We start from the raw sequence: 60,948 nt of genomic DNA, 5'->3' as shown, positions 1-60,948 counted from the left end.
AGGTGAGACCAGTCCTATCAATTACTTAGGGGTTTTCCTAAGTTGAGTTAGAAGGAAGAGAATGTGCGTGTTTGATCTGTAATTCAACTACAAGCAGTGCAAAGAATACATACATATATATATAAGCACATCTCTCACCGAATGACTGGCTCACCCTAATTCATTGTTCAGTGCACAATCTCTGATAATAAATGCCAGCTCTGTATAATATAAAAATCTTCATTAAATGTTTCTTCAGTCCAACTTTCAGGAAATGGGAATTTAGATAAGGCACAAAGACCTCATAAAGATGTCTTATTGCAAACTGCTTGGTTTCAATGTTCAATTAGCATTCATTGCGCTGCATTTCTCCAACCTCGCTGAGCAGTTTGAGTTCCTCATCTTCCAGCTCCTTCCAAATATATAGACATCTGCGTATTTGGAAAACACCAACGTTTTCAGATGAACACATTACAAGTACATAGCGGAAAAATTGGCCTTTGTTTTTCTTGTTTCTTTGTTTGTCCGGCTGCTGTACTGCAATGGTTTAGACAGCATCCTTCTTCAACGGGTTGAGGAGAATCAAATGCAGCTCCTAAACAACTCATTTGGAGCCAGTAGCTTTTTGCCAGAGAATAGCTGAGCCTCAGGCTCTTTCTGGAGTCTCCTGGTGGAAAAGGGTGGTGGCAGCCACCTCCTTAGATATAATGCAGAATTACAAGGTCTCTCAGATGCTTAGCCAGTTTTCTGAACCCTCAGGAGTCTTAATGCATCATAAGTGCCCCAAAGAAATCAAGCCACATGTGATAGTTCCTCTGTTATGAGAATGGAAATTCTATGCAAACTTAAGCTATTATTGTTATTGTTGTTGCTGTCTGCCATGGTCTGTTTACCTCTGTGAGAATTGTATGGAGTGGTGAGAGGAGTTATTCATTATTGAGCCTCCTCCATGTTGAAGGAGGGCCATAGAGAGAGGGCAATTGTTTCTTCCTTTTGGGTAGAATTTACATTTCTGCTGGTTCATCAAAGAGAGTGACACAACCTGAGCAAACTATCCCATGAGCTAACATCTGTTGCCAATCTTCCTCTTTTTGCCTGAGGAAGATGGTCCCTGAGCTAACATCTGTGCCCATCTTCCTTTATTTTGTATGTGGGGCACCGCCACAGCATGGCTTGATGAGCAGTGTATATGTTGGTGCCCAGGATCCGAACACACAAACCCTGGGCTGCCGAAGAAGAAAACATGAACTTAAGCACTGTGCCACTAGGCTGGCCCCATGAACACTTTTAATTAAAAATCAAATAGTGACCAACTGTCAAAAGTATTCATTTCCCAACATAAACATGACACCTGTAGGAAGACTGTGTTCTTGGGACTATTACGATGGAGTTCTCACAAGTGACTGCTTTATGGAATGTGAATGACTCTGAATGTGTTGAAATGAGAAACTGTTTTGATCTGTGGAAACCAAAGCTATTTTTCTTTTCTCCTTTGGCAATGTCTACCTTTATTTTATAGTTTGAGGCAGCTTTTTTCTTTTCAAAAGTTATCATTTTAGACTTCAGAGCTGCAATGGACATAGCTTATTGTACTCTGAAAAACCTTAAAAGCCTTTTTAACATCTGTCACACTGAAGCAAGTATTTATTTAATCAAAGAATAAGCCCCTAAAAGATCTTTCTCATTAGGCTAAATGTTTACAGTCAACGGTATATTATTTCTCCCTTCAAAATTGTCTTCACTCACAATAGAGGATGGAGAAGCACATGAGATGAAAAATAAATATGTATGTGTTTTAGGATAGTGAAACCTCATGACAAATGTTAGCATAATAGAATTGTTTCATGTTTTCAGCCAGATAAGCATAAGGTAAAGATTATACATGTAAATACAAAGTAAATTCTCACCTATTCTGCAGTTCTGCATGATAATTTTGTTAAAGCTAAATAGAAAGCTGAGATTTATTTCTTTAATCTCACCTCCTTATATTTATTCTCAATTAGTCCAATCAAGAGATTTTTCCAAGTCTTCTAGTGTTAGTGGGATTATATAAAATGCCATGATCCAAAAAGCATGTTATAGGGGAACAGAAGCCCTGACAATTTAGTTGACTATAAATTTGTTCTAAGCTACCAATATGATAAAATCTAAAGTTCAGAGATTGGCATGTTAGAAGAGTAATTTCATTTCATATACAGTGTCAAGTATGCTACCCTGGTTGGAACACATCTGGATGTATATCCAAACCACTGTCTCTACTTACAACGTAGGGTGGCAATTGAACGCTAAACTCTCCCACACCATCCTGACAGACATTAATAATCAATGGCAGCACTCTTCTTGAAAGAGCCTCAACGTGACCTCTTATCTTTTCCCTCAACTGTAGTAGTCCAGGTAGTCATGATAATTAATCAGCACTGGTACCTTTTGTGATTGAGACTGCACATGATGCTCACAGTAGAGAAAATCAATAGTGAAATCAGGTCCTCGAAAACGGAGGTGGGAAGTGGGAATGTTTAGCCAAGAATGACAAGATCCATCAGAGCATAAGCACTCTCTTCAAATATTTAAAGGGCCACTGTATGAAGAGGAAGCTGACTCATGGTTTGTTACAGCTCTTCAAATCGAAACAAAGGATAAAGCAGAGAATTTCAGGAAGGATTCCTGATCATGATAAATAAGAAATGAGATTTAGTGAGATTAGTGAAACAAGCACTCTTAAAATGTAATAGGTACTCTCAACCACTGGAACTATTCAAAAGTTGCTGAGAGGGGCTGGTCCAGGGGCGTAGTGGTTAAGTTTCCATGCTCTGCTTCAGTGGCCCGGGGTTTCTGCATTCAGCTCCCAGGCATGGACCTACACACTGCTCATCAAGCCATGCTGTGGTGGCATCCCACATACAAAAAAAGAGGACGATTGGCAACAGATGTCAGCTAAGGGCCAATGTTCCTCACCAAAAGAAAAAAAAAGGTGCTGAGGTATCGATGTTCAAGAAGAGTTGGGTAACAGTGAACTAGGTGATCACTAAGTTAACACCCAAAGGCTAGACTATGACATTAAAACACTTATAGACTTTTTTTAGGAAAATAATTGTTTTGCCACCATCTGTACCAGATGATGTCTCACTAAATTCAAATATTTTACCATAGCATAATCACTGAGTTTGTTTTGCAGGCATGGTTTGTCTATTTGTAGACGACCATGGACATCTCTCCTGTTGAAAGCTCTTTGGGCAGAAATTTAAAATAGCCTTAGATCCTATCTACTCTATAATTTATCTGTGTGATATGTGGATGCCACAAACACTTGGAAGTATTAATTGGAGATAAAAGTACTTATCATCATGTAAGTCAATGTATTCTCTTCATAGATTAGTAGGTGGAGACCATCATTTTGGACATTCTTATCTTCATTTCGACATTTAAGAAACTGGTAATGTTATGTGAGAAAGTGCTTACGAAGTACTGGGAACACGTCAGAAGTGCACAGGTACTAGTTTGAAAAGACTCATTTCAGGAAAATGCATTTGTGTTGTCCTTGAGTCCATACTGATGGTGAGTAAAATGATAATAGAGAATGGAAAGGCCTTCTTCAGCCAACTAACAGATGTTGAAGGAACAGAGCTGGAAAATCACCATCTGTAACCACCACTTCACTAACAATGGTAGCTAGATGCCAAAATGAGTTGGATGAACAAGATGACACACATGTAGTCTCAAAATATCTCACTGATTTCTTATCAATACCACACATTTCTAATGCATTGCAAAGGGAAAATTAGTAACTTGATAGGAGAAAACTGGGGAGACATCCCAGTGATGAAGTTTGACATCACCAACAATGGGATGAAGGGAGATCATGTGTGCTTCCTGATATGATGCCCTGGAGAGGACACACCATCGCTTATGTGGCATTCTTGCCCAAAATGCAGAAAGTGAATCCAATCATGAGGAATCATTAGACAAACTCAGGTTGAAGGGCATTTCACAAAATAACTGGCCTGTGAGCTTCAGAAATATCAATATCATGAAACACAAGAGACTGAGGAACTGCTCCAGATGGAAGGAAATTAAAAATTCACGACAATGTAATGGAGATTGGATCCTAGAAAAGGAAAAACTTAACTAAAAAGGAAATTATAGAGACAATGGGCAAAGTTTCAATATGGCTGTGAATTAGATAATAGTATTGCACCATTGTTAAATTTCCTGATTTTGATAATTGTACTAGGTTTATGCAGTCTTTATCCTTTGGAAACACACACCAAAATATTTAGGGCTATGTGGATGTGATACTTGCAACTTAGTTTCAGGTAGTTCAGAAAATTATGCACGTATTTTGTATTTATGTGTGTGTGTATGTGTGTTATGTGTGAATGCACATGAAAGACATGAGAGAGGAGATGATGATGATGATGATAGATAGATAGGTAAATAGAAAGATATAGGTAGATATAGATAGATAAGTAGATGGTAGATAGATGATAGAATAGATAGATAAATGATAGATAAAGATAGATGATAGGTATATATAGATACATGATACATAGATATAGATAGATGATAGATCATAGATAGATGATAGAATAGATGATACAGTAGGTAGAGCAAAGCAAATGGGGCCAACTTTGAATACGTCCTGAATCTGGGTAAATGTTTACAGCCAATTTTGTATTATAGTTAGACATTTTCTGTGTGCTTGAACATATATTAAAAAGTGACAAAAATACAAGAGAAATTGGGATAAATGAAAAATAAATCTAAATAATTGTTTACCTCTAGGTAACCAATACGTTGTTTTTGAGTTCATCCTGACTACATTTCTTGATGAACTGACTTTAGCGGTGGAGCTTGCTTCCTGATAGATCTGTGCTGTCCTGTCAGGCTGTATGATACACAAAAGTCCAGTTCTAGGAAAGCAGAAAAGAAGGACAAGAACTTACAGTAAACATTTACCAAGAACACAGCAGAATTCCTTGTAACAGGACGTGCAGTGAAACTTACCTTAACCAGAAACGTGCCTCGTAATGACTCAGTGTCTCAAACTCTTTAAGGTTACACCGTTTGTACTGGCATAATGTCTGGCATGCCTGAATGTCTTCACAGCCACTGCAGCATTTCTGCAAAGCCCCATGCCAAACATAAAAGCTGGAAAGTAGACGCTGTTTCAGATTCGAACTTTAATACACATTTTACAATGTGCTTATTTATATATGGTGAACTGCAATATAATGTGCTGTAAGCTTCTTTCCTTGGTTGTTCCTAGTTTTACGTAAAATGTTCCCAGAAGTAGCTTTGTCAAATGAAATACGAAAAAGAGAATTCAAACTTAGCTTCCAGTGACAGAATCCAGGTTTAATTATATGTATACAATTTGCTCAAAGTATTCATGGAATTCAGTATCATTACTGATTTTCAGAAATGGTATCAACATGACGAATGTATTTGAGGAATTTAGGCCAGAGATCCTTGGTGCCAGATATCCTTCTCCGTAGGGGAAAAATGCATCCTTTAGTCCCCTTGTCTGCAGAAGGACTAGCGGCAGAATGTAGCTTTGAATACAGTAAATGAATGTTGAGTTTCTTATTTGTATTTCTGAATGGGTTTTAAGAATATTTTAAGTAGTTGTGTCCACTCAGTAAAAAGAATAGATGTCCAAATATTTAGTGATAAATGACCACCATATCTGAAACTTAGTCTCGAATGCTTTCTTCTCCTCTGTCCTGGAGAGAAGCACAGGCCCCGTCTGCTCTAAGCCCTGAGTCTTGGATGGTAAGTGAGCAAAGAGCATTTGGCCAAGGGCATTTCTGCGAAAGCATTAGGCCATCCTCTTCTCAGGCTTGTGAAACCCCGGCACTGCGGAGCCTCCTCAAGATTGAAGGTGGCCTCGTGGAAGGGCTCTCCCCAAGGCAGCCTCCAGGGAGGGCTGGAGGGATAACCAGTTCACGAGTTTCAGAACTTCAGTTGGAGTAACTAAGAGGGAGGAAATGGGTTTTCTCCAACTAGCAAGATACTGGTGATCTCTTCAATCCAAATGACATTAGCTTAGAATGAAAACCTTATTTCTAGAAGAGAAAATGTGTTCCTTACTAATATGCGGGGTATGCATATGAAAATGAGGCGAGCCGACGTGCCAATGGGAGATAACCTCCATCACCACCTGTTCCATCGGTTCTTTGAGACGGACAGCTGCCGGTCTTGTCGATCTTATGTAAAATACAGTACAAACCCATTTCAAGACGAGCTCTCTCTCCACCTGGCCCTACCCCAGATCAGTGCCCCAAACCCCTGCTCCATTCCGTGAACCAGGGCCAAATGTTGAAAAGTAACAGGTCATGGAACAGTCTTCTTAGTTGTGAAACTGATTTGCCCACGGAGGCCTTATCTCCTTCATGCTGTCTGCCTTCCAACCAAATGCGTTATCCCAGAAATCTAAGCCATTTAAAATGAACCCCAGCAGTACCTTTAACATAGAATTAACATAGAATTAAATTCCTGCTTGACCTGAATTTAACAGTATTTACATTTCCCATGAAGACCAATAGTGACACCACTAACCTATTTTGTATTATGTTTACTGGAAACTTGAGATATTATCCTTGATATTATTTGCATCTGGGTTATTTCTAAATTACTATGAACTTTCTCATCTAAAATATGACTAATGCTAAGATGGAGAAATGGAGAAGCGCGTATTTAATTCTTCACTTAATTGTATATATTTTGGTGAAATAGAAGAGCTGGGAATATTTTATTCTTGAGATAATAATCCATGAGGAGACACACATCATTGTGTAACACCGAAACTGTGGCTCCTCTGATGAGCAGTGTACACTTCCTGATGCACAAAGAGCTGACCAGTTCCAAGCAGAGAGATTGTATTCCGAAGCCTGCAAGAGTTTTATTTGTGGTCCGGCTTCCTCACGCGCATCAGTTGGAAGCATCCCTGGGAGCCAGTGGAGAACGGGGGCTGTTAAATGATTTTCCATCCTTCCCTGAATGCAAAGCTAAGCACTTTAAACACTCAAAACCCAGCACCCTCCAGGGCCTGGGTGCAAAGCAGAGATGGCTTTTTTCAGTATTGCTTACATGAGTAACTGGAGTAGTAAGATTTGTGTTCCCGTCTTTGGCTTCAGGAGCCATAAATCTCCGGCAAGTTAAGAAGGCTGGTGTGGAGATTTCGTGAGAGGCTGGCGTTACCCTGGTCTGTTTGCTCCATCAGACACCTGTGTGTAATAGCTCACAAAGATATTCTAGGAGTGTTACAAGTCACACGGTACCAGTTTCCCCCATGATAACTCAGGGAAATGGCAGTGTTGCTCCTGTCACCTGCAGCCTTGTGTTAAACTTCCTGCAAACATGTCAGCGTGAATTCAAGTTTACATATAATTTTCTTTTCCATTTTACAAAATATCTCTGTTTTCTATCACTCATAACTTTGGTTAAAAAGAAGACCTTTGTGGAAAGAACCCATTAATTGTCAATGTGTATACTATTAATATAAATTATATCAGTTTACTTAGCTTGGGATTATAAGAACGAGTAGAAAACACTTTAGTTCTTAAAAATTGAAATCTTCCTTCAGCAGCAATTCAAAATGACAGAAAAAAAAGATTCATCCTAGATTTGGGAGATTGCATAGATAAAAAAGTTTTAATAAAAGGGAATGGAAAGTGAAAACAAAACAAACAGAAAATAAAATTTTGATTTGTCATATCAACACTCCCACGGTGTTTCAAGAGACTCATTCAGGACTTCTATGAAACTTTGGTGACATACCTTCTCTTTTTGACTTCAGATAAAGTTATAGAAAACAAGGTATTTCCAATAAGAGCAACCTTTTCTTTATTCGAGATTTGTTCAGATTTGTACTCTTTCTTCCAACCATATGAACGTAGCCCATTTTAATTTTTTTTGAAATAATATCTGGTGCATTTTTTCTTCTTGGTACTTCTTCATTTTCTGCAAATCTCCACCATTAAAATCAGCTTTGGGGCTGACGCCTGTTGCCCCTGCAGAGGATGAGCACAAAAGAACTTAGAAAGATCAGAGTCAAATTTGTGACTTTGAGTAGCAAACCAGAACTCTCTTTCAGTTCGTAGCAGAGATATTGGTCTTGAAAGCAAAGCATTCCTCCCAAGCAACTGGTGCTTGAGAAAGTAGTTTTTTAATTCCAAATTTTGTATTTCGGTATCAAGAGGCAATTCCCAGAGAACTCAAAACATTAGGGTGATGTGTTTAACAGTGGAGTGAGAGAAACGTATGAGACAAACACCATCCCGAGCAAAGGGAGGTGAGAATTCCAACAGCAAGGAGCAGGATGAAGAGGTGTTCCCGTACCCTGTCTGCGGGAACTGAGGCCGTGGGTGTGTGAATACTGTGCCTCTCCTCAGAAAGCAGATCAGACTTCAAGACATGGTTCAGCATCCTTTCCTCACCTGAAGCTCTTGCAAGAGACAATCTGTTTCCCTCAAAGGAAAAATACATATCGTAGGAGACGGCTGTAGGGGAACAGAAGTGGCAGCTAAGAAAGAGGAATGGCGATGGTCTTCTGATTCTCTGAGGGCCCCAGAGAGGTATGCGGGAGCTTTAGAACAGGAGAGGTGGGGGGGGGGGAGCGGCTAGCAGGGCCATGATGGCCCTCCCAACTCAGCTGAGATGAACAACAGGTAACCTCCTGGAAATTGTGGCTTCCCGGAGAGAGAGGAGAAGACAGAAGATGTGTTAGCATGTTTACCTCCAGGAAGTGACAGCCTTTGGACTGACACAGTGGAGGCTTGAGAGCTAAGCTGTAGATTGAGAGAAAAAAGGAGCAATTTATGTGCACTTGAATCTTTAATTCCACTTTTAACTTGCTATAAGTGATATGAAGAATAAACAAAGTGACCTTGCAAAAGCTAATTTCCTCACAGCAAAATAGGGATAAAATAAAGCCTAAACTTTAAGATTGTTGCTAGGATTTGATGTAATTACACAGCAAATAACATAAAGCAGGCATTCAGTAAGTTGTGGTTATAATTATGATTTCTATAATTATAATTGTTAGAAAAAGTAAGCCTGTGGCACGAGTTATTCACTACGATCATTGTGTCCGAATTTAATTCGATGAGAATAATCTGTGCCCTTCATCTTTCCCAATTAGCATACAACCACTATTACAAAACAAAACAAATAACAAGACGTTCCGATCCACTTCCAGGAATCACGTTAACTCAAGATAGATTCTTTTGTAATGGCAGCCAGCCGTAGAGATCACGACAATGCATGGTAGACCACTCCAAGTTGTCCATGATTTCTCAAATTAAGAAATCCCTTTAAGAGGAACTTGTGTAAGGGAATGGGATTTGGGAGGAAAGCCAGTTTAATTCTGTATATCTCATGATGGTGATCTTACCTAACTGTGTGGCCAGTTGAAAGGGTCATGGGGAGGCCGTAAGATTGAATATTGCAGGCAAAGTAATCAGGACCAACTGCAGAGATGGTTTCAACAAAATGGATGAGACACAGTGGTCTAGCTCATCTGCTCTAAGTGTGACCCATGGACCAGCACATCGACATCACCTGGGGATGGTGAAAAATGCAGACTCTCAGGCCCCAATCTAGTCCTGCTGAATCACACCTGCATTTTTTTTTCTTTGAGGAAGATTAGCCCTGAGCTAACATCTGCTGCCAATCCTCCTCTTTTTGCTGAGGAAGATTGGCCTTGAGCTAACATCCATGCCCATTTTCCTCTACTTTATATGTGGGATGCCTGCCACAACATGGCTTGCTAAGCCATGCCGTGTCCACACCCGGGATCCGAACCGGTGAACCCCAGGCCGCTGAAGCGGAATGTGCGCACTTCTCTGCTGCGCCACCGGGCCAGCCTCCACACCTGTATTTTAACAAGACCTCCACGTGCTTTATTTCCACATTGAAGTTTGAGAAGTGCTGGCCTAGGCCCATTTCCATGTTAAAATTCTAGTATTTGCATTACACGAAGCAGGAAAAATAATTCTGAAGTGTCTTTTAACAAGGCTTATTTTTATGTGATATAGCATGAATAGATCAACTATATAATAACATATAGTGGCATAGAGGATTATTTTAGAAACAGAAATGAGTAAATAAAATCTTATAAAAATTTGTGTTAGTATCAGGTAAAAGTGAAATGTATACTCTAGAAATGTTCATTTTTGTTCGAAATTATGACATTGCTTTCAGAAACTGGTGAAATTAAGGTCACTGTTCTGAGAATAAGATATCTGTGCTTTTTTCTGTTGTGTCACTTTTTTACCATATTTATGTACTGTAGATGTCCTTTGTCACCAAGCCTAGACACTACTGAGTTATGACCTTCCCTGAAAAACTACAGGCACGACTTCCAGTTTAGGATGATTAAAAGTAGTTTGCAAATGAACAATTCCAGCATCCAAGATAGGAATTCTTTTTAGCTTATCTGATGAGAATGATTCTGTTATAGTCAACCCGATGTACCTACAGGTGTTATCATTCTAATACATCACCTGGTAAGATGTTTAGAAAATGGTGCTCAGAGAACATTCATGAATGACCCTATTGTTCTAGCACTGTTGTATACGTGCATCCGGTTCCCTCACCAGACAGGGAACATGTCTTCTTTATCTTCATTTACCCACTTCATATCAGATGCTTAAAAAGATAAAGTTTGCCAAGTAAATTCAGTTTGAGCCTTTGCTTTCACTTTTATTATTTTTATGCATCGTTTGTTGAATTCAGTTAAATACAATAATGAGTGTTTCACTACCTTTCAGGAATTCTAAGGCCTGTGATACCTATTGGCAGAGAGGTTGGTGATGATTATAAGCTCTGAGAGAGGAGAGAGCTGCGATGCCACTGCCCACCCTAGACCGTCAGGGTGCCCAAGCCATTTATAACCAATTGGGGTCATGTACCGCGTAAAGACATTTCAGTCAACAATGGGCTGCATGGACAATGGTGGGCCCATGAGATTAGTACCATAGAGCCTAGGTGTGTAGTAGGCTGTGCCATCTAGGTTTGTGTAAGTACTCTCTATGATGTTCGCACAATAACGAAATCACCTAATGACGCATTTCTCAGAACGTGTCCCCATCATTAAAGGACGCATGACGGTGCTAACCAGCACTTTCCTTACAACCTGACCTTCAAGTTCATTGCAAAGTCACTTTGGAACAAACTGTGTTCCATTGCACATTCAGAGTAACATATTTCTGGGCAACTAAGTATTATAAGTTGTATTTTTAGTAGTAATGGGTGTTTTCAAACTCATTTTCTTTTCCTGGAAGAAATATACAATTTCTGGTTTCCAAGGATTTTGTCATTGCTTCATAATCAACCAAACTCTACTTTTTATAGCCCTTTTTTCTCTTCAATCCCGTGTCTTTTAAGGTTTAACTTTTTATAATTTTATCTTTCACCCTTGATAATTTGGGAACTTTTAACCTGGCAATGACAACAGAAATAAAACCAAGACAATGACTGTTTAATCTGGAATTCATTTGTGAGAATTGAAATAAATTTCACATATTATTCACCTGAAATGTCAGTGTTGCTGTAAAATTAAAACTAAATGGTAGCACCATTTTACTTTAAAAAAAATGAATCAAGCAACCAGAACATATGCACATTTTCCTCTTAGGCACAACACAGGTCAACAACCTCCCACCCTCCCTCAATTCTTTGCTTTATGGAGACAAAATGAAGACTTTGACGTATGCCTCTGATTGTCCCTGTTGAGCCCGATTCCCAGAAGTTAAAATTGCCGTTAAAATGTGAAACTCTTCAGGCCTGCCCGGTGGCACAGCGGTTAAGTGCGCACGTTCCGCTTTGGTGGCCTGGGGTTCGCTGGTTCGGATCCCGGGTGCAGACATGGCACTGCTTGGCAAGCCATGCTGTGGTAGCTGTCCCACATATAAAGTAGAGGAAGATGGGCATGGATGTTAGCTCAGGCCAGTCTTCCTCAGCGAAAAGAGGAGGATTGGCAGCAGTTAGCTCAGGGCTAATCATCTTCAAAAAAAAAAAAGTGAAACTCCTCATTGCAAATATTGGCAATACAAATAACACCTATTCTATTTAATGCTATTTTTAAGGGTGTGTGCTTAGGACGGTAAAAATAAAATCAGTTTATTTTTAGTTGTTTGCCCAGTTTAATAAAGGAAAAATCTTAAGCAATCACTCCACTAACAGATAGGCCTTTAAACAGAACTAAATAAATTACTGAGTCAAACTTTTGACTGGTGGGTTGTGAAGAAATGTCCATAGCTGTGGTTTCCAGGGCCATCAAAACAATGTGCCCCACACTGTGCTTACTGGCTCAACAATGCCAAGGGCACGGACAGTTGATTTAAGGAGGCAGTAGTGTCTGTGGGGACACCTACACTTTGAAAACCCTTGGTTACCGTGATGAATTAGATAATTAACTTCTTAACCATTTTCCTTCTTCAAAGCTGGTCAAGTTCACTCTAGGTTCATGGTGTCCATCACCCCCCAGATATACCCAGTGTATGAACTCCTAGACGAACAAGGGAGATTTACCTGGCTGGGGTGAACTTGTGTAGGAGTTAGCCGACTGAAGTTCTGATTTTGAGGAGTATACAGATCAGTTTGGGCCAATCTGCTAACTGCTGTGCAGCCTTTGCTCTCTGTAAATTAGGACCTCTGCCATCCACTCTTACCCCATGGAGACTGTGTTAGCCAGAAGGCAATCTAGAAAGTGCTGAAAAGGAAAAAAAAGAAAACACCTGTCAGTGCATAATTCTACACACAGTGAAAACATCATCAGAAAGTGAGGAGGAATAAAGGCTTTCTAAGACACACAAAAGCTGAGAAGTTTGTCCGCAGCAGAAGCAAACTTCTTCAGACGCAACGGAAATGATCCCAGAAGGAAATTTGAATCTAGACAAAGTGGCGGGATGGTGTGTGTGCGGGCAGATAGAAACGACTTTTACGCTCTCATTTGTAAATTTCCTTGAGGATAATAAGAGTTTAAAGCAAAATTTAATAATAAATTATGCATTTGTCATATATGTTGAAATAAAATGTGTGACAAAAATAACATAAAAGACAGGGTGGGAAGTACACTGTCGTGTGCTTCCTACCTGAACGCGAAGTGGTAAACTATTATTATTATGTGAAGGTGTTAAAGATGCTTTATAAACACCAGCGCAACCACTACACAAATTTTGTGGAAAAATGAAAAAGAAGTATATCTAATAATTCAATGGTGGGACAAACGAGATTCTACAAAATGAGTTTTTACTTTGTAAATAAACACAAAAACTTTTACCTTTGTTTCTCTTAAATATTACTTACAGTTCTAATACAAATAATAAGAAGCCCAAAGCAGTTCAACTATCCAAATCTTCCTAAGATTTCTGTGGAGATTAAAGGTGCATGCTGACTTCACTGAAGAGTTTAACACTGATGAATTGTTACTCTTCAAATGTGTTAACTGGCTTCTTCAAACTGCCAAGTTCCGTATTTACGTGTTAGGTCCTGTGTAACTGTAGAGTTGTGGTCAGCACTGTGCTTGTCTCCCCAGTTCCCTGTAACGCACTCCCAACCCTCATCCTACCCATTATGACATCACAGCCAGCTTGGGGGGGGGGGGTGGGTCCTGATTTCCATAGCAACCACCAATCAGGCAAATCCTGCTCTCTTTCCCTCAGTGACTGACTGAAGTCTCCCAGAAAGAGGAAACCAAGGGCATATTCTTCCTTGGCCACTGGATTGATTCAGAGATGAGACCATCAACACTGTCCTCACACTGGAAATTCCTGGACACAGATTTGAAGTAGTGTGGTGGGTAAGGAGTCATGAAGGATGGCAGAATGAGGGAGGAGAATGAGGTCGTAAAAAACAAGAAAATTGCAGAAAACCAGATCCAGGGTCCTAATTAATCCATCTAGGAGCCTACGAAGACTTTTATGTGATGTGCGCCAAAGATTTAATATTTAAGAGAATGGGAAATGGGTCTTCTGGTGTCCATTCTACAACATGAATGCTTCAAAGTAATAAAAATTTTGGAAGGGATATCTGGTAAAGACTGGGAACCAAATTATCCCAAGATTAAGTTAATGAATCAGAAATCAACAGCAAAATCTTGATCCTAAAATGTGTACAAGTCTCGGTACTCAGTTTGATGGGGATTCCAAGGAAAGAAAAAAGCTTAATTGCTGCTCTTAATTAATTTAACAACAAACTGGTGGAAGATACAGAACTTATTGTGCACGAGAAGCACAATAACAATCTAGGGTATATATGAGCCTCATTTACTATTATTTAGTCCAATTTAAAAGAGAAAAAATGAGATTTCTATTGTGTGGAGTATGAGTTCCGAAATTTTCTTCCAGGAATTGGGTCTTCAGTTGGGCTTAAAATGATGAAATTTAATGGAATATGAAGAGAAGGGAGAAGATAACTCTGGAGATGCTGTGGGCAAGTGTGCAGAGGTAAGCATGCATAGAACATATATGAAAGAGAGGGCAAAGGCCAGCCTTTTGGAATGGATAAACATATTTGAATGACTTTATTACTTTAATCACAGATTAGTTTTTAAATGGATTCTTTCTTTAATCCTTCTTTCTCACATTTGCAATGAGATGCCACACACCTCACTTTGTTTTTCCCTTGGATTACAAATGAAGACAGTCAGAAATGAGATATTTTAGTAGGTCAAGAAATCTCTAGCAAAAAACCATTCATTGCTAATGGTAAATTTCAGCAATGAAAAATAGTTTATAGACCACATATGCTAAGTAAGACACAGTGATAGATGCTAAGACATAAGATATGGTCCCCGCCCTTGAATAGCTTGTTTATCCATAAGAGTAAAAATCCACGAGCATGTGTGATTATCTTCGGAAGCAGGTTATAACAACAGCAGTAAGGCAGTAAATTCAGAGAAAGTGTTACCTCTTCCTGTTGGGGGAATTATCATAAACTGTAATGGAGTATGTATTAATCACCAAAGGCAGCCATAACAAAATACCATAGACTAGATGGTTTACAAAACAGGAATGTATTTTCTCACAGATCTGGAGGTTGGGAAATCCAAGCTCAAGTTGCCTGCAAGGTAAGTTTCATTCTAAGGCCCCTTCTCTTGGCTTCTAGGTGGCCACCATCTTTCTGTGTGCCCACATGGCCTCTTTGTGTGTGCCTGGTAAGAGCGAGCAAGCTTTCTGGTATCTCTTCTTGTAAGGGCACTAATCCCATCCCGAGGCCCCACCCTCATGACCTCATCTAACCCTAATCACCTCCCAAAGGCCCCATCCCCAAAAACCATCACATTGGGGGTTAGAGCTTCAACCTGTGAAATTTGGGAACACAAACATGCTGTTCATAACAGTGTAGATGGATTTTGAAGTCTGGTAGTGTTGCTACAACTGTGGGTGTTGGGTGAGGTACCTGAGCCAGGAGAGAGAGCAAGACCAGGAGGTGAGCACACACCCTTGCTTCCTTTCCTCAGGCCCTTTGATATTAAGGTTTTGTAGAGTTGTTAAGGCCAGGGGTTACAAGTACCATGGCATTTTTTCAAACGACCCAGGTAAAAGGCTTGACTTACCTGATGTGCGTCAGGGAACAAGGGAAGATGAGGTAACTCTCCATGCAAAGCAGGATGGGAGTTTCACAGGCCAGGAGAGGAGGGAGGGACAGGTCCTTGTGGTCTGGTCCAGGTAGCACTTTTCTTCTTCAACTGCTGCAAAACCTGCCATTGGGAAGACTGGAGATCGTGTCCCTCCTTCACATGCCTTGTTTGGTTGTTGGTAGAATCCCATTCTGGCAATCACCAGAAGAGTTCCTTTTAGAACTATTTATAGGAGTCTTCCAGTGTGTCGAGGTTCAGAGGAGGGCAAGTTAGCAAAAAAGGGGGAAAAGGGAAAAAGAGAAGAGAAAAAAGTAGAGGAAAGTTTTCAAGGGTCCACACAAAGGAAATGGGATTCTGTTTTAACCCAGTGACACCACCTTGGGACGTTTCCATGGACTTCCCTCAGGGTTTCACTTATTTTCTACCAATGACTGTGCTCAAATATAGGGAAGACTATTTTCTGACCATTTCCTCTTAAAGTAGAAAGACAATTTCATTTTGAAAAGACACTTGAGGTTTATCGGGTTTTTCTCATTTTGTGGTTCATGCTGACCCTTCTTTTTGAGAATGTCTTGGTCTCTTCTATACTTATCCTAAAGGTCATTAGGGTTACATAGAAGTTAAGGCTATGGGTTTTCTCCCCAACTCTTTGCTCTTTTAAGTGGCCATAAGTGGATAATTGGAATAAGACAGATTTCCTCTAGGTGGGGAAAGGAAGTAGTGGTGTCAGCAGACAAGGAAGTTTCTTTCCCTTCTATCTCCCAAAATGTGGTCCCTGACATGAGTGTGGGTTGTAGACAAGTTGTTAATAGTTATGAATATATTTCAGTTGAATCTTCTTTTTATGACAAATGATAATGGGATTAAAGTTAGCATTCTGATATAAAGTCTATCTTTCAGATAGATATAGCTATTTAATTTTAAAACAAGTTAATTTAAAGGAAAGTGTGAATTAAATAATAGTACCGGAGCTATGAGGATGTGGCACACATCCTGACAGTGGTACTTAGTGACTGAATTTTGTTCTGGCCAAAAGCAGTTTCTTCTCCCACTCATAAGCATGACTTGATATCAATCTCATTGCATTCTGTTACTCACTGTAGGCACGTAGCCCAATGACTACCCTTTACTCCTGTCTCCCCACTTTTTTCCCAAGCATCATGTTCTATGAGACATAAATTCCTCCCCATTCTTAAGGCAGTGTGCTGGACTGCATTTACATGAGCCAGGATATCGTCTCAGCTCTGCTGGTGCCATAGCATGGTGCTTGATGTAAATCATAACATTCGATTTGAGAAGAAAACATGTCCTCTGAAGAGTTCAAGGTTTAACCACAGCCCTTGAGCCAGCAAAGAGCTAGTGTTACAAAATGTACACCAGCTGAGGAAGAAAACAAGACAAATGGAGCTGTGTGGAGGACAGTCATGGTGTAGGGATGGCAGGAGATGTCAAGAAGAAAGAAACCCCAGGAAAATTTGATGGACATCTCTTCATGGGTTTTACATTATTAGATATTGCCTCCACATTGCTGGTGCACTATTTTTGAGCATGTGCTATGGGCCATGGCCTTTACAAGTCTCATCTACTCCTCTGATCTAACTAGCAAGGCAGAAAAAATTCTTTTTTATGCATACACAGGAGGCAGGATAGCATAATGTAATGAGCTGGCACTTTGTAAATCTCAGGACTGCGCGTTATCTGTTGTGTGATGTTGGGCAATTAGTAAAAGGGATTAGCAACAGTGCCTGCCTTATTGCGAACCTATGAGGATTAAGCGTGATGCTATACACACAGCCTTTAGCCTCCTGCCCTTAGGAAAAGCTCAGTGGATGCCAATTGTTATTATTATTTGCACAGAAATTGACATTGAGTCCTGGAGAAGAACACTGCTTTGCCCAATTTCACGTAACTAACAGGCTTCCTGACTCTTGACTAAAAGCGATTAACCATCATGGCAGGGAATCCTTTTCTCATTCACATCTGTACACACAGCACATAGTAGGGACTCAAAGAAAAAAAATTGTTTTATGGATTCCACCAAACCAGTTTTCTCTGTAGTACTTCTTCTTTCTGTTACTATTCTTATTTGAAGATGAACCATGCTTGTGTTACTGCTTCTCGAGAGATGGGGTCAGTCTGTTTCCATGGCCAGAAGAAGGCCAGGCCAATGATGCTTTCCAGGTGAAGCCAAAGGTTGGGCTGGCAGCCCTCTGCTCATGCATAAATTCAAACAAGCGCCTGTACCTTTCCGGCTCCAACGCTGTGGAGAAAAGATGATCTGTCAACAGAATCATGCATCTTTACAGCTGGAGGGGCTTCCTTTCAGCTAGTCCACCCACATCCTTTATGGGAAAGAGCAGGATTGGAAAATTGAATTTGTACCTCCTGCTGCTGTAGACGAGGCTGTTTGCCCATCCTTGGGAGAGGGTCACTCAGTAGGACCAGGAATGAAAGGGAGGAAAACATTACACCATCTCCTACAGGGAGGGGGCACCTACACTGTGTTTCCAGACTCCTTAATCTCAAGAGCAAGAAAACAATTTCTGATGGCTGGAGCCCCTTTGTGACAAATCCTTTCTAATGAGATATTAAAACCTTTTTATTGGAGTAAACAAAAACAAGAACAGAAACAGAACAGAATGTTGATTTCCGATCTAGCTCAGTATATTGAATCCCCTCTGTTCCAAACACACAGCAGTGCAGATAAATAGTAAAAGAGAGGAGTTAAAGATAGGTAGGATAAAGCTAGAGGTCTGCCTCCTGGGCTCAAGGTCCACCAGGAGTTTGTCTCCACCTCAATGGCAAGAACTGTATTTTCTTTACCTCATAGGGGGAGTGGAGGTAAGTTTATATACATGAAACCAGGAACTCAGGAAAGGAAGCTGACAGAAGTGGTGGTGTCTGGTAGCTCTAGCTTATTATAAGGGTGCAGCTTAGGGCCCCAGATGAAGTAGACACGCGTAACTAGGAGATACAGTAACAGCCTCACTGGCTTAGTGATAGGAAGATCAGCCACATTCCTGGTCTCACTCTGGCAGGGACTACCAAGCATGATGCTCTGCATGGAGGACTCCAAGGGCACGATGGAGGTAGTTAATGAACCTGAAGATTGGAAGATGTAAGGCAGATAAGAATATCTCCTTCTCTAAATGAACCTGCAAATACAAATTCACGAGCATACAGAGAAGCATGAGACTAAGAAAGACAGCCAATGAAATCAATGGCTGTAAGATAGTTTAGTCCACATGAAACTAAAAAAATAGAAATGTGACAAAGATTTAAAAGTAACTATATTGGATGCCCAAAAGGATAAATGAAAATTGAATATTAGAAAAAAGAAATCGGAAAAATAACCCCAGATATGGAATAAAGATAGATTTAAAAGACAATTGGAAATATTGAAAATGAAAAGTATGCTCTCTAAAATTAAAAAAAATACTGAATGGATAGGATAAACACTAGACCTGGAAAATCCGAATAGGGAATTTGCCAGCAGGAAGTAGTGTGTACGAATTTACTCAGAGTTCAGCCCAGAGAGAGAAAGAAAGAATATGAACGAGAAGCTAAATTTGAAAAATAGATTAAGAAGCTGCTCCATAAGTTTAATTAAAGCTCCAGAAGAAAATAAACATTTTAAGAAATAATAACTGGCAACTCTAAGGAAATTAAGAAAAGGCAAAAAAAAGAGTACTCCAATCAAAAGTGCAATCAATATGGAGCAGGATCAGTAAAAACCAACCACATCTTGGACAATCATCGTGAAACTGCACAGTTTCAAGGGTAAAGATAAAATGACAGAATGCACCCGGTAAAAAGCACAGTTCACCTGAAATGAGCTGCCATGGCAGTGCCAGCAGATTTTCATTTATAAATTTCTAATTTCTAAAGTAGTACCAGAAGGTAATAGAAAGAGAAAACATATTACTGTCAAATCTCTTCTCTCAGGAATTGTTAGAAACAGTAGACAAAATCAGGAAGGACGTAGAAGATTTGAACAACACTCTGAAGCATCTTAACCTAACTGACATTTATGGAACCCTCCACCCAACAGCAGCAGAATACACATTCTTTTCAAGGGACAAATGGAACATTTACCAAGAGAGGCTATGTGCAGAGTCATAAAATGTCTCAATAAACTTAAGAGGACTGATAATGTACATAGTATGTTCACTGATAAAAAGACAATTACAGAGCCAGCCCTGATGACCTAGTGGTTAAAGTTCAGCATGCTCTGCTTCAGCAGCCTAGGTTTGGTTCCCAGGTGCGGAATCACACCACTTGTCCATCAGTAGCCATGCTGTGGCAGCAGCTCACACAGAAGAACCAGAAGAACTTACAACTATACACAACTATGTACTGGGGCTTTGGAGGGGGGAAAGAAGGAAAAAACCAGGAAGACTGGCAACAGATGTTAGCTTAGGGTGAATTTTCCCCTGCAAAAAAAAAAGTTACCAACATTTAAAAAAGACAATTAGAAATCAAAAACAAAAGTGTGAAATTCCAATATATTTGAAAATTAAGCAACGTACTTCTAAGAACCTGTGGGACAAAAAAGAAATGACAATGGAAATTAGGAAACAATTAAAACTGAAAGATAATGAAAATAATGCATCAAAATTGTGGGATGCAGGTAAAGCATGCTGATAGGAAAATTTGTAGCTTGAAATGCTCATATTAGAAAAGAAGAACGTTTCAAAATCAACAAACTGAGCTTCTACTTAAGAGGCCAGAGAAAAGAGAGCAAATTAAACCCAAATTAAACAAAAGGAAGGAAATATCAAAGATAATATTGAAACCATTGAAATAGAAAATAAAGAAGTAATAGCAAATGTTGACCAAACCTAAATGTGGTGCATTGAAAAAGATAAATAAAATCGATAAACCTGATCCAACACAGGGGAGGGGAGGAAGGAGAAAGAGAGGGAGCGAGAGATGGGAGGACAGAGAGAGGGCATGATTCCTTGTATTAATAAGAAAATAAGGGACATCAGTGGACTTATGACACGATAAAGGGGATGCTATGAAAAAATTCATGCCATAAAATTAAACACTTAGATAAAATTGACATTAAAGAAAAGAACATAAATTACCAGAACAGATACAAGAGGGGAAAAAAATCAGAACAGCCCTGAAATTGAATTTATAACTAGAACCTTCCTCCAAAGAAAATTTGAGACCAAATACCTCCATTGATGAATTTTAAGAAACAGTAAAGGAAGAAATATAAACCTTACACAAACTCCTTCAGAAAACAGAGGAAGAGAAAATGCTATGATTTAATAAAGCTAGAATAATGCTGATATCAAAAATAAATAAGAATAGTTTAAGAAATAAAGCAAACACAACAATCCTAACAAAATTAAATAATCAGGAATAAAAGCAATAATCAGGAATAAAAATATATTATGGCCAAGTGAGATCTATTCCACAAATGCAAGGCTAGATTAACATTAAAACAATGTAATTGTTGTATTAATATAAAAAAGCAAAATGTGGTAATTTTAGTAGGTGTAGAAAGGGCTTTTGATAAAATTCAAGACTCAGTTATGATTTTGGGAGTCTGATGGTGAAAGACCAAACACTGCCCACTAAAAAAAGCAAAAAAAGAGAAGATTCAGTCTCATTTTTATTCTATATTGTATTGGGGGGTCATAGTTGGTGCAATAATGCAAGAAACTGTATTATTTAAAGTAAAGTGACAATATTAAGAAGGTAGAGGTAAGAGTCTACCCTTGCAGAAACATGATTTTGCATGTAGAAAATACTAAGCTATATAAACAACCATTAATCCTAATTAGTGAATTTAGCGTTGGTATGGAATAAAAGGTCAATATACAAACGTTAGTTCTATGTTTATATACCAGTAACAAACAAATAGAATTTTAAGTACCAAAATGCCATCTACAATACATCATGAAGCATAGACTACTAGGGATAAATTGAGCAAAAGTTGAGCAAAACCTCTACCCGAAAAGCCAAGACATTGCTGAGAGAAATTAGATTTAGATAAATGAAAAGATAAATCATGCTCACAGATTAGAAGACTCAGTATTGCTAAGATCTCAATTCTCCACAAATTATCTATAGATGGAATGCAATTCTAATTCTGTTTCCAGCAAGCTTTGTTGACAAGCAATTCTGAAACTTATAGGGAGTTGCAAAGGACCTAGAACAGCGAAAACAACCTTGAAAAACATGAGCAAAGTTGGAGGGCTCACGTGACTCACTTTCAAGCGTGATTATGAAGCTGCAGCCAGCAAGACCGAATCAGGATTGCGTGGAGTTGGACAAAGGACACATGAAGGGATCGACAGAGCAAAACTCAGTTTGGAGACACACACCCACATATGTGGTGAAAAGAAACCACGCCAAAGTAATTTTAGGGGAAAGGAGAGATTTTTCGAATTATAATAATGGGGCCAAGATGGGGTAAGGCAACTACATCCTCCTTCTTCCACTGAGTACAGCTAAAAATCTCCGGACAAAATACAAAAACCTACTTGAAATCTCTACAAAGTGAACAATAGACACATGAGGGGACTGAAATAAGGTCCTATAACAGGACTGAGTTTCCCAATTTTTCCTTCCTGCTTTCCCAGCTTTGCCCAGAGGGCTGACTGCATCCCGGGACTGGGCCGTGAGCTCTGACAACGTAACTCCAGAAGAAACGCCAGTGTCTGGCCACAGATCCAGAGAGAGGGGCTCCTGTGTGCCGGAGAGCGTGGAGGGAATCCACGTTTCTTTCTGCTTTGTTCTTTCTCTTTCCTCTCTCCTGCCTGATCCTAGCTGAATGGCTGCATTGTTGTGGTGGCAGCTAAGATCCCAAAAGGACAGCCATCCCTTCCCTTTTCCTTAGAGAAAGGAAGAGAAGCAGCCTTTGCTGCCTGTGGAGTGTGGGCGAGTCCCTGTTATCGCTTCTCTTTTATCTATCGCTGCTTCACCTCAAAGGTGGCCCGGGTCCCATGGAGCGCAGGACATCATGAGGGACCGGAGTCGGCTAAAACCCCTGAGAAAATTCTGTCTTTCTGGCCAGAGGAATCAGGTAAAAGGGCACCTGGGAGGCACAGCGTGTGGGGTGCGTTTGGCAGATTTAGCAAGTAAAAATACAGGATTCCCGGTAAAATGAGAGTTTTAATGTAAGTATATTCCATGCAATATTTAGGACATAGCTATACTAAAAAATTATTCATTGTCTATCTGAACTGGGCATCCTGTCTTTTACCTGGTGACCCCATGTGGGGCTCATTCCAGAGAGGGGAGAGCTGGAGAAAGGCCTCCCCTCCTTCTGTGCGGGAGCCAACTGAAGCCCCGGTTTGGTCTTACCCCGAAACTGTGCCACTCGGAGAACAAGAAAGCAGAGTAAAGGCTTTGACAACTTAACGACGAGTCCCAGCCTAGCCTCCGAGTGAGGCATGCCCAGACTCAAACAGGCCAGCGAAGACTTCAGAAATGCATCTGATATGAGAACAGCCACCCACAAATGGCAGAGGGAAGAAGGGTCTGAACCCAACCAATATATGCCGATTAAAAAAATAAATTGACAAAAATGGTGATGAAAGAACTGGACATTTATAGGGAAAAATAGTAAACCTGAAGGCGTGAGACCAAAGCATAAAATCTGAAGTCATAAAAAACTTCTGGAATAAAAGCATATTGTGTGATCTTGGGGTAGCCAGAATTCTCAGACAGGACAAAGAATGCATTCATTATAAAGGGAAAGTTAATAAATTAGGCTTTTCAAAAAAAAAAATTCTACTCATCAAAAGATACCTTTAAGAAAATGAAAAATAAAGACACCAAATAGGAAAAACTAATTGCAAAATATACATCTGACCCAGGCCTTGTACTTACAATAATGTAGTAAAAAATCTCCATATTGTAAAAGAGAGTGAAGACCTCGCTCAGATACCCCACAGAGAAAGATATCTAAGGGGCTAAGAGAAAGTACTTACTATCATTATTCGTGAGAGAAGTGCAAATTGAAATCTCAGAGAGATATCACTCAACACTCATTAGAATAACTAAAATGGTAAAGACTGAAACGGTCAACTGTTGGCAGGCTGCAGGACAAGCAGAACTCTCATACATTGTTGATGGGTCCATTGGGGTGCTTCTTTGGAAAATGTTTTGGCAGTTTCTAATAAAGTTAGACATATGCTAGATTCCAGCGATTCCATCCCTAAATATTGACCCAAGAGAAATGAAAATATATGTCCACACAAGACCCGTTCATACAAGCTTTCTTCATAATAGCCAAACACAGGAAGCAGTCTAGAGCAATCTTCCCACAGGAGGAGGAATAAATTAACTGTGGTCTGTTGATGCAATGACTGCTCCTCAGCAGGACAGAAGACTGAACTGTCTTTACACACGCAGAAACATGGATGGGTCTCAAGAACATTACGCTTGAATGAAAGAAGTCAAACACATACGAGAACATTCTGTAAAGTTACGTTTATATGAGGTTCTAGAACAGGTGAAGCTAACATACAGCGAAAGAACCCAGAACGGTTGGCTCTGGGCAGGGGAGGTGAGCGGAGACCAATGGGCAGGTGCACAGGGTAACTTTCTGAGGTGATGGAATGTTCTGTGTTTGGACGGGGTAGGCTTTGGACAGGTGTGTGCATTTTACAGAACTCCTCAAACTACATAAAGCACTTTTTTAAAAAACCTCATAAAAACATTGAAAAATTGACATTATTCCTCTTCATTTTGTACAAGGAAAGACACTATAAATGAGGTAAAAATCAGGACAGAAGAGAACACCACATATGCAACTTCAATCTACTGACATGGATATATTTTTTAAAAACCAACAAATTGCTTATTTTAAAAATCCTCAAGACACTTCAAAATGGGCAAATTATATGGAATGCAGTTTGCTGAAGAGAAAACTCAAATGGACAATGAGCAGAAAAGAGCTTGAGCTGCCTGTGAGTCAAGGAATTACAAAATATCACAAAGACATGAACTTCCATCCCGAAAGAGTGGTAGTACCGTGTGTTGATGAGAACAAATGTAAGTGATGCAATTCCTGTGGTGGCAACTGGCAATATTGAGCAAAGTTAGAGATGCACTAATTCCTACCACCTAGACGATCTGGAAATTCCACTTCCATGTGTGTTCTAGAGCAGAGGTTCTTAACCCTGGTTGCACATTTAGAATCTAGAACGTAGTAAATAAACATTCTTGTGCATCATTACTCGTCCATCAAATGCAAGAGTTTCTCTAGAGGAGAAACTTACCTCAATCACAGGGGCCCGTTAGCATCTCCCAAGAGTTCTTCACAAAGACCAGCGCCTGGTGGTCACCCACCAAATCTGATTCAGTTGATCTGGGAAAGGTCTGAACCAGGAACCTGGGCTGCCCATTAGGCTCTCCTGGGAGCTCTTGAAAATCTTGACACCCAGCTGCAATCCAAAATCTCTGCATTTGAGCCCCAAGTACTGTATAAACGACTTAACGACATTGTGTGTAATGGTGAAAAACCAGAAGCAACTTAGATTTCATTGATAAGAGAATGCACAACTATGTTGTAATATATACATAATGAAATCTACCCTGCACTGAAAAGTGGGGAATTATACCCTCACCTAACAGCATGAATGAAACTCAAACACAATTTTGTGTGAAAAAAGTACAAAAGAATATAGACAATACGATGCCATTTACGTAACTTAAGCATATTGAATTATAGTATATATTGTTTATAGATGCACAAGTCCAATAAAAGTATAAAAGTTCATTTTGGGATAATAAAAACAAAGTAAGGGTTGGTAGGTACCTCTGGGAAGGGAAAGAGAGAAAGGGGAGAGCGAGCAATCTATGCGGTCGATGATTCTGTCTGTAGTATTTTAAAGATGTCTAAAACGTGAGGCGAAACACTAAAACTTAGTGCAAAACTGTTCATTATAATATTCTCTATACTTTTCTATGTTTTAAAAAATACTTATGATTGGAAAGCATTTATAATAAACAGCCAAAAAATCTAACCAACAAGAAAGTGATAGAATTAAGATACACACCGACGTCTAATACCAAAGCCATTATTATTATTATTAACTTTCTCCAGGCATAATATTATATACTGACTCTAATTTTTTCAGTCTTCCATTTTCCTTCCTACAATTCCTTGCTTTTTCTTATTTCCTAACAAACAAAGGAAGAAATACACATACACGCACTTTTAAACTATATTGTGTTTTCAATATGGTTTATTCATCTTTGGAGAAAAATGCATATAATTGGATCTGATTTCACTGCAAAAACAGACCCCTCCAGCTCAGTGTTGAATCTGGTTGCCTCGTCATTGCTTCCAGACCCCAACGCCCCAGCATGATGAAGTGGGACCCAGGATGCCTTCTAGGCTATTGCACTGCTGTGGTCACTGGGTATTTCCAATGAGAAGTCTCCCAAAGCAGACTCTCGGCTTACCAACAGGTTTACAAAGGATCAGTCTTCGCCATAAAATGGAACTCTTTTCTTAAACTCAACAGACTATTTGAATAATTTATAAAAGCCTTGCCTTGTTTTCTTTGCTCATTTGCAAGTGTCGCTTTGTAACTGTCAGACTCCTTACATCATAACTGAGAAATCTGCGGGGGTGGAGAAAGAGGTCTGGCACTAAAATGTATTTCAAAACAGTTGCTACTTTTCAAAACTGAAGAACAGCAGTTATTCCATACTGGAACATCTTGTTAGGATTACGGCTGACACCATGCTCCATGAGAAGGCATTTGCATCACCCATGTCCCTCTGGAGTCTAAGTCTGTCAACAGTAACCACAGTGGAACGACTGAGTCGAAATGAATTGCCCTGGGTGTGACTCACCACCAGTTTATTTCTGCAGAGATGGGGTACAGCCTCTGGGTCCACATTCTTTTCACGCACGTTACGGTTCCTCCAGAAAATGATTCAGGGATGCAAATATTCCAGGTGCATGGGCGACTTCTCAGAGGGGAAAGAAACTTACATTGAAACACATCCTATACGTCAGTCACGAGCCTACAAGATTTATGTATTTTATTGAATCCCCAAATGCTATGAAATTGGCATTCTTAGCCCTTTCTTTTATGTAAGAGGAATGTGAAGTTAGTTATGCTAATTTTCTTACCTTTATACAGCTTGTATGTGGTGAACCCTATATTCACACAGCCTGTGTCACTCCAGGTCGTGCCTCTCCTTCTCCTCGCTCCTGCTGCTCCTCCACACTTTGTGTCTCTACCGCTCCTTCTCTACTGCTGCTCCTTTTATGGCACAGTCCATGCTTCTCCACTCTCCCCAGCTGCTCCTGATACTCCAGTCCATGCTTCACTCTTTCCAGCTGTCTTTTATACTCCACAGTCCATGCCTCATCACTTTCCTCAGCTGTTCCATGTCACGGTTCATGCTTTTCCACTTTCCTCAGCTGCTCCTCCTACTCCCTGTTTCATGCCTCTCTGCTTTATCTAGCTACTTCTAATTTGGGAGCATGTTGGAAGTTCTTTTGACCTTACCTAAACTCCTCAATTTCCTCTCCTATGTCCTGTGTTTTCGAACAAACCTGCATCAGTTGGGAGGCCGCCAGGAGTGGAAAACAGGGCTTTTTCCTTGGACAGAGATGAAATTGAATTCAAGTCTGCTACCTGCGGTTGTGTGATATTGGACAAGTGGCTCGACTGCTGTGAGCCTAAGTTTCTTCACCTATAATAATAAAAAATACTGCTGACATAAGATGGCTGTGAGAACAGAATGGAATCACGTTTATACCATGGCTGGCTTGCAGGCGAGCCTGTAAACGTTTGTTTCTTTTCACTTCTAGCTGCTTCATAAGGTTTCCAACCAGGATCACATCTTCTTGGCCCTGTTTTGAACTTCAAATCAGATTCAGGACTGGATATGGAATAGTTGCCCAGTTAATACTTTCTGATTCAAAAATTTATACATTTCCAATCTCTTTTAGGGATGTAGTTTTCTTTAAGTAAACTTTATTTTTGAATAATTCTAGATATACAGAGAATTTGGGAAGATAGTAAGTAGAGAGAGTGCCCGTGTACCCCTCCCTCACCGAGTTTCCCCTAATGTTTACATCTTACATAATCACGAGACGTTTGTCACAAGTAAGAAATTAACGTTGCTACAGTCCTATTGGCTAAGCTCCAGACTTTATTTGGATTTCCTCCGTTTCCCCTCTAATGTCCTCTTCCTGTTCCATGATTCCATTTAGGATCCCACATGGCAACAGTCTTCATGTCTCACTGGCCTCCTCTGAGGTATGGCAGTTTCTTTGTCTTTCCTTGTTTTTCACGACCTTGACAATTTTGAGGCGCACTGCTCAGCTTGCTTGGAGAACATCTCTCCATCTAGGTTTGACTGATGTTTTTGTGAGCATTAGATCGGGGTCATGGTTTGGGGGGCAGAATACTGCAGAGGTGAGGTGCACTTCTCATCACACCACACCAGGGGGACATGATAAGGATGCTGTGTTCAGAGCCTCGAAGCAATACTTTGCTCATAGGGAATGCCTTGTTGTTCTGAGTCCATGAAGCTTCTGCAAACTACTATCTCTTTTTCAGAATGCCTTTGCTGCAAATGTCTTGTCGCACGTAGCATCTTCGGCTGCCTCTGGCTCATGGGATGTCACACATTTCCAACAAGATGCGTGAGGAGAGAAGGGACCCATAAGAATTGAGTTATTAGGCAAACAAGTGAATCCACAAAAAAGCAGTGGGCAATGATTACTTTGGGAAATGCCTCCTTACTCTGCCGGCTCTAAGCACAGGACTGCCATCCTGATTCTGTTTCTCTAACATCTGTTCAAAACAGCTGCACCCTTCTGCAAACAATGCCACCTCATGCACATAAAGAATAAATTTTCCTGGGCATTTGTGGCTCTGTGTGTGGCCCAGCTCAGCCTGGGATTTGGGCCTGCAAAAATAGAATAATTCTTCCCACTTTGAGAGGGAATTAGTGTTTGTGAAACTTTAGCTTGGTTGAAAGGACGCACACAATGCACGTATTTCCTGTCCACAGAATTCATCCAACAGACAGCACGGGGTGGTGTTTTTAAATGTATTAGTGCTGGTGGCTAGGGTTTGAGATTTTTACAAAGCAGAAATAGACACAAACATCCCCTTCCTTCTTCCCTCACTCCCTTTTCCCACTCTACTCTTCTCTCCCTCACAAACTTAAGTTTAACTCTGCGTTAATGGTTCTCAACCAGGCTGATTGCACCCCTAAGGGGACATCTGGCAATGTCTGGAGACAGTTTTGATGGTCACAACTAGGGGGTGGGAGGTTGTACTGGCATCCAGTGGGTAGAGGTCAGGGATGCTGTTCACCATCCTACAACGCACAGGACAGCCCCCACCACAGAGGATCATCCAGCCGCAAATGTCAACGGTGCTAAGGCTAAGAAACCCTGAGGTGTGTTGATTCCCCATCTTCCCAAGGCTCCGTCACAGATCTTTTGGAGGATAATACATCCCTCTCGTTTTCTCCTGTTCTTAGTGCCTCCTTTACTCTTTCTGATCTGAATCCATCCTCACTATAGCATGGAAATCATACTTCTCTTTGTCTACACTGAACTCATTCACTGTGACATCTCTAAAGCTCTATGGAAGCACCAGTTGTCATCATCATGGTTTGACCATTGGCTTCCTGGTACTGCTTCTTCACTCTGCCGTTACTGAAGCTCGTGACCCTGCAGAACGCCCCCAGTTCCCGCGGACACTGCTCCTTTGTCTCCCTGAGATCCCAGCCTGCCTTTACGTTCTTGCACTGGTTCAGCCCTGTGCCTAACCACAGTGTTTGAAGAGCTCCAGCTGAGAGCCCCAACTTGTGCCTAACTCTACACGTTTTCATAGGTTACATCGTTTTGTTCTATCGCATCAGACATCCCTTTAAAGTTACTTGTTAAGTTGTTAGATTCACCTTGGCTTGGATGCCAGGTCCTTTCTCTAAGTCAGTATGTCCCAAACTGAGTTCCTCTTCCTCCTGCCCCCATGTCCCTTCGTTTCTGTAAATGGCACTGCAATCTCCCCAGGCATCCAGGCTCAAACTGCATTCCTCTTTGATTCAGCCCTCAGTCCTCCCCTATCAAGTCAGTCATCCACACCCACACACAAAACTTCCCAGTTCTTTCTCCGAAACGCCTTCCACGGTCATCTCTTTCTCGTCCCTTCAGCTGTGAAGACCATGTTTCCTGGTCCTAACATCTTGGTCTTTAGTTTATCAACCTCCTGACCGTGCTCTCCTTCTCAATCGCCTCATCCCCAGTGGTGGATAATTTTCCTGCTGTGATTGCTTTACGCCCTGACTTCACCTTTCATTACTCAACTCACTCCCTTCGCCACCCACTATTCCCTCTAGTTTAAAAAAAACAAAAACTTTTCATTTTGGAACAGCTTTGGATTTACAGAATAGTTGCAAAGATAGTGCAACGAGTTCCATTCACCACTCACCCAGCTTCCCCTAAAGTTTTTTATCATCATGGTACATTTATCACAACTAAGGAACCACATTGGTACATTGTTATTAACTAAACTCTACACTTTGTTCATATTTTATGAGTTTTCTCTCGACTATCCTTTTTCTGTTTCAGGATCCAATCCTGGATACACCATTGCATTTAGTCCACTCTGGATGGGGAAAATTTCTCAGCCTTTCCTTGTTTTTGATGACCTTGATGGATTTGAGGAGCACTAGGCAGGTATTTTGTAGAATTCCCTTGATTTGGGTTTACCTGATGTTTTTTCTCATGAGGGTTTCTCAGGGTTATGAGTTTCGGGTTTGGGTTTTCTCATGACGTCAAATCAGGGGTGCAAGCTATCAGCGTGGCATCCGTGGTGAAGGTAATGTTGGCCAGTCTTTCCATCAAAGTTACCATTTTCCCCTTTCTGTATGCTATGTTTTGGAAGCAATTCATTAAGTCCAGCCACACTCAAGGGTTAGGGAGGGGAGATATCCTTTCTATGTTTGCAAGTTTTTTCCAATTTTTTAATTCTAACTAGAACTCATTTATCCTTTTCCCAAATGAAATTCTACGTGAAGGGCTCAAAAGCTTTGTACCTGGGCCATTCATTGATTTCCCCTCTGATGGAATTCTCTTATTATTTATCAAATACTCATGTGACGGTTAATATTATATGTCAACTTGACTAGACATGGAGTGCCCAGATTAAGTATTATTTCTGGGCTTGTCTGTGAGAGTGTTTCCTGATGAGATTAGCACTTGATTTGGTGGACTCAGTAAAGCAGATGGCCCTCCCCAACGTGGGTGGGCATCACCCAATCCCTTGAGGGCCTGAATGGAACAAACGGTGGAGGGAAGAGGAATTCGTTCTCTGTCTTTCTGTCTCACTGCGTGAGCCGGGAGATCACATCTCATCTCATCTTCTCCTGCCCTTGGACTGGAATTTATGCCATCGGCTGCCCTGGTTCTCAGGCCTTCAGACTCAGTCTGAAACTTAAATCATCAATTATCCTGGTTCTTGGGCCTTTGGACTCAGGCTGAATTATCATACCACTGGCTTTCTTGGGTCTCCAGCTCACAGAAGGCAGATTTTGGGGTTTCTCAGCCTCCATAATCACATGAGCCAATTCCTCATAATAAATCTATGTAGCTATCTATGTATCCCTTATTGGTTCTGTTTCTCTGGAGAACCCTGATTAGTACAACCTGGAAACTGAATCATACCTGTACCCAGCATATTTGGAGGATGTTTTCCTCCCTCCATCCCAGACACATCTCTGATGTGTTTTGTTGCCTTGCGTTTCACTGAAGAGTTTTGTATTTCTCTGATCATTGCTTGCTTCTGCTCCAGGATTTCTTGCTTTTCTGTAATAGAAGTCCCGTCTAGTGCAAAACTGTCTCCATCAGAAACACTCCATAGACGCTTTCTAAGGGAAATGAATGAGCCATTGATTGACAGCTTATGTTTATATCCTTACTCACAATATCATATTTCTTGCACTCAAGCAAGGCAGATGCAGGTTTAATTAGGACAACGTTGAAGCACTTCTGGTTGCAAAGCTGGAAGCATGCAAGGGCTCCCAAATGCAGCACAGTTTTAAAAATGTGGCAGATGGACAATATATAGATATGTTTTCCTTTTAAGAAAATCAATTCCAGGAAAATGAATGCCTGGTTAGCAGAGAGGTACGGAGCAGTTCATATACACCAATGAGGATATAGTAAACACTAGAGACGGCATAGCATGAACTCAGAAATGCATCCTGCAGAGCCAGGCTGAGCTGCGAATCTTCCAGAAAGTCTTTCCTTGCTATCCTAGTTGGGAACCAATGTATTCTTCCACTGAAATCTTTCCTCGCACTCCCTTTGACGTCTCCTGTATTGACTTGTACTGTTATCTAGCACTGCGCACATGCATGGTGATTTCTTTTGCTTGTCGTCTGTAAATAGTACTCCTCGTGGTAAATCACACTGCACGTGCTTCCTTTGTCTGGGATGAATGACGTCAACAGAAGATTCTTTATCAATAGATTCTGGGGGTTCTTACAGTCACATGACTTCACTTTGCTTCCATCAGCACGAGATGCGGGTCGTGAATTTTTAGGAAGAAATGCCAGCAGCTGCTCCTCTTCTGGGGAAAGAGACCTGAAAAACTCACGCAAGGGTCTTTTGCCTGAGCAAAGTAAGCGACTTTTTCTAAATAAAATCCATACAGAGTCTTTAATACAAAATGCTTCTTCTCCTAAGACTTGTTATCCTGGCTACAAAACACAATTTTTCTAAACTAAGTTTGTGATACAGCCTTAACCATGAGTCTGTCGGTCAATACCAATTTGATGACTGATTAATCGGCTTCCCCAGGGTGTCTGCATCCCAGTGGTGCCCCGTGGCCAGCGCCCACTCCATTAGGGCCCTCCTGCTGTCTTGGGACTTTCCAAGAGCAATAGCAAAGTGCAACGGAAATCCGCATCCTGTGACACCCCCTCTTCTCCCAGCCTTCCATTGGTGCGTTTCCTGCAATAGCTCCATTAATCACTAAAACAGCCAGAAACATTTCCAATTCTGTTTCTCATAATCAAACATAGAAAATATACAAACAGTATTCTGAGCATGTTCAAAGCATGTTTCTTTATACCCCAAACCAGGTACTGGGCTCTCTGGAGATAGAAGCCAAGAGTATTTTCATTCCAAACATGACCATCCATGCTTAATGATTAAACGATTTCATTATTTGAAAGACTACACGTGTTAAATATCGAATCTATTTTGAGTGACTCTTCCACTTTTTACCTCATGCTTTTCCAGACTTCATCTACATCTACTATAAATCCTCAATATATGTGTGTTGACTAAAGAGTTTTGGATAATACAGGCATGTCTAAAATCAGATATCAGCCCTTGCTTAAATTCAGTGTGACCTTTGGGCGAAAAATTCTGTCGCACTCAGAATATGAAATGATCCTGAATCTTTGGAGCTGTCACACAACTTCCTGTCAGATGAAACAGGCCTGCGGTTGTCATTGTTCTCTTGTGATTTTGAGCTGACTCTGTGTGACGGCACATGTATACACGCCTTGTCAAACCCATCCATCAGTAGGAAACCTCTATGGCCGAGGGCTCTGATTCTAATTGTTGGTGAAATTTGTGCGTTTATCATGTTAAGCTGTCTGTGAATAAAGTGGAGAATTGAGACAACTATTCAGATCATTCAAAAAATCCTAATTTTACCAGCTATTTGAGTTTGTAGATGAAGGTTTTACAAAATAAAAACAAAGAGATTTTAATATTTTAAATGGGCAGAGATAAGGGGTAAATTAGACTCTTAAAATATAATTAATTTTCATGTAGTTAAAATGTGAATACTTAATTTTAATATTTTAAATACAAGGAAACCAAGACATGATATAAAGATAGCAAAAATTTTGTATGTAGTCTGAGTATGAATCATACAGTGGCAGCGCATTGCTTAACTAAATTTACATACACAAAAATTCTTGAGGTAACTAAAGTGACCGAAACCAAATACTGAATTTTCAGAAATAGATTCATTTCAAAGATAATGTACATTTTATTACTTTAAGTACATTACTAATCCTCTAAACTGCTGACTGAAGAGATGTTTCCAATAATGTTCTGTATTTAAATTGAAAGTAGAATCTAATATTGGAAAAATGCACATAGTCAAAATACATAAGGGAAGGAGTAGCTCATTTCCTTTTGTCATCTGAAAGCATGCCCCCTACCTCACTTTGGGATATGTGCTTCACATACTTTCAGCAAAGAATTGGGGCAGACAAACAGATTTATGGGGGGCTTTCTTGCGTGACGGTGTTTATAACAATATGCTGAAGCTCCCCAACACGTACCTACTTGACAAATGATTGAATGTTTTCATGATCCATGTCAAAATCAAAGGATTTTAAAGCGAAGAAGGACATTAAGACATCAACCAGTTAATCCTCCCATATTTGACATGTTCTTGGAATTTTTGAATAGCAACATTTCTCTGCCCCATCTAAAGAAAATTGACTGGTGGCAAATTACCGTTTTTCGAATGGGAGACGTGGAGTTTGTGCACGCTCTTGAGTATGAGGAGACCAGAATGAAGCCGTGTTCAAAACAGGCAGAAATGCTATTTTAATTCCCTGAAGACTTGCTGTGTCCCTGAATTCCACTCTTTATTAACTCTTTAAGTTTACAATTCTTAAATTGGACCTAGAAAGCATATGGGTAATTGGGCCTGTGCTGTGTGGGAGGAGCTGGACTCCCTTCCAGCCCGCACAACCACCACAGTGGCCTCTCGGCCCCGCCAGACGCCAACGCTCACAGTGGACTATTCATAAGTGACCTTAAAATTCCACAACTGGTAATGAGGATGAGTTTTGCTGAGACATCAGTTCACATTCTGGGTGAATCTGGTCTGCAGCTTCACGATGATGCTGCCAGAACTCCAGGTCTCCTGCGTCAGTTTGGCATGGCTGTTTTTGTGGTTCTCGACATTGTAAAAACTGTTTTCCTTGTGGAGCATCTTTAGTTTACTTCATCTTTCCTGTCCAGGTACTGACAAAGGACACTGACAGAATCTTCACTGTCTTTGTGGGTTAAAGTCTGCATTCTAGTGGACTCATTAATTTGGAAATTTGCGAAGATCTCAGAATAGGATTTTGCAAAAGTCAAGGCTTTATTATAATAACACATATTTGCATGGTTCTGTAAATTTGCAAAGTATTTCCACTTAAACTGTTTTTTTGAACTGTCATGGACAGCATGCCTTGTTGTGTCATTTTATAGGACTTTATTTCTCATCAACTAGGACACATTAAAATGTCCAGATTAACCATTAATTTGTGTGCATGTGTGTACGTGTATATATGTGTGCAAACATGCAGGTCTTAAAAGAATGACATTTAATTTTAAAATAGGAAATTTACATTTCCGAAATGCAATCGAGAAATAACAATAACATGATTGTTTTGAATCTGGGAGAAGTGGCAGAGCCCACGAGTCAATTTAAGAAGACAGCAATTACTGAAAATCAGGAGTGATGCTCAAATGATTTCAGGTTAATTAAAACAGGGCTTGACCTAACTGCCCTTCGGACTTCAGCTGGCTGGTATGACCCGGGTCAGAAATTCCCCTCGGTGGCCTGGCTTGTCAATAAATAAGCCAGAGTGCTGGTATTTTTATTTTCAAAACTAAAGCATGAGGCAGGCCTTCTGTGCTTTAGAAATCAATGTCAAATTAACGAGTCCATAATCAAAAGAAAGGTCTCCACTCGCCTCGTCCTTGCCGAAGTGCACCATGGAAGCACAATCGAATAAGCATTGAATGGTGTCTGAATTTCGAGAGTGCTCTCTTTAAGGCTACATCTTTATGCTTCAGAAGCTAATTTTTTGAAAAGAGAGAGAAACAAAAGAAAAATCCATACAATCAGTTAATAAGTGAAATTAAACCATCTGTGCTTTGAAGAAGGATTAAATATATATTTTCTGGGTGATTCTTTGGCAGCGGTATGCATGTTGATGGGTGCAGATGCATTTTCACTATTAATGCATGTTAATTATGAATAGAGAAATTAAACAGTATAATATAGCACTTCAACTTATAAAGCAAGATAGGACATAATTTAGGGTTTTTGCCTGTACAGGATGTAAAACCCAGACACAAACTGAGGTAAGAAAAGTGAAATCCAGTAAAAAAAAAAAAAGTTATGGATTATCAATATTTTTAAACTAAATTCATTTATTTCCTCCCCCTCCAAAAAAAGAAAAAGTTTGAGGATGCCTGCCAGGCTTGATGAAGGGGCAAATTGGTAGGATTGCCCCTGCCATGAGGAGGAGGGAGACAGCTGCTGAATGAGATGCGGCTGCTTTGATGAAGAGACAAACGTGACCACCGCTCGTGGGAGAAATTGGGTTGTAGCTCGTATTTTTAGTCGCAGGTAGAAAATATCTTGTAATTTGGTAGGTGCACAGTAGATGTGAACGTATGAATGAATCAGTGAGTATTTTGAAAAACACCACAAATTCATTGGTTACCAGTCTCAACAACTGGGATGGCCCCTACCCTAGTGGTCTCCAGCACGCCCCCCACGCATCCCCCATCTGCACTTTTACCACTGAGTGTCCACTCTGTTGTCCCCTTTACTTGAAGGGCCCCTCAGTGGGACAAGAGGGAAGAGTTACTCTTTTCAGGCCACCTCACGATCCTGGTGCAGTTGTAAATGTGCCTGCACCTTGCTGTCGCCAGGACGCCAAAACTAGTGACTAATGGTAGTCAAAAACTTAAGCAGATAAGCTATTTTTTTTTTTTTTGAGAAAGATTAGCCCTGAGCTAACATCTGCTGCCAATCCTCCTCTTTTTGCAGAGGAAGACTGGCCCTGAGCTAACATCCATCCCCATCTTCCTCTACTTTATATGTGAGATGCCTACCACAGCATGTCTTGACAAGCAGTGCGTAGGTCCGTACCCGGGATCTGAACCAGCGAACCCCCGGTTGCAGAGGTGGAGTGTGCGAACTTAACTGCTGTGCCATGGGTCCAGCCCCTAAGCAGGCAAGCTATTTTTGATCTGCATGACCCATAATGCTGGCCTTTTTCTCAGTTCTGGCAAATGGATTTTTAAGTGACAAAATTGTGGCTATTGATTATCTGTAGAAAAGTCTTTTTTTTTCTTATAAGAGAAAAACGTGGTAAATCATAAGATTAGTAAAATCACATTCACAAAAAAGGCATTATTATCAAGAGCTATATTAAAAATTTAAACGCTCTCAGACTCCCAATATGTAATACCGAAGTTGACCTGTAAGTAACAAGTTGTTTTGGTTGTTCATTCTCGTATTAAAGAGGGTAAGTTTTTGACGCATATGTTTCAAATCCTTCTCTCACCAAATTTTCATTTGTCTCCTACTGTTTATGATGTTTTTGACATTTTTATTTTTATTTGGTGTATAGTGAAAAGCAGGAGTATAGACTTTTCTGTAAAGGGCCAGAGAGGGACTATTTTAGGATTTGTGGGCCACATACAATCTCTGCCACACGTTCTTCTTTGTTTTCTTTCATTTTTCTCTTTTCTTCTATTTTTCTTTCTTCCTTTCCTATTTTCTTTCCTTTTTGACAACCCTTTAAACATGTAGAAGCCATTCTTATGTTAGGCCATACAAAGTCCACCCCCAGGTTAGCACCGGCCTGCTTGCTGTTGTTTTCCAACCCCTAATATACTATCAGTTGTTCTTTAAAATATTTATTATTTTGATCATTGTGCAATTTTTAGAAAAATTATAACCCCCAAATTTTAACTATTCATATTTCTCTTATTAGCATTTCTTTTTCTGTTTAAATCTTGTCTCCACCAGGATATTATGTTGTTGTATATCGTGAGGTAAGACACAACTTGGTTTTCAAAATAGCCAGTTGTCTTCATCCTATTATCGGTCAGTGTGACCCATCTCATTGATGGAAATGCTAACTTTACAATATCGAGATTTCGTGTTCATCTCTGGACACATTTCTAGAATTTACATTTGTATGTTTATCAGTTCCTGGACCATTACTCCTCTGCTTTATGATTGCCACTTTGCAATTCTTGTCAATATTTGTTAAGCCTCATTCATTGTTACTTGTCAAAAGTATTTCACCTTTCTCCTACACTTATTATGGGGTTTTATGTTATTTTATCGTTTCTGTGCTCAACGGCCCCAACTCCCTTCCAAATATTTTGATTAGAGTTACAGCAATTGTATAATTATAGTGTATATTATACATAATTACCTTAAGAAATGATAATTTAAATGAGAAGAGAGGATCTATTTTTACTCATTTTCATATCACTCCTTAACAACTACTACTATTTAGCAGTAACGCAAATGTAGCTTAAAAAGTCTTCTCTTCCAAACCAGATTGGGCCACTACAGAATGCGTGCTCTGCCTCCGGGATTGCCCCGTACTCATAAGAAGCCACATAACTAACATGACTGATTAAATCTTGGCAAATTTGTTAATAATAGCTTTTCATTCACTAATAAGTCTTCATGAGCCTTCTTAAGTCCTTACGTTTTTATATAAGAAGATTCTTATATAGATTATTACTTGGGAAACAATACTATTAAATAAAATAATGCAATTTTTTAAAAGCCCATGTTGATTTTTGTCATCATAGAAATGTGTTCAAACTATCAAAGAAATCAGGGCAAGATTACAGCAGAATCTGGACTAATAGCTTAAAATTGACACAGGCATGATCATCATGTCAATATGCCTCATTTGTTATCCTTGTTTCCCTTAGTTGAATCATTTTTAGGTTTAACAAAGCCATATTTTTGACATTATGGAATTTAGTCATGAGTGATTAGTTCTGCTCATAATGTTTGAGGTCTCAAGCATACTCTCAATCCTTCTTCAAGAGGTAAACCAGTAGAAGGGGAGGACAATGTGAATAATAGGTATTAATAAAATTAGGTAGAGGAAAAGGGTAACGAAATAGAAAAGAGTTTGCTAAAGATTTAGGATGTTACCAAATGCTTTATTGTTTCTTTCAGGATAAAGATAATCATATAAATATATCCAAAGTGTTGGGTATGGAGAACAGAGCAATCCTAGTAGATAATTCGTCCAAATTAGAATTTAAGTATCTGACTTTATAAATGAATAAGGTTAGGAAGGTTGGCTTATTCTTTTTTTTTTTTTTTCAAGATTGGCAACTGAGCTAACATCTGTTGCCAATCTTATTTTTTTCTTCTTCTTCTTCTCCACAAAGCCCCCCAGGTCATAGTTGTATATTCTAGTTGTAGGTCCTTCTGGCTCTGCTATGTGGGATGCCGCCTCAGCATGGCTTGATGAGCGGTGTGAGGTCAGTGCCCAGGACCCAAACCAGAGAAACCCTGGGCCACTGAAGCGGGGCACATGAACCTAACCACTTGGCCATGGGGCCGGCACCTGGCTTATTCTTAACAACAGTTACACAATGGCATATCATCGTCATAGTATTTTCAACTGTAGGCATGACCATTTTTTTCTAGTGTTAAAAAGATCCTTAAAACAAATTGTCTATTTAGGATATAGCTAATATGTCCTTCTCCAAATGGACATATTTAACAGATGAAAATTGAGTTGAGCTGCACTCACTGGAATGTTGTAAAATGTCTTCCAGTTGTGTCTGCGAGTGCTTCAGCTATCTTATAAGAGACAGGTCATGTTATCTGATCAGATGCTTTGGTTTCTTCATTTCTGAAATGAGCTAATCAATAGAAGATTTCTAATGGACTTCTGCATGTAAATGTCTGTTAGCACTAACAGTGCAGATTCCTCGGGGTAGACCCAGCTATGTCCCCATAGATGCCTTGATTGCAGAATTCCACTCCGATCACGTGAATTCTGTTAGTATAAATGAAGTGCACGGGAAATTTATACTATTTGGGCTCTGCAGATGGTTTAAACAGGTGCACTGTTTGAGGCTGGGGGGCTTGGGTCTCTTGCTGTGAATTGCACAGGGCTCAGAGGTTATGCCTCAGGAGCAAGAGCTTGGAAGCCTGGCAAACCTCGGCAGCCTTTCATGGGGAAAGAAAGAAAAAAAAGAGTGCGTTCTCCATGAAATTTATGGACTGCAAAAGATAACGGCACCTGCATCTGTTTTCTCTTATTGAAAACACGTGAAAGCTGTTGCTAGGAAAAGAAAATTCAACTCCCTAGTTTCTGAAAGCAAACCGTTGCAGGAACCCCAAGGAGATCTGGGATATATCAGACATGTGCAAGGTAACCAGTGGATTGCAGTGCCGCTGTCATTGGGACCAACACCAGACAGACACCTCAGTGCATCCTGAGCTTTTGACCATGAGCTTCCGGGAGAACAAAGGAGTTCAGATTTGAGTGAGAGCTGTGCTTAATACAGATGACATGAGCAAAAAGGATTCCAAATGTTTCAGGCCTACCTATGAATCCAGAAATTTCTCTCTCAACTTATTTTGGTCAAAGGTGATTTTCCCAGTAGGAAGTTATATAATGTTGAATAGAAGTGGCTTTTATGGCACTGTTCTTGTTGACAAGTAGGACTTAGATTTTTCAGAGTGTTTCTAAGTTTAGTTCACTACTGGCCACACCCACTTCTTAACTATGATTTTCTCCTAAGTTGATCATCCCACAGTGGAGATATAGGTACCAAATTACCCTTTGCCTTCTCCATATTTCCCTGAAGGACTGAATTGGGAGAATGGTGATTTTATTTCCTCCTCAGAACTGCAACCTGATAAATTCAGGCCTCTGTGAAGCCATCTTGCCTCTTGGATCTCAGTTTCCTCATCTAAAACAAGGAGCTGGATTAAGACAATCTCTGAGGTTCCTTCTTGTTCTAACTTTCTAGGATTCTGTGGTTCTACGTGGGCTCCTAACACTCAGGCATTGTCCCCATAGTTCAGCTTTGCTGACTGACCATTAGTATGGTTAATATGTACCCAAGATTTTACTACTGACCATAGCTTATGATGATATGTAAAAATAGCTCTATTTCATGACATTAAAACTTATTTTTGATGGATACTATTTCCCACTCTTTTCCCCTAGTGGAATAGTCTCCAGACAACTTATGATATTTTTCAGAATTCCAAACCCATCTTTATAAGAAGACTTATTTTTAAAATATTTATTTAAAGAAATATGTCCTCATTCTTGAAGAAAATTCCAAGACAAGTTTCCCAAGACATTTTGGATCACCCGAACATCATTGAAATAATTACATAACTTAAACCAAATACTCTGCTATCCACTGCCCAAGCCCAATTAATTGCTATTTTCTCGTAAGTACAATGTACTCTGCTTTATGTTTTGTTGGCTTTTCAGTTATTACATTGGAGTAGAATAATATAGTCATGTCTCATTGTGCTCAATTTTCTTATTCTTAAGTAACAGTGTTTTTCAAAATGTCTAGCATGAAACAGCAAATACATTAAGTTTACCTTCAAAAGAACAACTATGAAAAAGACAACTGATTTTTTTGTTAAAATAAATCTGTCACAAACTGAGAAGTAGATATGGTTTAAAAATATTGTATGATCTCACTTATACATGGAATCTAAAATTGTCAAACTCATAGAAGCAGAGAGTAGAATGTCAGCGATGGAGATATACCACCTTCTTAGCAATTCTTCTTTGTACCTCTTTATGCTGATATATGATTTCTTTAACCAGTGCTATAATGTTAGTCTCTTAGGAAGCTTACTCCTACGCTTTTACAAAACAGTGCTGAAAAGAATTTCTTGTATACTCATCTTGTGTGATTGTGGTAAAATTTCTGAAAAACAGCAATGGAATTGTTTAATCCCAGGCATACAAATTTAAAATTAATATTCTCCCTAATGGCTCTCCACTAATGCTGAGTCATTTGCACTTCCACTAATAGTGTATAAAAATACCAGTTTTGTCACTATTTCCAATATCATATATTGCCTTTTTTTGCTGATTTTTTTCAGTGTGATGGATTAAAATGGTATCTCTTCTGTTGATGTATTTTTAATTCCACTCTTGTTTTTTTGAGTTTAAGCATTTCTTCAATAAGCATCTATATGCAATTCATAATTCTGAAAATGGCCTGTTATATCCATTGCTTCTTTTTCCACTGAATTTACCTTTTTCCTATGGATATGTAAAATATTCTATATAATTGTGTGGGCCAGAAGAAAATTCAAAATTTTATGCTGATAATTATCTACCTTACGTGTCCCTTATGGTCATGTCATTGCAAGGAGCAGGGAAAGTGCTGAATTTTTACATATTTATATTCTACCTGAATACAATAATTTGAATTAATAGAGTGATTGGAGAAAATTCCACAAAATCCTATCAAAACATGATTCTCAAAATCTCAGATGGAGACATCCAGTTAGAGAGAGAAGTAAGCTTTGCCTTGTGTCCTGTCTAATCAATGGATAATCATCAATTCATAATGCTAAACAAGTTCAGGAATACAAATTTGTTAACTAATGAAAAAGAAGTATTATAAGGAATCGTTATAGTCGAAGATAAAATTTTGAAAATAAATCTGACCAAAAGATATGTAAGCAATGAAATTAATACTTGAGTCTCAAATGCATGCTTACATGAGTAATATCTAAACTTTACATGACAGAGTTTGCAAAATACTTTAATACTTCTTCAACTTGCATGACATCTAAAAAAAATCTGACTTGCTGCCACCCTCTAATATTAATCAAGAGGAAATATTTTCCATGTCAAGAAATATTTTAATGTCGTCTGGCATTTCTGTTTTCTCTCCCTTGTAAATATAATTTTCATGGAAAAGAAAGAAAATTTATTTTGCTGTGATAATAGAAGTCACTGCTTATAACTCTGCCTATTATTTTCCCTGCATTAGCACTAGGTTCGTATTCCCAGACATCTATCTGAATGCTATACGGAGGGATGGAACCATCCACAGAAGTTTGAGACCGACAACAGCATCCAACATAGTTTCAGGGTCGGTTTGATTGATCCAAATTGGATTGAGTTAAACAGGAAAAAAATCTGAAAGCTTCTCCATTTTTCCAATGTATTTTAACCAAACAACAGAAAACTCCAAGCAAACAAATTTAGAGCAGTGATATAATGCACCCCATCAACTCCGTGCTTTGCCATGGACCATCATGCAGGAAAATAATAAAACCAGTCAACCTGGAGTTATGGGAGTTGACTTTTAATCATTGGCTTGTTCTGAATGTATTGCAGAATTTCCCCGGATAAACACTTTTGAGTGGAATCAGTCATTCCTTGAGAAATCTTCTCAACCATTACAAATCACAAACGAGATTAAATGTGTCATTTAGTTACAAACCGTAAAGCCTACGTCCTTGTGCTAGCGTGTGCCAGCCATTTCCCAATGTGCCTTACAACTTGCGTGCAGTGCTTTGCTCCTTCCCAGGGTGGCTAGGACAGTTGGTATGTGTAGAACTGACGAGGGCCAAGTGAATAGTTTGATTTTTGCCCAGGTCATTTACTGCTGTCTGTTTTCCATCTGTTCTGGAAAGGAGCTATTTCTGCCGTGCTGAAAACGTGTGAAAATGGAAGGCAAAAATTCTTTCTATTGCAAGGAATGGAAACTACATCAATCTAGCTCACACATATGCAAAAAGGTGTTTCAATGTATTAAGAAATGTTGTGGGAATCCAGGAAAAACCAAAGACCCAGTACTTGGGAAACTTAGGCTGCGAATCAATGTGCACTCCCCCACCTGTCTCCATCATTCACGCCTCAGCTTTTGGAGAGAACTGCTGTTTCTTCCAGATTGGAAACCTCCACAAAGCCAACCTGCTCTGGTTCCCAGGAAGACCCTACTCAGTCTTACCATGGTCCCACCTTCAAGTCAGATGCCAAGTCTTAGAGACTTGTTTTTCAACATGACAGAAAAACTATGAAAATTCTCAAAGACTTTCCCCAGACCATGTCATTATGTTTTACAGCAAGAATCTTGATATAAACAGCATTTATTGGAGGAAAATTGATGTCAATCTCCTTATCCCATAAGGCAATTGATTGAGGCTTAGAGTGTGAATTGTTCCTCTTCTTGATTTGGATAGGGAAAAAGGACTGGTGGGAAGGCACCATTACTTCAATCTCCAGGCACGCAAGCACCTTCATCTTAACGCATTGGAAGAAATATAGTCGCAAGATGCTAGCAAATTGAGATTGGCTCCCTCTCCAGGAAGGAGGCATGTCTTGTTTCAACCAGAGAGCGTGTGTTTCTTACTCTTCTGGACCCAAGTTAAAACGCTTATTCTAAGTATTAGTCTCCTATTTTGCTCACACAGATCTTGCCTCCTCTGTGATACTTCTAGAACAGATGACTTTATTATTGAGACACTTTGGCTTGAACTGTGCATGTTATTATTCATTTTTCTTGTTTTCAAAGTAATAGATTTGTATATAAAGAAAAGTTTTAAAAATTCTAAACACCCACGCAAGAGTCCCTCATAATTCTACCTCCCAGAATGAGCCGTAGAACCTAGTGGAGATGCATATGTGCAAACGTTGGATCTTATTATATATTCACCTAACAACATATTATTCACATCTTTCCGTAGCATCTTTCATTGCCATAGCAACACTTCAGAATGCAGGATGCTGTTCCATGGGATGAATGTAAGATCAGTTATTAAATAACTTTCTATCGTGAACAATTATGTTTTCATTTTTTCTCTATAAAAATAGACACCTGAATCTGTATATCTATATATTTGTATCTATTCATATTTTCTAGATAGCCATATCTTTGTTCACTTTCCCAAATATTTCCGTAAACTAGCTCATTTGAAGTAAATCACACTATCCAGAGGTACATACATTTTAAAATTGAACATATAGTAAATATATATATAATATAAATTGAATGTATTCATATTTACAGTGCCACCAAGATTGGATAGAGGGTTCCATTTTTCAGCCCTTTTTAAGGAAAGCATTTGATCGTTTTGTTAATTCTTTGCCAAAATGACAGGAAAAAAGTAAACTCTTGCAAAATTATTTTTTGGCAGGAGGGATGGTAGTGAGTTTTGTTTACTGGCTGTTTTTTCTCTTTTTCTGGAAATTGCCTGTACACGTCCTTACTCACTTTGGTTTTGTTGATTGTGAAGGCTATCTTGAGGGGTAAATAACAGATATCAACTTGCTGATTGATATATGACCACTTGTTTCCAGATAATTGTGTCACTTGAGTTTTTATGCGGTGCACTTTGCTTACAGAATAAATACAATAGCAAGGGTTTTCTTCACGCTTCCTAATTGCCACACCCGAAGATGCCTTCCTCTGGGGAACACTGCAAGACTCATCCATGTTTGTTGTATTGTTGTAATTTTGTTTACTACGTGTAACTTTAAAGACCTATTTATGATGCATTTTGCTGTGTGGAGTGAGACAGGAAACCAGTTTCTGTTAGCATAATCCAGCTTGTCATGACGGACATGGAACGCTGGCTTTGGGAGATGCGGCTTCTCTCTGTTACTATATTCCTGCTTCTGGTATCCGGCTCTTCTAGTATGTGTTCATTATTGCTTCAGTTTTGTAGTCCTATATCTTCCGGTGCCCCATAATTTCTCTGTTCAGTATTTTTCTGGCTGTTCATTCACTCCAGATGAGTTTTAAAAGTCAACAAGGGGAATTGGGCTGGGGTTGTTTTGAACTTTTAGAAATTAATTTAGGGAGTATCAACATTTCTACAACACTGAGCTGTCTCAGTGACAATTTATTCTTAAGCTTTGTGGCTTTCTTCATATTTTTCATTCAGAGTTCTTGCTAAGTGTACTCCTGGGAATGTAATTATTTTGTTTGCTACTGTGGATGCGGTATTTCTTACGTACTATTTTCTGAGTGTTATTTGGGTATAGAGACCTTTTTATATCAGTACCTTTCATAAGTGAATTCTTGTGTGTTTTCTAATCCTTTTCAAGTTCTCCTATAGTGCTGTTTAGTGACTAGCCTTTTCATGGGACTGTTTCAACATTTTGGTGACAACAGAACGCTTCCTGTTATGCTGATTGTGCTTAGAAAGTCTTCTATTGTTTCACTGCCTAGCTTGAGACTGAGATTAGTTTTTTAAAAAAAATATTTTATTGAGGTCGTATTGGCTTATAACGTTGTGTAATGTCAGGTGTACACTATGACATATCAGTTTCTGTGTAGACTGCATTGTGCTCACCACCAACAGTCTAGTTTTTACCCATCACCACACATACATGCTCCTTTACCCCTTTCACCCTCCCCTACCCCCTTACCCTCTAATCTGTTCTCCTTATCCATGTGTTTGTTTATCTCCCACATATGAGTGAAATCATACAATGTTTGTCTTTCTCTGGCCGACTTATTTAACTTAGCATGATACCCTCAAGGTCCATGCATGTTGTTGCAAATGGCATGATTTTGTCTTTTTTTATGGCCGAGTAGTATTCCATTGTATATATATATACCACATCTTCTTCATCCAATCATCTGTTGATGGGCACTTGGGCTGCTTCCACATCTTGGCTATTGTGAATAATGCTGCAATGAACATAGGGATGCATAAATCCCTTGAAGTATTGATTTCAAGTTCTTTGGATAAATATCCAGTAGCAGGATAGCTGGATCATAGAGTATTTCTATTTTTAATTTTTGGAGAAATCTCCATACTGTTTTCCATAGTCACTGCACCAGTTTGCATTCCCATTAGCAGTGCATGAAGGTTCCCTTTTCTCCACATCCTCTCCAACAGTTATTTCTTGTCTTGTTGATTATAGCCATTCTTATGAGTGTAAGAGATATCTCATTGTAGTTTTGATTTACATTTCCCTAATGATTAGTAATGTTGAACATCTTTTCATGTGCCTGTTGGTCATCTGTATATCTTCTTTGGAAAAATGTCTGTTCATACCCTCTGCCCAGTTTTGGATCGGGTTGTTTGTCTTTTTGTTGTTGAGTTGTATGAGTTCTTTATATAGTTTGGAAATTAGCCCCTTGTCATATATATGATTTGCAAATATTTTCTCCCGGTTGGTGGGTTGTCTTTTCATTTTTTTTGTGGTTTCCTTTGCCTTGCAGAAGCTTTTTAGTCTGATGTAGTCCCACTTGTTAATTTTTTCTTTTGTTTCCCTTGCTTGAGTAGACATGTTATTCAAAAAGATACTGCTAAGACCTATGTCAAAGAGTGTACTGCCTATATTTTCTGTTTTATGATTTTCATGTCTTACATTTAAGTCTTTAATCCATTTTGAGTTAAATTTTGTGTATGGTGTAAGATAATGGTCTACTTTCGTTCTTCTGCACTTAGCTGTCCAGTTTTCCCAACACCATTTATTGAAGAGACTTTCCTTTCTCTGTTGTATGTTCTTGGCTCCTTTGTCAAAGATTAGCTGTCCATAGATGTGTGGTTTTATTTCTGAGCTTTCAATTCTGTTCCATTGATCTGTGTGTCTGTTTTTGTGCCAGTACCATGCTGTTTTGGTTACTATAGCTTTGTAGTATATTTTGAAGTCAGGGAGTATGATGCCTCCAGCTTTGTTCTTTTTTCTCAGGATTTCTTTAGTTATTCAGGGTCTTTTGTTGTTCCATATAAGTTTTAGGATTCTTTGTTCTATTCCTGTGAAAAATGTCATTGGAACATTGATAGGGTTTGCATTGAATCTGTAGATTGCTTTAGGTAATATGGATATTTTAGCTATGTTTATTCTCCCAATCCATGAGCATGGAATATTTTTTCCATTTCTTTATGTCTTCTTGATTTCTTTCAATAATGTCTTATAGTTTTCAGTGTATAGGTCTTTCAGCTCCTTGGTAAAATTTATTCCTGGGTATTTTAGTCTTTTTGTTGTGATTGTAAAAGGGACTGTATTCTTGACTTCTCTTACTGCTAATTCATTATTAGTGTATAGAAATGCAACTGATTTTTTATGTTAATTTGTACCCTGCAACTTTACTGTAGTTGTTGATTATCTCTAATAGTTTTCTTGTGGATTCTTCAGCGTTTTCTATATATATAGAATCACACTGTCTGCAAATAGTGAGAGTTTTACTTCTTCCTTTTCAATTTGGGTCCCTTTTATTTCTTTTTCTTGCCTAATTGCTCCTGCCAAAACCTCCAGTACTATGTTGAATAAGAGTGATGAGAGTGGACACCCTTGTCTTGTTCCTGTATTCAGAGGAATGACTTTCAATTTTTCACCGTTAAGTATGATGTTGAGATTAGATTTGTGTTATTGCTCAGATTAAGAAAGTAGTAAGCTCTTCTGATTTAACTAAGGAATTTTATTTAAATGAATGCTAGCTTTTTCCAGATGTCTGTTTTTGTACAGTAGAGAATCTTATTGCTTTGACTGTGTCATCATGACCAGTCTCATCAATGTGTTTACTAACGTTCACCTAGACTGATCCTTAGGTTTCTGGAATGTAACACTGTTGTGATATGCTCTTTTTAAAAAAGTATAGATAGATTCATTCCTGCATTCATTCCTTCAACCTATATTTGACTGTCTGTTCCATACAATTATATGTAATGTGATGTAATTTAATTCTAGAATGTGCAATGAATAAACAGATTAATACAATGGCACATATTGACTTGGGAGTAGGTGGTGTGTGACCACTTTAGATATGGCACCCAGGGCCCCATCTCTCCGAAGGTTGACAATTTCAGGGAATGAATGATGAGACGGATTCAACTTTGAGCTAACATGAGCACTTTGAGTTGAAAATGGGTTTGGCCTCTTCAACGAACAAAAAGAATGCCAGTTGGGCAGTGGATTAATGACCAATGTTGGACTCACTGTAAAACAATATGCAAGGCTCCTTCTAGTCTAAAAGACCCTGCACCTAAACTCAGGTTTTGCAGTTTTAGTCTCTTTTCAAAAATAATTCTTTAAACTTCACATCTCACAAAACCTGTATCTGCCTCTACTAACGATGGAAGGATAGTGATAAAAGATGAGATCTGATCATCTGATTATATTATACTACATTTACATATCTATAAATCTATATAATAGACTTCAGTTTTTAGAGCAGTTTTAAGTTCACAGCAAAATTGAGAGGCAGGTATAGAGATTGCCCATATACCCCCTGCCCCACACACGCACCTGGTCAACATCCCCCACCGGAGTGGTACAGGTGTTACAACTGATGAACCTACATTGAGACATCATGGTCACTCAAAGTCCACAGTTTACATTAGGGTTTGCTCTTGGTGTTGCACGTTTTATGGCTTTGGGTGAATGTACCCATCATTATAGTGTCATACAGAGTAGTGTCACTGCCCTGAAAGTCCTCTGTGCTCTGCCTATTCATCTCTCCCTTTTCCTACTTTATATTTTACAAAGATCATTCTGGCTCATGCCAGGTAATTTATTTTGCAGAGGGAACATTGGAAGAAGGAAACATGTTTCTATGAGCCTATATTTTGTGTTGCTTCTTGCATTAATATTTAAAAAATGAGACTAATCTAACTTTTGCCAGATTTGGCACTTAAAATGTCTTACAAAAGTTGGAATTTTAAGCCCTTTCTCCAAAACAAGGCTACATTCATGTAAAATCTTTGGCATTACAGTATCCAAGAGAATGTTTCTAATTTCCTTTCCACCATTTAACTGTCAGCGGACCTAAGCTAACTAGAGAATGGTTACTGCTTATGTAACTTCTCAGGAGATAGAAGAACCAAACTAGAGGTTGGCCAGGGTCACCAAAGAAAGATGATCCACAGCTCTATCCTTATGGCCATGGCATAGAGTTAAGCTTGGAGCCTCACTGTGTCCTTCCTTTTCTGGGTGTGGCTATTTCATGTTCCCATGACACCTATGTGTACTTCCTGTAGCATAATAACATACATATATACATACACATGCACATGTGCACACACAGATGCATACAAATGTACTTATATCCACACACCTATACATGGTCAATTCTGTTATTCACAGTAGTGATGTTCTATAAATCACCACAAACACTGGGTTAGCAGATACTTAACCACTGTTCTTCAGGGAAATACAGGGTTAGGTGCCTGTGAACCTCTGGTCACAATATTTTCATCAACTGATCAATAACTAACCTTGTTTCATGTGTGTTTCTGTTTAAGGACACCTTATCGAATAGACATTGTTGATACGTTAACATCGAATGCACAGGCTGATGCACTGTAACTCATGCCTGAATGAAGCTTATCATCTAACATGTATTTTCTCCATAAGGCACATCACAGTCTTCCTACACCGAGGAACACCAGACAGTACTTCAGCACTACGCTAAGGAAGCATTTTGAGCAGCAACCAAAGGCACAGAAATGCAAAAAACATTTCAGACTGTGTAAAGGACACCTGTTTACAGTATGAGAGCCGAAAAGGGAAAGCAGAGCCTTGACTTGTTCACCCTCAGCTGGGAACATGGGTGTCGGTCAACTAGAAATTTTCCCCACTCTGAGCACACCTACAGATGACCACGAAAGCACTGCAAGTATTGATTTGGGGTTACAAGCAAATTTTAGCAAGTAGGTGGACTTGCAAATACAGAATCTACAAAGAATGAGGATCAATTGTGTTTATCTTCTGCAATAGAGAGTGAGTTTTCGGAGGGGAGGACACAGACATTACTCATCCTCGTTCCAATGAAAACAACATCATGCCTCACTCTGGCTAATCCACAGACTAAATTATTTTCAAACTTTTTTAAACTACAGAGTTCTTTTTTATAAACCTGAAATCCAAATAAAATAGATGAACTCGATAAATGTGGGTTTTCTCTGCTCGGTTTTTGTCCTTCCTCTTGCCCTTTGGGAGGGTAACAAGATGGAATTGTACAAGATCTTATTACAAGCAAGCACCAGTACTCTAGAAATCATGCTTTTCAGATTCTAGAATCCTAGTTCAGTGCACTTTTCCTTACCCAAAGCTGACTCATTCTCCAGGTGCTCTTCCAGTAAAAGACAATATTTCCTCTCCTAGAAAATGAGTGATAAAACACCACGTACAACTCCTAGTTATGTGTCATTCCCAAGCTGTTTGCAGCGTGAAAATGTCTAACATAGAACAGCTGGTACCGAAATGAACATTTCATTACAAATTATAAATTGTCCAGTTGGTATTTCAAATGCCCCTTTCCCGTCAGGAATTATTTGGTAAGATAGTCTCCTGGAAGTAATTAATCTCTGCTCCACGTGGAGTCCTGTTAGGGGGACTTGAGCCTCCAAGATCAGTTAAGACGCGAGATTTAAAGAGACCTGCACAAAAATCTGCCACTAACGTAGCCATCTACGTAGGAGGTCTTTTGGAGCGCTTTCAACACATTTTTGTCTCATAACTCACCCCCGTGTGAAGTTATAGGAGGACTGTGCTTAAACACTTGAGTTTTGATAATGTAAAATGAAGCAAAATTAGACCTTAATCTGTGTCAACACCAACTCAGTGAAGTTCTCAGCATACTTCGTCCGTGGTTCTGCCAGAGAATCAGGTGACGTAGCCAATGGTTCACACGTGTCTGCCAGCTCTGCTTTTCTTTGCCTATGAGGGCTGTTAGAAAGTCTTCCCATAGATCCTAGGGCTCCAGAAACTGCCTGTGGGTACAGTCCTCTTGCACAAGCCTTACGTTCTGGAAGATATACTGACATAAACAATGTCACCCCAGGAGATAGGATCACCAAATTCCTTCGTCCTCCAATCTCTTATAAACCCACATGAGGAAGCATCTGGAGTTTTCTGGCTTGAAAATTCTAGGAATCAGTGGGTATTAGTGACATGTTCCTAAGGAAACTGTTCAGAATGAAGGAAGACGAAGCATAGCGATGGGGGAAGGTTGGGAGAGTTCGCCGAGGTAGTGCATGGAGAGAGGAGGGCTGTGCTCCAACCCATTGCTGTTGGGTTCAGATCACAATCCCCATTCTGAGCCGGGAGCCTGTTTGGCTTATGAGACCTGGGAGAGGAGCCAGGTTGATGGAATGCTGCAGACCCTAACAGTATCTTTAGCAAGATCAGCTCCAAATCCCAACTACGAGGAGCACTGGGCTTCTAAAACACCACCAGACATGATCAGGGGTGGCTCAAGCATCAGGTGAGGTTGGGCTTCCTGCCAAGATTGAGTTGTTGAGGTCAGGACAGAGGACACATAAGCCTACTGTGCCTATAGTTCATTCTTTTACTGGACGTGCCCAAGTATCCTTTATTTTCCTTCCAGTGAAAATAAACTGGCCTTCTGGAAGAGTACTGTAGATAAATTCTTCTAGGACTCAAAATAAACCCTGTGTGATCTAGAAGGATTCTAACACTCACACAATCACCTAAGACTGCTCTTTTTGGGGCATTATTGTAGTGCAATTGGACAAAGATGCCACCTTGCTAAAACAAATACTACTGAAAGGTTTCCCTTCTTGGTTTTGCCCAGTCTGCGTGCATGATTAGTTGGCAATAAAATTCCAGCAGAGCAAAAAATCATTACATACACTAAAAACATCAGTCCAGAAACAGGAAAATTAGGACCTTGTTTACTCTTCGTTCTCTAGTCTTAAACAATTCATTGTGGCTGCAAGTGTATGAGAGATTAACATACCAATTTTTTTTGTTTGTTTTTTACTTTCAAATTCAACTAAGCTTACCATTCGTGTGGCTTTAAGGATCAAAAGCAGAACTATAAATTTTTTTTGAAGAATTCCAGTTTTTACAATTCAAATTTGTTTTTGTTTCTGAAGTAGACCTAAAAATCCTTTCTTTGAAGAACCTTAACCGTCTACCATTTAAAGAGCTGCCTAGGTCTCTCGCGTTGCATAGTCTTTGTTTAAGATGCTCTATCTTGTGAATGATAGCTTAACTGGAAATTTTATTTTTGTTTGGTTTTTTGTAAATCTTGAAGGTTAGACTCGTGCTAATTTTGCTACAAAAGCATGTTGTGCTAATGAATCTCTAGATAAATCTGTCTTTGTTCTTGTCAGGGGAAAAAAATAACTATCAGACATATTTAAGCATTCTAAAATGTGTTTGGGGAGGTCAAATTCACTCTGGGCTGTGGTTTTTCTTGGATGGTAAAAGTTTTCTTTTGATATTTTAACAGGATACATTTAAATAATATAAAATGATGTAGAGAGTTATTTAAAGAATTTGGTTAATTGACTTTGATTAAATAATAATTTACCTCAATCCAGTGATAAACACACTTACATAAGTTAAAACTACCCAGAAGAAAACCAAATGAAAATCCCCAAAACTTAAGTCAAAGAAACTGCACTTTAATAAAAGATTTTAAACTTTTTTCTTAAAGTAAGTAGATTGCAAGAGAAAATTTGATGTGCTGGGAAGAAAGGTGGAGTTGAAGACTGAGATCTTAGTCCCAAGGTTAACACCTCACAACTTCTATTTCTTCATTTGTGTGGTTAAGGAATTGGCTCAAATGACTTTGTCTTGACATAGAAATCTTCAGTTAACTCCTTCTTATCTCAATTCGAATGTTATTCCCATAGAAAATGACTCATTGATTCCCAGGTGTGCATCACATAGGTTACTCCTTCATGTCAGGTAATAGATACATAATTCACGTTTTTAAAATCATTTGCTTAACATTTGTCTTTACCGCGAGGCAGGAAATATGAAGTTAGCTTGGATGTTTGTTTTGCTTGCTATTTTTCCCCAATGCTTTACCCAATCCTTGTTACCCATAGCTTAATGAATATTCACTGTAAACTGGATAAGTGAATTAATGAATACTAACCGCTTAAAGCAGCCATTCCTTTTCCACATTGAGGAAATGACATTTTCCCAGACAATCAACCACATATTTTTTTAAATCGTTTTTTGTATGGCTACCTACGTATCTGCTATTTTGAGGAGCAAATAATCCTCAACATTTAGCTTCTTAAGTATGGGCATTCATATACTTTTTAAAAATCATCTTGCCATTCAAAGCATCATATGTAACTGTTATTGACTGAATGTTTGTGTCTACCCCCCATTCATATGTGGAAATCCTAACCCCTAATGTGATGGTGTTAGGAGATGGACTCCTTTGGGAGGTGATTCACCCTCACGAATGGGATTAGTGCCCTTATAAAAGAGACCCCAGAGAGCTCCCTCCTCCCTTCCGCCATGTGAGGACCCCACGAGAAGAAGGCTGTCTACGAACCAGGGAGCGGGCTCTCACCAGACACTGAATCTGCTGACGCCTTGATCTTGGACTTCCAGCCTCTAGAACTGTCAGAAATACATTTCTGTTGTTTGTCAGCCGCCCAGTCTATGGTATTTGTTATAGCACCTTGAACGGACTGAGTCAATCGCGTATTATTATCATTCAGAGTAGTCCCTGTGTATACTCTTTGGACAGATGCAAAATAAGAGGAATAACCTCCTAAAATGTAGACTACTATGGGGCTTTGGGACAAAATGAAAACATTGATGAAGACTATTTATTCCCATCTTGGTCATTAGTCAAACTTTATTTTCTCTAAAAAAGTGTTTCTCACTGACAGCATTCTAAAATTTTAAGACGAGGTGACTCCATGAAAAAACAAATAGCTAGGCAACTCTTTACAACTACCTTCCTGAATAATAATTTAAAATGTCAAAGAGTATTTTAGCCTTAGCCTGTGAAAGAACTGGAATAATCAGTTCTCAACGGTCAAGGGCCATTTCAGCCTTTCTAGTGACTGAATTGATCAAGTTTTTGAAGCTTTCATTTACTTTTTGACTATTCATGTTTGGAGGTCAGAATTTTAATGACTGCTGTTAGGAAGCCTCCTTCTCTAGCTTCCTACAAAGTCCGCACATTGGTTTGGAGCCACAAGAACCTGCTTTCTATTGATCTTTCATCTTTTTATTCCACATTAACTGGTATTCAAAGTGAGAGGATATGACAGGCTGAACCACACTCTATATAACATTTCATCATTGTGTTTCATGTAAGTGACGTGGCTAAAATTGGAGAACTGAGCCCGTATCAAGGAATCCAGAATTATAGCACATGTGACCTATGTAGATGCTGTGATGTCAGCTTGCTGACCTTATTGGGCTTATTGACCTTCAGCAAGGTGTTGGAGATAAAATTACAGTTGGCTTTTAGTAATCACTGGCTTGTCTTTAAATCGTTGGTCTTCTGTTTTGTCTATTTTCCTGGCCACCAGAAATAAAATTATATATATAGATGAGCTTTTATAAGCACTTTTATAAGCATCTGTTGGTGTCTAACATTATTCATGCCAGAATACAAACATTGTCCAAATCTTATTTCTTGTATACTTGGCTCTTGACTGTTAACATTTTGCAGCAACACACAAAACTACATTCAAATGAAATCATGGTGTCCACAGTCCCCTGGAATGCCCTGACACTTCCCAGCAATTCATTTGCCATAATCTAGCAGGCATTTTTCCATGGGATAAATACGTGTGTACTGTTTGTTTTCTAACTACAGTAAAATGATTCGGGGCATTCAGTACAAATCTACAAAATGATACATTGTTTATTATGAATATTTGCTTAAGCCCAGAGCTAATCTCACATGAATCATCTTGCGAGGTAGCAAAATATTCAAGATAAGATAATGTTGTGGACCTGTATTTACCTAATAGTACTGCTTACATCTAAATACCTGGGAAAATATTTCTAAATGGAACTATTAAAATAATGTCTCTTTAGGTGTTAGTATTATAGTAGAGTCACATGATGACCACATTGGATTTGCTAAGGTCAATATGTCATTTTCAAATATTCTGTGAAAGGAAAAAAAATCAGTTTATTTCCTGAAACCATGGAGTTTAGAAGGAGAGTTGTATTACCTGATAAGAACGAGTGCTGTATATTCCAAAGCAGACAAGGTTTAGGAGTGTTCATTGTTCACAAATAAATCAGGAATCTATAAACTGAGAGAAACAGTAAAGACAATCTTATTCAATCTTTTTAAATTTTAGGATCTGAGAGCCCTGGAATTTGAGTCACGATGTGTGAACTGAATCCCCATCAAGTGGACATAAACACGAGCAGCTTTCAAACCACCTTAACCATGTGCTATTATGGACTGTGCCTTTGAAGCATCCCCAGGCTGCGAATTTGCAAAGCCCTTCAAGCGCATTACATTCAAACTTTCCTTCGCCACCCTTCTGGTTTGTACAGGAATCTTAGGAACTTAAAGCATGTCGCAAATACTAATTACATGTGAGTATGCGAAGCATGTAAGAGAGCATAACTTGAGGAAGATAAATATTAGCCCCACTTGACCAAGATGTCAAATAAGGTATAGAAGCTTCCCAAACTCGTACCAGGTCTGTGGAATTGGAAGATGGTCCACAGACTCCTCCCTGGTTTCCCTCATAGTCTTGTCGAAGGAATTATGACAAATCTCTACCGGAACACTGTATCCAGAGTTAGCATTACCATGAAAAGTTACTTAGAATTGAGATGTCACATAAGCAGTTAGATTCCAGGTCAGGTCTACATAAAGTTGTGCCCAAGTAACACATGCGTATGTTGAGAAATGAGTAACAGGGACCTACCTGTCCATGTGCCAACAGGCTGTTTGTGAAATAAATATAGATGCAGAAAGTGTCAAGTTTTCTTAATTTCCTTGAATACAGTGCTCATTGCAAGCAAACTACTAAGCCTAAATAAAGAAAACAAAATGAATATATATGAATATGTACGAGGGCAAGGTCTGTCTGGACCAGGCGTTGTGGACCAGAAAGAATAAACCAGGGCCCCTGTCCTCTGGGGGCTTGCATCTAAGCAGGAAGGACCGACCCCCATATGACCAAAAAGGCTTAACATAACAAGCTGGAAATGAAAACAACGGAATATGTTTTGGAATATGTCTCTGTCCCCAGAACTGAATTCCATAAAGCCGAAAAGAGGGAAGGAATCCTCCACTCGACCGGGTCAAACATCTCTCCTGTAACTTCTCATTTCTGCCCTGGATCTGCAGCTCTCCAGGTCACTTGGGAACGAGAAGTCCCTCTCTCCTCAGGAGAAATGCCTCCCACCCCACGTAGCAGTGGGTTGCTTTTGCTTCTGGTCCCAGCAGAGTAATTTCATCACAACGCCAGAATTTGCTCATCTATTTATTCATATCTGTTTATTCGTTTAATGAATGTTTACTAAATATTTGAGTGAAAACCTCATTTCCAACACTGGATTCTGTAAGCACAACACAGCCCCAGCTCCTGCCTTTAGGGACTGTGGGGTGACATCAGTGGGCCTTCCAAGGTGTAAAGGTATCGGTCGTTCAGTCTTAAATAACTGCATATGGTCCACGCCAGAGCTTTATGGTCCTGTACTTCCTTCTCCGGTCTTCTCTTTTGGAAACAATTCTCACACAGGGACACACACAGATGGACTAAGACAATCAAATATTTGACAATCGAACATCTTTAACCACCATGTGTTTTATATTCATACCGAGAAAAGCAACATCCTCCTGAAAAAAGAATTCACATTCCAGAGAGACATAGCTATGACTCAACCAATTACAGCAATTTATTACGCCAGCCTGAATCCTATCTTCTAGGCTTCTGTGCCTCTGGGACTGAGGGTCAGCCTGGAAATATTCGTAGAACAGCTTTATAGAAAAGGTGGGATTGTCAAATGAGGACGTAGTTGGGAAACGCTCATATGGCCTCAGATGAGAGTGGGACCATCATGGGATGGTGGGACCTGAGATTCAAAGAGGAGGCTCTTTCCTGTCTGCTGAGGAATCTAGGGGCTTAAGTGTGGTGTAGGGGGAGGGGAGGGCCATACTGAGCACCTTGGAGGCCAGAAAGGCTGCTCCAGTGAATTGACCGGGTTGGTAGAACAGTGAGTTCATGGGGAAGAGCAGTAGGAGATGAAAGTGGACGCAAGGTTTGACCAACCAATGTAACTCTTGAAAGTTAGACTGTATTTACCTACTTCTCATTTCTCTCCCGTCATTCTGGAAAGCCTTGAATCTCCACTGGAGGTGTGTGAATTTCTTCTGGGGATCCCGGGGAGGCATTAAAGACAATGAGAAGTGATCAAAGCATCATCGTGGGAAGGATGTGCCTGTGGGGTTTGTCACCTGTGAGGTTTCCAGAAGCATCCTTATAGCCAGGGCCTCCTATTCCTTCCACCAGCCTGGGTCTCAGATTATTACCCTTTCCCTGCCATTTTTCCTCTTGACATGTAGCATCAGGGGCATCAATCTGCTGCCACTTCCTAAGCTTTGGGAAGAAACCCTGAGCAGTGTCTTTCAGAATCAGAGCAAGGACATTCTGACAGCTGCTTCCCTGGAAGGGCATTTTTTACTCTGGTGAAGCCTGGAGGAAAAAACCCAACAATGTCGAGGTGACATTGATATCCAGCCATAAAGTGGAAAAAGATCAGTGACAAATTGTGTACACACAATAAAATATCCACTGATGATCTTCCCTTACTCTTTATTTGACATTGTATTATATGAGAATTTTGTAGCTTTCTTTAGTAAACCTTATTTTCATCTTTCTGCCCAAGAAAACAACAGTTATGACTCAATTTAAGTATGGAGAATTCTTTGTGCAGAGGTTAGAGCTAATTGAATGAAGTGATAGCCTTTCTGTAGTTGAGCTAGTACCAGAGTCAGGTACACATCATTTTCTCTTAATGTGTGCATGTGTGTAAGAGCGAATATTTGTTTGTGTGCGCGCATAACCGCCCCCCCCTCCCCGCCCCCCGCCGTACTTATAAAGACACGTAATGAGACAACGTGGCCTCCAGTTGGGACAGAGACAGCAAATGGGTCTCTCTGCTACTCTATTTTCCAACAGTTTTACAGAAAACACCACCACCCGTGGTGGGGGTGGGAAACAATTTTGTTTTAAATATTCTAGGAAAATATATGCAGGAAGTTTTTCTAGATTTTCTTAGCTATACCAGCTCCTGCATACAGAAAAGCCATTTCAAAACTACCCAAGCCCCAGTCCTTGAAGTCTTACAGTGGGATCTGGTCGTGGGGGTCTCTAGGAACGAGAGCCTTGCATAGAACCCCCACATGCCAGCTCTCAGGCTTGTCCAGCCGAGGCCTGCTTTCCTAGCTGTACACCTAGAATTATTTCAAGTCTGTGCGTGCTCAGGACCTGCCGACGTGTGAGTATGTGGGAGGGGCAGAAGCTGAAATCGGCGCTACATATCTCTTATAAAACAAAAGCAGGCCTTTTGAATTGCAAATGTTGAGGCAGAATCCTGGCTCAAGCCAAATTATTTGCAACCTTGGATGTAAAAATATGCAGCAAAGTCCAGACCTGCTCTATTTACTTTCTTTTTTGCTGTCGCAAAACTCTTTTTCTTTCTTTCTTCTCTTCCCCTTAAAAGAAACTGACTGGGTTGGCATGTTCATCAAAGCAATTTACTGAGAATGCACTTTGACAGATTGCATTAAGAATGTTGACTTGTGGAAACAAAGGGTTGTTTTATAATGCACATAAATTATATGCTTTAAAAATGTGAAGGTTCAGAATTTGTTCGTGATGCTCTAGCCCGAGCAGAATGGAGTTTTGCCTATGTTTCATCTTAGCACTCCAGGTTTTCCCTGGATCTCATGGCTGACAAAACTGAGACAGAAAAGATAGCATAGTGCATTATGGTTTTCTATTTGCATTTATTAAAATTAAATTTAAGTCAACATATATTTATTAAGTATCAAGCACAAGCCTAAGACAGGACTGAATACTATTAGGGATACAAAGATGGACTGAACAATGTCAGAAGTTTGGGGAAAATATTTCCTCAAGTGAGCAGTCTATGGGGGTATGATGAAAAATGTGTAGCGTGTAATTTCAAAAAGTATCACCTAATATCAAAGAAGCACTTGATTATATTTGGTCGAGGGGTCATAAAACACCCTTCCCAAGAGGAAAGGGTGAGACCCTTACTCGAAACCAAGTTGTGATCTACACATTTCTTGAAGGAGGGATACAGAAGAGAAGAACATGGAGGGAGACTCCATAAGCATAAAACAGCCCGAGCGAGGGTCACATCTAATGTGTGTCGAGGTAGGCGGTTTGATTTGGCAGCCGAAGCACATACAGAGGAAGAACAGAGATAAAGCTGGAAAAAGGCAGCACTGACACAATTAAAAATATGAAGACACTGTGAAGATTTGATGAGACAATGCTGTGATCAGAGCTATGTTAACGACTAATCCTAAAATGGGGTTTGGTTGGATTGGCATGGGATATGCCAGAAGATCCATCAGGAGACTATCGTAAAAATCTCCTGAGAAATGGTTCTATCCGTAACAGCTTTGAAAAACAAGTGAAAGTGGAAAAGAAGACGGGTGTAGAATGCTGTCGGTACATCTCAATAAATGTTTGTGCAGTGAAGGAAGAGCTTAAAAATTACTTCAATTATTATTGGCACGAGCAAGGGTTAAGGTCAAATATTTCTTTCACAATACAGTAAAACCGGAAAATGATACAGACAACAATGAATTAGAAATTTAAATGTAAGGAAACAGAGAAATAAATGAACACACACACACATAATATGCAAAAGCATCAAAGATACCAAATAATGAGAAATAAATTAATTATGTGAAAACTTTTACACAGGAAACAACAAAAAATGCTGAGAGAATTTAAAGAAGACCTAAACAGAGAAAAATATCATGTTTATAGATGGGAGGACTCAATATTTTTAAGATACTATTCTCCCCTGCTTGATTTATAGGTTCAATGCAATCCTTATCAATATTTCACCAGGATTTTTGGTGGCAATTGAGAAAATGACCTGTAAAATTTACATGGAAAGTGAGATGGCCTAGATTAGCCAAGGCAATCTTGAAGAAGCCCAAATGTCAAGTTCTTACTTTACCAGATATCAAGACATACAATGAAGCTACAGTCATCAAGACAGTAGCACCAGAGTAGGCAAAAAGGTCTGTGGCAAACACTCTAGAATCTGGAGGATGACCCACTTATACCATCAACTTATTTATGGAAAGGTGCCAGCAGCAATTCACTGGGGGAAAAGATGACCAAATAAATAAGTGATATTTTTTCAATTGGATATCGATATTTTAAGAAAGGAATCTTTACTTCTACCTCAACAAATTAATATGAAATAGTTCATAGACCATCTGTAAAATGTGAACAGTATAATTTGTAGACAAAAACCAGGAGAATATGTTTATGAACTTGGGGTATACAACAATTTTTAAACAGGACACAGAAATCGCTAGACATAAAAGAAAGAAACTGATAAATTGTTTTTCCTTAAAATTAAGAACTTTTGTTCATCAGCAGACATCAGTAAGAGAATTAAAAGATAACAGAGAATAGGACGTGATTGTCTCAAGAGGACCATTATCCAGAATGTATAAAGAACTACAAATCCATACAAAAAAGACAACTGAATTAAACATTTTTTAAAGACTTGAGCACACACTTTCTAAATGAGGATTTCCAAAGGATCTATAGGCTTATGAAAAGTTACGCAACATCACTACTCATCAGGAAAATATAAATGAAAGCCAGAATGGG

The 60,948-nt window shown here is 39.4% G+C and overlaps 1 long non-coding RNA gene across 1 annotated transcript; it reads right to left on the bottom strand.

Annotated features, from left to right (window-relative positions):
• Positions 1–4,366: 4,366 nt before the first annotated feature.
• Positions 4,367–26,870, bottom strand: LOC123285093 (uncharacterized). The gene is made up of 5 exons (XR_011499803.1): positions 26,679–26,870; positions 15,542–26,512; positions 12,514–12,694; positions 4,984–7,991; positions 4,367–4,889 (listed from the first exon to the last, which is right to left on the bottom strand). It is a non-coding gene; the product is annotated as an uncharacterized lncRNA (long non-coding RNA).
• Positions 26,871–60,948: the final 34,078 nt, after the last annotated feature.

Source organism: Equus asinus, chromosome X (assembly GCF_041296235.1).
Source record: "Equus asinus isolate D_3611 breed Donkey chromosome X, EquAss-T2T_v2, whole genome shotgun sequence".
In the NCBI taxonomy this organism is placed as follows: domain Eukaryota; kingdom Metazoa; phylum Chordata; class Mammalia; order Perissodactyla; family Equidae; genus Equus; species Equus asinus.
Note: the sequence above shows the minus strand (reverse complement) of the source record. Positions and strands in the feature narration are given on the sequence as shown.